Raw genomic sequence first — 72,089 nt, 5'->3', positions numbered from 1 at the left:
CTCTGGGAGCCAGTAACGTGCTTTCGCCCTCATGGGCTTGCCTCTTCTGGGCTTTTCGTATGGACAGGACCCTGTGATATGTGGTCTTTTGTGTTAAGGTACTTTCACTTGGCATGTTTTTTTTACATCCTCACCTGAGGATATTTTTCCACTGATTGTTTTAGATAGAGTGGGAGGGAGGGAGAGAGAGAAACATCAATGTGGGAGAGACATGTCGACTGGCTGCCTCCCCGAACGACCCTGACTGGAACCAGAGATCCAACCCGCAACAGAGTATGTTCCCTTGACGGTGAATTGAACTCACAACTCTTTGGTCTGTGGGCTGACACTCCAACTGCTGAGCCAAACTGGCCAGGGTTCACTTAGCTTGTTTTCAAGGTTCATCCATGTTGTTGCAGGTACCAGTACTTCATGCCTGCTCATGAGTGAATGATATTCCACTGTATAGCTATATCACATTTTATTCATCCATTCATCCACTGATGGACATGTGGATTATTTCCTCCTTTTGGCTGTTACAAAAAATGATGCTATAAACACTTGTGCACAAATTTCTATGTGGACATGTTTTCATTTCTCTTGGGTATATACCTAGGAGCGGAATTGCAGAGTCATAAGGTAACTTTATATTTAACTTTTTGAGAAACTGCTAAGCTATTTTCCAAAGCAGCTGCATTATTTTACATTCCCACCAGTACTGTATGAAAGTTCCAATTTCCCACAAGATCACCAACATTTCTTATTGCCTGTCTTTTGGCTAAGAGCCATAAAGTAGGTGTAAAATGGTATCACATTATCGTTTTGATTTGCATTTTCCTAATGACCAATGATGCTAAGCATCTTTCTTTGAGATTATTGGCCATTTATATGGCTTCTCAGAGACATGCCTATTAAAATCCTTTGCCAAATATTTAATTGGGTTATTTGTCTTTATATTGTTATGAGTTCTTTATATATCCTGGATAAGTCCTTCATCAGATCTATAATCTGAAAATATTTTCTCCCATTCTATAGATTGTGTTTTCACTTACTTGAAGGTGTTCTTTAAAGTATAAACATTCTTTTATTTTTGCAACTGAATTTATTGGGGTGACATTGATTGATAAAATTATATGAAGCACAAACTTCTAAATTTTTAATGAAGCCCAATTATCTATTTTTCTTTTGCTACTTGTGCTTTTGTTATTGTACGTAAGAAACCACTGCCTAATCTAAGGCCATGAAGATTCACTCCTATGTTTTTTTCTAAGAGTTTTATAATTTTTAGCTCTTACTCTTAGGTCTGTGATTCATTTTGAGTTAATTTTTGTGTATGGTGTGAGACAGGGGTCCAACTTCATTCTTTTGGCATGTGGAGAAAATCAACTGTTGAAGGAATTTTCACTCAAGTTACAATAAGCCATACATATACACATAGAGATATTAAGTGATTCATTCAACAAATATATGCAGCAAAAACAATATTTTGAGTTATGAACTGATCATTTTCCCCCCATCCCTGAATGGTGTGGCTCAGTTGGTAGGAGCATCGTCCCGTATACCAAAAGGTTGCAGGTGTGATCACCGGCCCCAGTGGGTCACATGTGGGAGGCAACCAATCGATGTTTCTCTCTGTCTGTGTCTCTGTCCGGTTCTCCTTTGCCTAGGAGAGGGATACAGCAAGGGATTTGTTTTCTCAAACACCTAAATTCTAGCACCACAGGTTCTCAGGGGAATTGTCCAGAAAAATAAGGACTAAGTGGTTTTCCTTTCTGCCAGAGTAGACAGGGAGGCCCCAGAAATGAAGGCAGGAAGGAGGGAGGAGAAGAAAAAGGTCCTGAGAGAGAAGGGCTCTGACCCATTTCCCAGACCTACTGCTGAGAGGAAGAGCTATGGATGTATCTGTAGCACAGGCAGCCTCGGCCCAGATTCTCAACCCTAAGTCTGGCATCAGGCAGCTAAGAATCACTAAGCCACAGTCGTTTACAAGGACAGGAACGATAGGCAACAACTGACCAAACATCCGATGGGACACCCCTCCCCTAGCTCTCCCACAGGCTCTCCTGAACGTCTGTGCACCGTGTAACCTAGGCACTGCCCTGACATTATGTCATCTCCTGAAGAAGATGGGGGTCATGATGAAACCCAAGAAGAATTAGGTACTTTTTACCACCAGCAAGAAATAATGGCAACTCAGAGTGAGACATTTGGTTTCTAGGGAACAGTTGTATTTCTTGCTCAGTTTTATGGACTGACACGCACACCTGCCACACAGATATTGAGAACCCACTATGTACAGGGTGTCCAGCCAGGCTCCACCGGAGTGGAAAATAAAAGTCATGGTGAGCCAAGGCATCCAGCACCAGTCTGGTAAGAGCAAACATGAATAATGGGAGCTGCCACTAATTACACACCACCTGTGCACACGGCTTGTGCTGCGCTCTCTAAATGGTTCACACTTAATGGGACCTGCCTCATAATAGGCCACTGAGTTCAGAGGAGCAAGGGATTTGGGTGAGAACGGACACGAGTAATTGGTAGGGCTTGGATACGAACCAAGGTACACCTAACTCCAAGTCTGTTTCCATTCCTGAAGTAATGACTCCCTCCCATGGAAAGGCCAGTCGGAGTGCTGTCCTCTGATAACCCAGCATTCCTTAGACCTAGACTGTGGCTAATTTTTCTAAGAGTTGGGGAGGCTGAAGTCAAACCAATCTTCTCTAACTTGGTGCTCAATGCATCCGTTGGCAGATGACTGGCCAGGAACCTGAGGTTGGACAGGAGACATTGGCCAAATTGGCTCCCACGACATTGGGACTCATGGCCTTGCTGTACCAAGGTATGTCAACTAGTTGCTCTGAACAGTCCAGATCTTTCTTACCAATCACACCATCTTTATGTCCAGCAAAGAAGGGACATATCTTATTCTGGGGGGAAATCTCCATTTTTCTATTTATGTGCAAAAGAAAGAATTTGATTATGAGCAAAATGGAAATTTTTCTTATAGGGAAAAATCTCAATGAGCTATTTTGCTTTGATGTGTAAGCACTTAACTTGGTGCCTAAGAAACTACTTTAAATTCTTGTCTGAAGCTTCCTAGAAACAATGAAAGAAAAATAAGTTGAGTTTGGCAATGAAATATTAATAGTTTTCCCTTAAGTATTAATTTACTGAACAAACGTTGATCATGAAAGAAGCAGGCATATAAATCTTGTGAGAGCCATGATTTATACATTTTCTATTGCTGCTTCTGCTATTTGATCCTGGGTAAATGACTAAACCAAATCTCAAATCTCAAAGAGAAACATATTGAGTCATAGAGATAAGTAGAAAACACAGAGAAATCTAACTAATAAGGGACTACTGTCTCTTCTTCTGTGTCCTTATCTGAAAAATAAATCTCTCCCCATTTGGGATTGTATAACCATTTAAGTTGCATTTTCTCATATACAAAGTGGACTTCAGATCTGAGGACCCTCAGAAATCAGTTAGTCCAATGTCCCATTTTATAAATGGGAATACTTGAGATTTCAAGAGGTTAAGTGACTTGTCCAATGTCACATGTTGATCAGAACAAATAATATTATTTCTGCTAAGTGACCTAGGAGTGAGAAGATCTAGCTTCTACTTCTGCCTCATCTACAAAATGGAGTGTAATAGTACCCACCACACATAGTCCGCACGATGATTAAATGAAATAACACACGTCAAGGATTTAGCACAGTGTACAGCACACAGGAAGTGCTCAGTAAGTGGAGATGGCAATTAGTATCATCATAAAGCGACCACAGTCTGTGTCTATGTGTGGGTTATAAGAAGGCACCCCTTCCTTCGGGCAGAAGCATCAAGGCAGGATTTCATTCTCCATGTCCTGCTTGCATTTATTTATTTATTTATTTACTGATTTTAGAGAGAGGAAGGGAAAAGGAGAGAGAGATAGAAACATCGTTGAGAGAGAACATTAATTGGCCGCCTCCTGCACGCCCCCCACTGGGGATCAGGCCCACAACCTGGGCATGTGCCCTGACCGGGAATCGAACCCGTGACCTCTTGGTGCATGGTTGGCCCTCAACCACTGAGCCACACTGGCCGGGTTCCACGTCTTGTTTTTTTTAGAAAAAGAAAGACACATCTTCCAACCCCCCTTCCTGCCAGCGGCAGCCAATGGCATGAGTGTTTGTCACAACTGGGACTCCTGGAAACTCTCCGGGCCTGCTGGGAAGGCAGGGCGGCTGCGCGTCCCTCCTTTCCCTTCCTTCTGCCTGGAGAGCAGAAGCGGTGGCTAAGGTGCGCAGCCTGCTGGCCACCCGGGAAAGGCTGGACTTCCAGAGGCTGGGTCCTTGGCTCAGTAGTTCAATCAGCAATCACTGATCTCCATACTTCTTACTTCATGAGAAAAATAAACATATGCACATTTTTAGTTACTATTGTCAAATTGAAATCCTAACCAAAATACCCTCCAAAACTGATTTTTCTTTCCTGTCAATAAATATTTACAGACCTGCCTGGTTGGCCACTTGCCCCTAGCCACTTAGGGGTGTTCAGCGAGACCGTTATTGGCTGTCACTTCCGTTTTCGCAAAAGGTCCACACCGTTCTCAAGGTCCTTGTGGCTTGAAGTGTAGCCTGCGGACCGGCAGCGCCAGGGTCACGGAGATTTTGCTGGAAGTGCGGAGCCTCTGGCTCTGTTCTAGGGCTGCTGAACCAAAGTCCGCACTTCACAGCTTCCGGGGTTCGTGCATGGTGAAGCCGGAGGTTCCAGACCACACTCCCAGGCTCTGCTGTCCTTCCTCCCGAGCAGTCCTGCCGGGACCATCTTCCTGGCGCACAGTTCTCATCAAGTCCCTCTCCTCAAGACACCTCAGGGCTCTTTACTGCCTAGAGGCTAAAATTTGGATTCTGTAAGCCTGCTGGCCCGGGCCTTCCATGGCCTTGCGATGGACATGCCCATCAAAGAGCTTGCCAGGAACGCAGTAGGTGGGCGATAAACAACGTCCTCTGCCTCAGTTCTGGCTCCACTACGCTAGGCATTTGGGAGACAGTGGTACAAAAAGCACACATGCTCCCTTGCCTTCATAGAACTCCAATACTAGTTGAAAGAATAAGATTTTTAAACGAAATTAAAATATGTGCTGCGAAGGAAACAAACGCTCACTGATACGGAGTGAGAGGCTGGTCAGAAGGATGGTCCGGAGGACCGAACGGTGGGGCTGGACCAGGCAGAGGGAGTCGCACGTGCAGACTTAAGAGAACTTGGTGTGTTCGAGGCTCAGAATAGGGGCTCCCTTTCAGGCGTACCAGAAAACAGACACCTGGGGAGGAATGTGTCATGGGGTTCAACTTCCAAGTCATTTCAGAGCGAAGCTGATTTCTCCCTGACACCTGTCTCCACTGGGTTGGGACGGTGGTAGGGGTGGGGTGGGGAGGCAGAGGTCCAGGCCTGCAACACTGTCGCAGGGAGTCCAGCTGTGGAAATCAGACCCAGTGACTTTAAATCCCAGTTCCACCGCTCACAGACTCTCAACCCCTCTGACCTCTAAGCTTCTGCTTCCTCAGGTACAAAGTGGGGTTAAGATAAGAACCAACTTTGTAGTTATTGTGAACACTGAGCAAGACAACGCTTGTAAAGCTCCCAGCTTTACCACCCTAGTCAGTGCTGCCTGAACGCAGGCGATTGCATGATTATAATGATTACGACTGTTAATTATTATTAGCTTTCGGGTGGAAGGCTCATCCAGATATTCCTGCCTGGATGAGGCCTCCCCAACCTGCCATCCCAAGCAGCAGTCCCGCTACCCCACCCCCGCGCACGGCCACCGTGAACCCAGCGCGGGCGCCGGACGCCGCCGCCAGATCCCCGTTACCTGGGGCCAAACACGACTTGTCGCCACCTTGCGTCCTGAGCCCTGCCTCCCTCCCGGCAGCCTACCGGCCCCGCAGCGGCCGCGGCGGCGCCCCCAGCCCGGCCCGGGCGGCGGCCACGCTGCGCGCACCGGCGGAGGGGAGGGGGCTCGGCGGCGGCGGCGGCGGCGGCGGCGGCGGCGGCGGGGGGCAGAGCCAAGAGGCGCGGCGGCAGCAGCGGAGGAGGTGGAGGAGGATGCGGGGGGCTGCGGGCGGCCGGGCGGCCGGGCGGCCCTGTCCGCAGTGAAGCCCTGGGCGCCCTAGGCGCAGGGAGTGGCCGTCGCCTCCCGCGCGCATCATTCCTGAGATGGCGGCGGCGGCGGCGCGGTGGCGCGGGGAGCCCGGGAGGCGCCAGCCGGGCGCAGGCTGAGCCCCGCCGGCCCCGGAGCTCGCGCAGGGCCCGCGCGGCGGCGGAGCCTGGGCCGGGCGGCCTGCGGAGCGGCGAGGCCGGGAGCGGCTCCGGAGCGGAGCGTCGGGCGGGGAGGCCGCGATGGCGAACGCCAGCGAGCCGGGCGGCGGTGGCGGCGAGGCGGCCGCCCTGGGCATCAAGCTGGCTACGCTCAGTCTGCTGCTGTGCGTGAGCCTAGCGGGCAACGTGCTGTTCGCGCTGCTCATCGTGCGGGAGCGCAGCCTGCACCGCGCCCCGTACTACCTGCTGCTCGACCTGTGCCTGGCCGATGGGCTGCGCGCGCTCGCCTGCCTCCCGGCTGTCATGCTGGCGGCGCGGCGCGCGGCGGCCGCGGCCGGGACCCCGCCGGGCGCGCTCGGCTGCAAGCTGCTCGCTTTCCTGGCCGCGCTCTTCTGCTTCCACGCCGCCTTCCTGCTGCTCGGCGTGGGCGTCACCCGCTACCTGGCCATCGCGCACCACCGCTTCTACGCGGAGCGCCTGGCCGGCTGGCCGTGCGCCGCCATGCTGGTGTGCGCAGCCTGGGCGCTGGCGCTGGCCGCGGCCTTCCCGCCGGTGCTGGACGGCGGCGGCGGCGGCGACGACGAGGACGCGCCGTGCGCTCTGGAGCAGCGGCCCGACGGCGCCCCGGGCGCGCTCGGCTTCCTCCTGCTGCTGGCCGCGGTCGTGGGCGCCACGCACCTCGTCTACCTCCGCCTGCTCTTCTTCATCCACGACCGCCGCAAGATGAGGCCCGCGCGCCTAGTGCCCGCCGTCAGCCACGACTGGACCTTTCACGGCCCCGGCGCCACCGGCCAGGCGGCCGCCAACTGGACGGCTGGCTTTGGCCGCGGCCCCACGCCGCCCGCGCTCGTGGGCATCCGGCCCGCGGGGCCCGGCCGCGGCGCGCGCCGCTTACTCGTGCTCGAGGAGTTCAAGACGGAGAAGAGGCTGTGCAAGATGTTCTACGCCATCACGCTGCTCTTCCTGCTGCTCTGGGGGCCCTACGTCGTGGCCAGTTACCTGCGGGTCTTGGTGCGGCCCGGCGCTGTCCCCCAGGCCTACCTGACGGCCTCCGTGTGGCTGACCTTCGCGCAGGCCGGCATCAACCCCGTCGTGTGCTTCCTCTTCAACAGGGAGCTGAGGGACTGCTTCAGGGCCCAGTTCCCCTGCTGCCAGAGCCCCCAGGCCACCCAGGCCAGCCTCCCCTGCGACTTAAAAGGCATTGGTTTGTAAGGGCTCTCGCACCAGGCACACCCGACCCAGCCTTTCCCTTTGGCTTGGACACTGACGTTGTTTCTTCCCCTCTAACCCCCTTTTAATTGTCTAAGCTGCCTTCAAAATGACTCAAAGTGGATTAACACTCGGATTGTACAGACTCCTCTTAGGGGGTAGGGGAATTTCCATTTCCAGCCCCACCCCAGCTCCCCCCATCGTCCTCCTAAATATATTTTCATCCTGAAAATGGGCCCTGGAGTCTTTGTATTGGTACTGATGTCTTTTACTCCATGTTATTACTTTTGAAAATAAAGGCTAAACTAATTTTCTTCATGCAACGTTTCCTAAAGACCATGGCCAGTTTTCTACAGAAGCTATTTTTGACAACCTCAAGTGGCATTACATTTTGCGGCGGAGTAAAGAAACCGAGGGGGACTTCACAAGTTGGATTTCTTGAGGGTCTTCTGTTGGAAGCAGAAGGGGTGGTGGGAGGAAATTGTCTTATCCCTCTGAATTGCCAGCCATGGGGTCAGTTGTGCTGATCTGGTTCTTTGACAGTGTTGAAAACTTTGTTCCGAATTGAAATTGAATTTGAAGAGCAGCAGCGGGGTGCCTGGGCAGCGGGCGGTTCCAGCGGCAACAGAGGTTTGTTTCCTGTGTTACTGTGTACAGAAAATACCGTCAGGGACAGCTTTCAGCACTGCACCGATCTTGACTGGAAACATTTCTGTGAAACTGGAGCTTTCAAAAGTTGAAAGGTGTTTTGGTTAGTAGTGGTGTGGAGAAAATCCAGTGTTGCATGTTTTTGTCCGTGCGGATTGTGGGTTACTGCTGGGGGCTCTGAGAAGCAGAGTACTAAATCGACATTGTTTAGCTATTTTTTGCTAATAAAAATTAAAATAATTTTATGGAAACAGATTGTGCTTTGAAGAGCCCAGTTTTATTCTGGCTTATGAAACTAATTTCCACTTTTAAAATTTTGTTTTGTTCATGGTATAAATGAATGGCATATAATGATACTGAACTTCTGGGAAACAAAGTGGTTTCTTCAAATGTTTGCTGGGTTAAGCTGTGCTGTTCTACTGATGGTTATTTTAAATTAATAATGAGAATTATAATTTTAAATAGTATTTCTTTGTTAGACACATTGTAATCTTACATTGAAAGACTAAATTCTGCAAGTACTGTATAATTTTTGCTTACAATGCTACATTTTTATTAACTTACCTTCTGTTTTGAGGATTTATATCTGTATTTCTCTTTGCATTATACAAATATACGAGTATTTTCACTCTGGAGTATTTGGTGGTGGTGGTGTGTGAGGCTGTGACTGGTACTAATAGTGTCTAGGTCTGGTACTCATGTTCTATTAGGGTTGTAGTGCATGTTCTTTAGTTGACCATTAGCATATATCTCAGACATTCGGAGGCTTTTCAACTTAAAATGCAGGATAAAAACCTGCAACTGTCTTTAAGGGGAAGAAGCAGTAGACATATATACTGTTTTAAAACTGTTTTTTATGAACTTTATAAAACATGAGCAAAGTAATCATTTTCATTAAAATAATTTAAAATGTGTGTAGTAAATATGTTGCAATTTATTTTAATTGAGCATCATATAAACTATTAAATGTTCAATCCAAAGGGATGTCATAAGAAAATGTAGCCAATTTACTTTATCTCTGGTAAATGGTCAGCATTGTTTTATTTTGTAGAAGTCAGTGCATCTGTGCAGTTTCCTATTTGGAAAATATGAATAATTTACCCTATTTATCCCTAGGTCATAAGGTCAGGTAGCTGTTAATTGTACAGGGCCAGTCATCAGAAATCTCAGCTAACCTAAAGACAGAGAGGCCCAGGAAGTAAATCTCTCCTCATCTAGCCTCCCCATCCACCCAAGTGATCCAAGTTCAAAAAATAGAAGTCAGTGAGCCCACGTGATATTCAGAATATGTAGCACCTTGCGTGGCACAAGAACCATGCCATCTGGGCCTGCTCCTGAACAACCCCACGTGGGCAGCGGCTCGATGGCACTGAATGCTGCTAGCTGGGTATGGCCCTGAGCTCATGGGTATTTGGCACAGGAGAGTCCATAAGCCAGTGATTGGCAAATGTTAATAAGAGTTACTTTAGGTGCTTGTGGGGTTGAGAGGGTCCTTGTAGGAGGGACAGAAGCGGAACCCAGGAAGGAGCATCTTTAACAAGGCCCCAGGGGCTGGAGGCACCCTCCAGGCCTCTGTTCAGACAGCCACGAACAGACTTGGTTGTCTGGTTTGGTCTGGTTTGGTTCTGACCAGGTGGGGATTTCTCGTGAGAGCTGAGGGGAAGAGTGATGAGAAATGGCAGCCGACTGACGCACAAGGAGAGCACCGTGAGACAGGACAGGAGGTCTCCCTCATACCTCAGCAGCTTCTTGGATCAGTGACTCTATTAGCATGTACTTTGATTGCTAATTATATTAATAAAAATTATCAAGAAAAGGTTAGTTGTATTTCAGAATACTCTATTCATTGCACCAGGACAGGTGCCAGTACTTGGGAAAGACTGCCATTCAAACAGCTGTTCGCTTGTTTGGGAAGCACTCCCCCACCCCAGCACAATGGAAATACATTTCTTGTACATCTATCCATGCCTGTCCTGGCATGAAATTATGGAGTCAAAAATGAGCATTTTGGGGTCTTTTGATAACATATCAAATATCTTTTCAAAAAGACATCTATGTACATTTCTACCTGTGTTCATTATTTTTAGAAAGTGAACTATCTCAAGCAAAATGGGGAAACATAACAAATCAGTAACCATAGTGACAACTAAGATTTCTGTACCCGCTATTCAGCCAAATCTGTCACTTTGCCACGATGGTTTCTACTTTTCCCTTTCCCGTTTTTCCTTTCCTTTATTTCCCCTTTCTTCCCTCTCTTACTCCCTTGTGCCCTCCTTCCCTGCCCCTTCTTCATTCGTCCCTCCACCCATTTTTTTTTTTATCTTTTTAAAAAAGAAATAAAACACGACAGTTACTTCTGCCAGGTCGTTGGTGTCACAGTCAGCCTTCTCCATTCTCAGTGCCCTGCCCTCAAGAAGCCCCAGGGCCTGGTCTCCGGCAGAGTCGGGGTCCAGTTCCGCAGGTGCGTCGCCGGGGTGGGGGGCTGGGTCTGCCTTTGCCAGGTCCACAGGAGGAGTGGAAACCCCCGTGCCTGCCGCAGAAGGCCTCTTGTGGGCTGGCCCCTCCACCACCTGGGCCTCCTGCCCCTAGTGTTTCCATCTCTCTCTTCTCTGATTGCCTTTGGTTAACTCTCCCTGGGAAGCCCACTCCCCTTCTCTGCCAGGGAATCTATCTAGAAAAGAGGCAACATTCACAAAAGTTAGTAACCAAGACACCCTGGGCATAACTAACCTGCAGAACCACAGCACTAAGATCTGGCTGAACATTGGGTCTGTTCTGGACTCAGATCCGAGACTTCTGGAAACTCTTCTGGGCCCGGTCAGCCCTCTTCTGGGCCCTCATGGTGAACTGTGTTTACCTCTATGACTGTTGGCTCCCGGCTCCCTGTCCAATCTTACTTTCTCCCACTCCCTTCCCAGGCCCCGTGCTCCAGCCCTCCAAGCCACCGGCTGTGCCCTGCACAGAGTATCCCACCTTGCACCAACACGCCTTTGCATTTATTGTTTCTGGCGTCCAAAGTCTTCACCCGCTCTTTCTCAACGAAACTGCTGTTACGCTGTCAGGGGTTGAGCACCTAAACAGAAGGGTGACCTAGCCCGTACAGATGGGGAAGACTTTCCCAGGGCGGGCAACATTGTCAAGGCTCCAAACTTGGTTGTGAGACGGACGTGTGCCATGGTGGGCTGAGTAGCACACTTCATCCGAGTGGCTTTCTGTGCTGTTTGCACACTGCGGTGGCTGGTGTCACCAAATGCAGTGGACTCAAAACAGTGCTCTTCACCCACCAGGCAGATGTGTCTCTCTGTGTTACCTGCCTCAAGACAGTGACCCTCAGAATTCCCTCTGTGTGGGGCAAAGGCAATAACCACCCACATTTTAGACCCAAAGCGATATCCTCTGCATGGTCTATAGCTGCTTCTGGAGTAAATAGAAGTAAAAGCAAACTTGATCTCAGTCCAAGAGGTTCCTTATGCTTTTTGTGCAACTTGGACAAGACTTTTGGGGTCTAACCCAGCCCTTTTGCCCTCCCTCTTCTTTCCTTTTCAGATGTTTTTGGTGAGGATGTGATCATTGGAGCCACAGCAGCTATCCTGCAACTATGAGGAGAGATACTGTCAACACAGTGAAGACAGCAGACCAGATAGATAAAAAGAACAGGCATCTATTTTAACACCATTGAACTGCTTAGCAAAACATGCAACCTTCTATCTCTAGACTTCTGGTTTTGAAATAAACACTACGGTTGCTTTGGAACTAATATTCAGGGAATCTGTCATTTGAAGCAACAATTAACCACAACATTACTTAAAACTATCCCATCCCCTCACTCTTTGATAGGTATGCTTGCTATCCTGGAACTGTATTCACAATTTTTTAAAAATTAGAAGTATTTCATTTACCGTTTTCCAAACTCTTAGATCATTCAGTCTGCTATTAACCATTGAATTAACCTGGCTCTGGAAACTTAAAATAGCTGTGACTTGATTTCTTAGCATGAACTAAATCTAGAAGATTAAAAATTTCACTTCATAAAACTCTTTGATATGATAAATCTCATTACAGTAATCTGGAACACTGCCAGAATGAATCCATCCGATCACTGGGTGTGGGAGCTAAGAAGCAGCGGTTTCTCTGGTGGGCAGTGCAGGGGCACGGGGTCAGGGAGATTCAGTTACCTTGCTAGTGAGTTAGCAAGCCAGTTAGAGAATCTAGGCAAATGGGCCCCAAGCCATAAAGCAGAGCAAGACAGATGCCAGAAGCGGGGTCTAGATAAAGAACTGGGGCTGATGCAACCAGACATCGTAACAGATGGCCGGAAGTGCCCCAGCGTTCTCTCTGTGTGCCCACCTGAGAGAAGCAGGAGAAACCAGAAGACATTTCCTTCCACCTCCCTCCTCTCCTCACTCTGGAGTCCAGTTTAAAATGAATTCCTCTAAGTGAAATAAAAGCACATGATTTTCTCTTCAGAGTTTTCTGTTCCAATTGTATCTGAGTGTTCAAGTGCTTGCAAGGAATGTGCTCATTTTAATAGAGGAAGTTTTTACATAAAATCTTGCTCAAGGAGAGCCAAAACAGAGGCTAAGGATTAGAAGTGTCTAAGACACCAAGCAGGTAGCCCTCAGGACAGGCGCTCCACTCCCCAACCCTCCCAAAGGAAGGGGCGTAGCAAGTTCCCTCTGAGAAAATGGTACTTTGTGCTTTAGGTAAAGGGAAAAGAGGGGGGAAGGCACAGTAGGTACTCAACCCACCCTGTATCTTTGATTGCAGGCATTTAAGATAAATACACAGCTTGAAATTTATATCTGAAACCCTGAGGTCTTGAAGTTACTTCCAACTGCACAGAGAACACATGCAAACGTGTCTTAAATTGCAATGTTAAGGCATAGATGCAATACTCCTTATTTCTCAGTAGCATTAAGAAGGCAGGTAAATTAAAGCTGTTACTCCTTGGATTCTAGGAGGAATAATTTAGTGGCTTCTAAATTAAGTTCTAAGTGGCCAGCCTACTCTCTGTGGAGCACATGTTTAAATTTTCCCCAGTGCATTTTGTTGTCTGAATGATGCCAGTCCGTGCAGCTACGTAGGATGGAAATCCTTTCATCTAGGATGTGGGGGTCTGAGAAGCACATATTGCTTTGGGTTAGAACTCATACTGGAACCTGGAGAGCACAATGAATGGTTCATTTTCTTGAAGATACTGATGTGCTGTAATTTCAAAAGGCTTTGAAAAGTTATTAAAGTTTCCACGCTGAGTCAACACATGCCTTATCAAAATATTCTCTTGGGATCACAAAATTTTAAATGCACAACATAAAACTTCCTTGTCTTTTTCATTTAACACATTTTTTCCTTTTATTCCTCCATATATTTTCTCCCTATATTTCCTAAATATTGACCAATTGGCGTGGCAATGTCTTGATAAAAGATGGAGAAGAGAGAGCCCCGGTCACAGGCATTCACTCTGCAGACTGATACAGAGTATCACTGTGCGGTGTGGAATTCTTTTCACCCACAGGCATGATCAGTTCAATTTGCATATCTTTCTTGAGGAATTATGGGATACACTGAGCTATTTCTAGAATTTGATTTGCATAATTATTCTAATCTTTTGTGAGTATGGTGACATGTGGTCTGACAAAAGATTCTTTTAAATTTGTAAGTTACCTTATAAGTTTTATATTAGAATTAAACACCTTTAGATACATACTTAACAACTCGCCTTTATGAAAAGGGACATTAGACAAAGGCGTGACTAGTCTTCTGGTAATGGCATATTACTTTACTTCTTGCTAGTTTGAAAAGCACCTTTGTTCACTGAAAGTTTGTCATTGAAAGTTTATTCCTTTTTCTTTTGTTCTAGCTTCTCTTGTTGAGATTAAAATTTATTTGAACATCATAAAAAAATTTACCAGGAAGGTCTCAGTGACCTTCCTGTCTCCAAAATTTTTTGACCTGTGGGTAGATGACATTTTTCAGATTTTTGAAACAGTGACAGCAAGAAATAGAGTTACATTTTTTAGTGTTTGGAATATTAATTCTCTCATGATCAACGTCGAACCATTTCTGATTTAAGGGGTATTTCTCCATGTTGTTATCAGTTTCTCACTCAGAGGTCATTTCAGGACTGTGGTGAAGGGAAAAACTCCACTTTGGATGCAGGAACCCTGGCCACTCTCAAGCCCCACCTCCCTCCCCTTATAGCCCCACATCTGGGTTAGCCAGCCCCAGCAGGTAAGGAATTCTCACCCAGGCCCTGTCTCCTGGCACAGAAACTCAAAAACCAACCAAACTGCCTTGCTATTGCCACCTGGACTGACTTGCACCTGCTCTGTTTTTGTTAGAAAATCCCATGGTGTGAGTGATCATTCTGGTCATATCCTCTTGGTGTGTGTCATGTCATCAGCCCCAACACGCAAACCAATTTTGGGTAGGGGTTGATCTCACCCTCTGCAGGGCAACCACTTAAACAAGAACATTAAAAATCTGTTTTAATACAACACCTAAGGCAACAGAAACAAAGGAAAAGATGAACATGTGGGACTACATCAAATTAAAAGCTTCTGCACAGCAAAAGAAATAGCCAATCAAAACGAAAAGGGATCCCACTGTATGGAAGACAAGAATTGCCAATGATGCATCAGATAAGGGTTAATTTCCAATATATAGAGTGCTCATACAACTCCACAAAAGGAAGACAAAGAACCTAATTAAAAAATGGGCAGAGGAGCTGAATAGACACCTCTGCAAAGAGAACATACAAATGGCCAAGAGACATATGAAGAAATGCTCAACATCACTAATCATCAGAGAGATGCAAATTAAAACAACAATGAGGTATCACCTCACACCTGTCAGAATGGCCGCCATCAACAAATCATCAAACAACAAGTGTTGGCGAGGGTGTGGAGAAAAGGGGACTCTAATACACTGCTGGTGGGAATGCAGACTGGTGCAGCCACTATGGAAAACAATATGGTGTTACCTCAAAAAATTAAAAATTGAACTTCCATTTGACCCAGTGATCCCACTTCTAGGAATGTACCCTAAGAAACCTGAAACACCAATCAGAAAGAATATATGCACTCCTATGTTCATAGCAGCACTACTTACAATAGCTAAGATCTGGAAACAACCCAAGTGTCCATCAGTAGATGAATGGATTAAAAAGCGGTGGCACAATGGAGTACTATGCAGCTGTAAGAAAAAAAGATCTCTTATCCTTTGAGATGGCATGGAGGGACCTGGAGAGTATTATGCTAAGCGAAACAAGCCAAACAGAGAAAGACAAATATCACATGATCTCACGTATTTGTGGAATATAATGAAATAAACAAACTGCTGAACAAAATTAACCCAGAGACATAGAGGTGGGGTACAGACTGACAAGCCTCAGAGGAGGGGGCTTAGGGGGGAAGAGATAAACCACAGAACTTACATGCATGTATGCATGACCAATGAACATAGACAACAAAGCTGGGGATGGGGTGGGGGGAAGGGGAGGAGGGTGTCAATGAGGGAAAAATTAGTAACATCTGTTAACAAAAACAAATTAATAAATAAAAAATTAAAAAAACTGTTTCAAAGATGTAAGCATGAAGTATAAAGTATAACAAGCGATGCACTTTTGAAAAGAAGGGTTTCATGTGCATCGGTTAGGGGAGCGGTGGGGCGAGACCCCCACTGAAGAGGAGCTGCTTCCCTGGGGCTCTAGGTGATGCTTCAGGGCTCCTCGGCCGCTGTGAGGCAGCTCCACTGTCCGCCCGATGCCGCCGTGCGCTGGGTTTAGGGTAGCCAGGTTCATTGCTGCATCTCCCCGTGGGAGAGAAGGGGGAGTGCAATTTTCTTTTAAGCCAGTGAGGAGATTGTTCCCGAGCCCATTCCATTGCTAGAAGTTAGTCACAGCGCCGTTTGCAGCCATGAGCTGCTGGTAAGTGCAGTCTCTAGATGTCTGATGTCTAGATGGGGGCCGTGTGTCCAACTAAAACTGCTGCGAGTGAGGAGAAGGGACGGGAGAGAGCGCGAGAGAGAAACAAATGGAGTCTACCAGCTGTGTCTTCCATTTTCTCTCTCTTAACTGAATCCAGCAAAATTAATCAAGAATTTGCTGCTCAAAGGTCTGATGATTGCAGACAACACTCAACTCTCCAGAAACCAGTCACCGGACCATAGATGGCAACATCCTTCTGTAAGTCTTTTACTTTGAGTAGCAAATATTTTCTTTTAAAAATATATACAGGAGCAAACATACAGTCGTATGGACATTCTGAGCCTGAACTATTTTGCTGCTTCACTTCAAACCCAGCTTCAGATTTCAGGAATGCATCTGAAGAGTAGATGATTGAGGGTTCCGGCTGGTGGGGGAAAGGACCGTGGTGACATCTAAGCGGAGGGCCATCGTTGAGAGGAAAAGGTCACTGTTACTGCTCACACCCGTGAATGCGGCTGTCTTTCTGAGTGGACAGTGATTCCTGGACCTATCAAGAAGGCAGCAAACTGTTTTTCTTCTAAATAGTAACACAATGTACCAAAGATGGGTATAGAATTCTACACCTGAAAACCATATAATTTTATTAATCAATGTCACTTCTGTAAATTCAATAAAAGATTTTTAAAAAGACAATCAGGAGCCCGGCTGGTGTGGCTCAGTGGTTGAGCGTCAACCCAGGTACCAAGAGGTCGCTGGTTCAATTCCCTGTCAGCACACATGGCCGGGCTATGGGCTCAATCCCCACTGGGGGTGTGCAGGAGGCAGCCGATCAATGTTTCTTTCTCATCGATGTTTCTACCTCTCTCTCCCTCTTCCTATAAAAATCAATAAAAACATATTTTTTAAAAAAGACAATAAGGAGAGGGGAGGCTGGTGGTGGGGGGTGGTTTGGTAGAGTTACAATCAGACTGGCTTTGAGTTGATAACTGTTGATAAGATACTGGATGATGGATATAGAGGTTTCTTATACAACTTCACATTTATGGTTAAAGTTCCCAAAATATAAAGGTTTTATTGTTTTGCTTGTTTATTTTAAAGAATGAACCAAATATACTCATACCAGCATCAATCTTGTCTCTAGGGGACACTGAGAAAACTGAAATTATAAAACTTCTCAACAGTTAAATCTAACTTAATAAAAACACAACTTTCTCCAAGTTTTCTTATAAAGCATTTGGGGTTCTGCGTAATGTATTTTTCATAAATTATATCATTTTAATCAAGGTGGTGAAAATTTGGATTTAAACAGTGTGAACATTTTGCTTAGCCGTGCACTCCAAAGATGTGAGATGTTTCATTTATGATTGACGTTATTTTGTCTGAGCCTTTGCCTCAAGTTTTTATTTTTCTTTATTTATTTTATTGATTTTAGAGAGGAAAGGAGAGAGAGAACCACTTGTTGTTCCACTTGTCCCCCTGGTCCCCCTCTGTCCAGGTTTACCTGTTTATTTATTTTTCATTAAAAATTTTTAATGTTAACATTATTGCAGACTTTCTCCCTTTTTCCCACCTTTGCCCACCTCCACATACGCCGCCTCCCCCACATTTGGCCTTCACCACACTATTGTCATGTCCATGGGCTATGCATAGATGTTCTTTAGATAATCGAGTGGTTGTCACCCACATGACCCAATCAGGCCAGGGACAAACTGCAACCGACGTACATGCTCTTAGTGGGAACTGAACCCGGGTCTCTCTGGACCGCAGGCCGATGCTCTAACCGCTGAGCCAAACCAGCCAGGGTTGTTGATGGTTTCTTTGGCTGTGCAGAAGCTTTTAGTTTGATGTAGTCCCAATTGTTTATCTTTTCCTGAGTTTCTTTTGCCCTTGGAGAGAGATCTGCAGAAATATTGCTATGAGAGATGTCTGAGATTTTACTGTCTATGGTTTCTTCTAGGATTTTTATGGTTTCATGACTTACATTTAAGTATTTTATCCATTTTGTGTTTATTCATGCATATGATGTAAGTTGGTGGTCTTTCATTTTTTTTGCATGTACCTGTCCCATTTTCCATTTATTGAAGAGACCATCTTCACTCATTGTATGCTCTTGCCTCCTTTGTCAAATATTAATTAACCATAAAATCATGAGTTGATATCTGGGTTCTCTGTACTGTTGTATTGATCTACATGCCTGTTCTTATGCTAGTACCAGGCTGTTTTGTTTACAGTGGCTTTGTGGTACAGGCTCATTTCCAGTATTGTGATCCCTCCAACTTTTTTCTTTGCTGTGGCTATTTGGAGTCTTTTTTCATTCCATATAAATTTTGGAATATTTTTTCTAGTTCTGTGAAATATGTCATTGGTATTTTACTAGAAATTGCATTGACTCTATAGATTGCTTTGGGTAGTATGGACATTTTAATGATGTTAATTCTCCCAATCCATGAACATGGTATATGCTTCCACTTATTTGTAACTTTCTTAATTTCTTTTTTGAATGTCATATAGTTTTCCAAGTACAGGTCTTTTACATCCTTGGTTAAATTTATTCCTAGATAACGTTTTGTTGTTGTTGCGATATTGAATGTGATTGTTTCTTAGTTTCTCTTTCTGATAGTTCATTGCTGGTGTATTAAAATGCCATCAATTTCTGGATATTGATTTTGTATCCTTCAACTTTGCTGAATTCATTTATTAGAATCTAGTAGTTTTTTTGATGGAATCATTAGGATTTTCTATATACAATATTATGTCATCAGCAAATAATGACAGTTTTATTTCTTCCTTCCCAATTAGGATGTCTTTTATTTCTTCTTCTTGTCTGATTGCAATGGCTGGAACTTTTGATACTACATTGGATAAGAGTAGTGAAAGCAGACATCCCTGTCTTGTTCCTGATCTTAAGGCAAATGCTTATAGTCTTTACCCATTGAGTATGATGTTGGCTATAGGTTTTTCATATATGGCCTTAATTATGTTGAGGTGTGATCCCTCTATATCCACTTTGCTGAGAGCTTTTATCATAAATGGGTGCTGGGTTTTATTGAATGTTTTTTTCTGCATCTATTGATATGATCATGTGATTTTTATCTTTCATTTTGTTTATGTGAATGTATCATATTCATCGATTTGGGAAAATAATACCAACCTTGCATCCCCAGAATAAATCCCACTTGGTCATTGTGTATAATTTTAAAAAAAAATGTATTGCTGGATCCTATTTGCTAATATTTTGCCGAGAATTTTAGCATCTATGTTCATCAGGGATACTGGATCATAATTTTCTTTCTGTGTAATGTCTTTATCTGTTTTTGGAATTAAGATAAAGCTGGCCTCCTAAAACACACTTGGAAGTCTTCCCTCCTCTTGAATTTTTGGAATAGCTTAAGGAGGATAAGTGTTAGTTCTTTAAATGTTTGGTAAAATTTGCCTGTGAAACCATCCAGTCTAGAACTTTTGATTGCTGGGAGTGTTGTTGTTGTTTTTTGTGTTTTTTTTTTTAATGCTTCAATTTTGTTAGTCGTTTTAGTTTATTCAGGTGTTCTGCTTCTTCTTGGTTCAGTTTTGAAATATTGTTCATTCAATCCTTGGTTCTCAAATGTCTCCCATCTTGAACAATTTGGTTCTCTACAAAATTGTTCACAGAAAAAATGTCTTGGTTATTGATCAAAACTTTAGATTTCTACCTGACAAGCTTTTCATTTTGATACTTCAGCATGAAAAAAAGCATCTCTCAGGCAACAAAGAAGAGAATGCTTTTGTTGCTGGTGAAACAGAGGATTAGCACAATTTTAAAACATAAAGAGGCCATCAAGGGTGCTAATGTTGCTAAGGGTGTGCAAGAGTTCACAAAATTACAACCACAGGCAATTGAAGAGGTGGAAAAACTGTTGTTGATTTTGGTAAATGAAAAGCAGTTAGCTGTTTGGAGGCAGTGATATGTGAAAAAGTGAAGGTGTTGCATACTGACTTCCTGAAAGACACCCCTGGAATGAGCGCTAAAAGTGATTTGTTTAAGTCTAGTAGGGGGTGGTTCAGTAAATTTAAGATAGCAATGTTTATTTACAGATTAAACAGTACATTAGACATGTACTGTACATAAGAAAGGTTAAAGCAGGGAATCATTTGTGGGTCTGAAATGGATTAATTTAATTTACATTATTTCTAATGGGCAAAATAATGTAGAGCCACCAGAACAAATTAAGTTCGAGAACCAAGGTTTCACTGTATGTTTCTAGGAATTTGTCCATTTTGCCCAGGTTGTCTATTTGTTTGACATATAGTTTTATGTAATAATTTTACAATTCTTTGTGTTTCTGTGGTGTCAATTGTTATCTAGCCTGTTTCATTTCTGATTTTGTTTGAGTCCTCTCTCTGTTATTTTTAAAAAATATATATTTTTTTATTGATTTCGGAGAGAGAGGAAGGGAGAGGGAAAGAGATAGAAATATTGTTGAGAGAGAACATTGATTGGCCACCCCTGCACGCCCCCCCACTGGGGATCAGGCCCACAATCTGAGCATGTGCCCTGCGAGAATCGAACCAGTGACCTCTTGGTGCATGGGTTGATGCTCAACCACTGAGCCAAACTGCCCGGGCTCTCTTTGTTTCTTGATGAATCTGGTTAAAGTTTCATTAATATTGCTTATCCTTTCAAAGAATCAGCTTTTGGTTTTATTTATATTTTGTATTGATTTTTTTTAGTTTCTATGTCATTTATTTCTGCTTTGACCTTTATGATTTTCTTTCTTTTTTTTTTTTATCCTCACCCGAGGACATTTTTCCATTTTTTGTACAGATAGAGTGGGAGGGAGAGAGAGGAAGAGACAGAGAGAGAGAAACATCGATGTGAAGGGACACATTGAGTGGCTGCCACCGCATGACCAACCAGGGCCGGGGACAAACTGCAACCAAAGTACGTGCCCTTAGCGGGAACCGAACCCGGGTCTCTCTGGACCGCAGGCCGATGCTCTAACCGCTGAGCCAAACCGGCCAGGGCTGACCTTTATGATTTTCTTCCTTCTACTTACACTGGGCTTTCCTTGCTGTTCTTTTTCCAGTTCTTTTAGGTGTTGGGTTTGGTTGTTCACTAGAGATTGCTCTTGCTTCATGAGGTAGGCCTGTAATGCTGTTAACTTCCCTCTCAGGACTGCCTTCACAGTGTTTCATAGATTTTGGGTTGTTGTGTGATCTCATTGGCAACACATTCATTGTTTAATAACATGCTATTTAACCTGTATATGTTTGAATATTTTTTAGTTTTTTTTTTTATTAAAATTTTTTTTTTTTTTTTACCCCCAGAGCCTTGTGCATGTCAATTGAGCTTTTTTTTTTATGGTGGTTGATTTCTAGTTTCATGCCATTGTGGTTGGAAAAGATGCTTTTGATATGATTTCAATCTACTTAAGAATTTGTCAAGACTTATTTTTTTGTCCTAACATGTGGTCTTTGACAATCTTCCATGTGTACTTGAGAAGAATGTGTGTTCTACTGCTTTGGGATGAAATGTCCTATAAATATCAATTAAAGCCATCTCATCTAATGTGTCATTTTGGTCGCTTGGTGGGGTTGCCCTCTATTGATTTTGTTGTCTGGAAGATCTATCCAGTGATGACAGTGGGGTGTTAAAGTCCCCTACTATGACTGTACTGCTGTCACTCTCTCCCTTAAGGTCCTCCAAAAGATTTAAAATTTTATTTATTTATTTATTTATTTATTTATTTATTTATTTATTTGAGAGAGAGAGGAAAGGAGAGGGAGAGAGAGATAGAAACATCCATGAGACAGAACATCAATTGGCCACCTCCTGCATGCCCCCCACTGGGGATCCGGCCTACAACCTGGGCATGTGCCCTGACCGGGAACTGGACCGGTCACTTCTTGGTGCATGGGCAAAAGATATTTTTTTAAATGTATATTTAGGTGCTCCTATATTGGGCACATATAGGTTTAAAGAGTTATATCCTCTTGTTGGATCAATCTCATTGTTATTAATGTAGTACTTTCTTTGTTGCCTGTTATGGCCTTTGTTTTGAGGTCTACTTTGTCAGGAAGGAGTATTGCTACCCCAGCTTTATTTCATTTCCATTTGCCTGGAATATTTTTTTCGATCCCTTTCACATATAAACTGTGTGTATCTTTTGTTCTGAGGCAGGTCTCTTACAGACAGCATATATATGGATGATGTTTTCTTATCCATTCTGCTACCCAATGTCTTTTGATTGGAGCATTTAATCCATTTACATTTAACGTTATTATTGATAGGTACTTATATATTGCCATTAAAAAAATCAATTAATTTATTTTTGTTACAGATGTTTACCCTTTTCCACCCACTGATTCCCCCCTCCCTCTCCCTCCCTGCCCTGTCCCCAGCTTTGTTGTCCATGTCCACTGTTCATGCATACATTCATATAAGTTCTGTGGTTTATCTCTCCCCCCCACCCCCTCTTCTGGGGATTGTCAGTCTGTACCCCACTTCCACATCTCTGGGACTACCCCATTCCTCAGACTGTTATGTTCATTATAGTCCACAGATAAGTGAGATCATATGATACTAGTCTTTCTCTGTTTAGCTTGTTTTGCTTAGGATAATACTTTCCAGGTCCCTCCATGTCATCTCAAAGGATAAGAGATCTTTCTTTCTTATAGCTGCATAGCACTCCATTGTGTATATGTACCACAGCTTTTATATCCATTCATCTAGTGATGGACATTTGGGCTGTTTCCAGATCTTAGCTATTGTAAATAGTGCGGCTACAAACATGGAGGTACGTATATTCTTTGTGATTGGTGTTTCAGGCTTCTTAGGGTATATTCCTAGAAGTGGGATCACTGGGTCAAATGGAAGTTCAATTTTTAATTTTTTGAGGTAACACCATATTGTTTTCCATAGTGGCTGCACCAGTCTGCATTCCCACCAGCAGTGTACTAGAGTCCCCTTTTCTCTACACCCTCGCCAACACTTATTGTTTGATGATTTGTTGATGGCGGCCATTCTGACAGGTGTGAAGTGATACCTCATTGCTGTTTTAATTTGCATCTCTCTGATTAGTGATGTAGAGCATTACTTCATATGTCTCTTAGCCATTTGTATGTCCTGTTTAAAGAGGTGTTTATTTAGTTCCTCTGCCCATTTTGTATTTTATTTTTAAGCTCACCTGAGGACATTTTTTAAATTTTTTTGTTCAGATAGAGTGGGAGGGAGAGAGAGGAAGAGACAGAGAGAGAAACATAGGCATGAAAGGGACACATTGAGTGGCTGCCACCCACATGACCAACCAGGGCCGGGGACAAACTGCAACCGAAGTACATGCCCTTAGCGGGAACTGAACCTGGGTCTCTCTGGACCACAGGCCGACGCTCTACCCACTGAGGCAAACGGGCCAGGGCCCTCTGTCCATATTTTAATTGGGTTCTTTGTCTTCCATTTGTTGAGTTGTATGAGCACTCCATATATTTTGGAAATTACCCCTTATCTGATACATCATTGGCAATTATGCTCTCCCATACAGTGGGTTGCCTTTCCATTTTGATGATTATATCTTTTGCTGTGCAGAAGTTTTGAGTATGATGCAGTCCCATGTGTTCATTTTCTCTTTTGTTTCTGTTGCCTTAGGTGATGTATCAGTGAAAATTCTGTTGCGTATGATGTCTGAAATTTTGTTGCCTACAGTTTCTTCAAGGATTTTTATGGATTCATGAGTCACATTTAAGTCTTTTATCCATTTTCAGTTCATTCTTGTGTAAGTTGATGGCCTAGTTTCATTTTTTTGCATGTAGCCATCCAATTTTCCCAGCACCAATTTTCCCAGGCTGTCCTTACTCCACTGTATGCTCTTGCCTCTTCTATCAAATATTAATTGAGCATATTGCCTTAGGTCCATTTCTGGGTTCTCTGTTCTGTTCCACTGGTCTATATGCCTGTTCTTGTGCCAATACCAGGCTGTTTTGATTACAGTGGCTTTGTAGTATAACCTGAAATCTGTTAATGTGATCTGTCCAACTTGTTCTTCTTTTTCAAGATTGCTGTGGCTATTCGAGATCGTTTTTGGTTCTATATGATCTTTTGAAGTATTTGTTCTAATTCTGTGAAGTAAGTCATTGGTATTTTGATGCGGATTGCATTAAATCTGTAAATTGCTTTGGGTAGTATGGACATTTTAATGATATTAATTCTTCCAATCCATGAACAAGGTATGTGATTCCACTTTTTTATATCTTTCTCTATTTCTTTTTTCAATGACCTGTAGTTTTCTGCGAATAGGTCCTTTATTTCTTTGGTTAAGTGTATTCCTAGGTATCTTAATTTTTTTGCCGCGATGGTAAATGGGATTGTTTTTTTAGTTTCTCATTCTGTGAATTCACCATTGGTGTATAAGAATGCCATCTATTTCTTGATGTTAATTTTGTATCCTGCTACTTTGCCAAATTCATTTATTAAGTCTAGTAAATTTTTGATGCAGTCTTTGGGATTTTCTACATATAGTATCATGTCATCTGCTAATAATGACAGTTTCACTTCTTCCTTTCCCATTTGGATCCCTTTTATTGTTTCTTCCTGTCTGATTGCTGTGGCTAAGACTTCCAGTACTATGTTAAATAAGAGTGGAGAAAGTGGGCATCCTTGCCTTGTTCCTGTTCTTAAGGGAAATGCTTTTAGTTTTTGCCCATTGAGTATGAAGTTGGCTGTAGGTCTTTCATATATGGCCTTTATTATGTCGAGATATGATGCCTCTATTCCCAGATTGCTGGGTGTTTTTATCAGAAATGGGTGCTGAATTTTGTTGATTGCTTTTTCAGCATCTATTGATAGGATCATATAATTTTTATCTTTCAATTTGTTTATGTGGTGTATCACATTTATTGATTTGTAAATATTGTACCAGCCTTGCATCCCTGGGATGATTCCCGCTTGGTCATGGTGAATAATTATTTTGATGTGTTGCTGGATTCAATTTGCTAGTTTATTGTTCAGGATTTTGGCATCTATGTTCATCAGAGATATTGGTCTGTAGTTTTCTTTTTTTGTAGTGTCTTTTTCTGGTTTTGGAATTAGAATTATGCTGACCTCATAAAATAAGTCTGGAAGTCTTTCTTCATCTTGAGTTTTTTGAAATAGTTTGAGTAGAATGGGTATTCTTTGAATGTTTGGTAAAATTCCCCCCTGAAGCCATCCGCACCTGGGCTTTTGTTTGCTGGGAAAGTCTTGATTACATCTTCAATTTCTTTTGTTGTTACTGGTCTGTTCAAGTTTTCTATCTCTTCCCAATTCAGTTTTGGGAGACTATGTGTTTCTAGAAATTTGTCCATTTTGCTTAGGTTGTCAAATTTGTTGCCATATGATTGCTCTTAATATTTGTTACCAATCCTTTGTATTTCTGTGCTGTCAGTTATTATTTCTTCTCTTTCAATTCTGATTTTGTATATGTGGGTTCTCTTTGTTTCTTGGTGAGTCTAGCTAACAGTCCACCAATCTTGTTTATCTTTTCAAAGAACAAGCCCTTTGTTTCATTGATCCTTTGAAATTTTTTTTTTTTTTTGTGGGGGGAGGTCTCCATGTCATTTATTTCTGCTCTGATCTTTACTGTTTCCTTCCTTCTACTTGCTCTGGGGTTTTCTTTTTGTTTGCTTTCTAGTTCTTTAAGTTGTGAGGTTAGATAGTCTATTAGAGATTTTTCTTCCTTCTTGAGGTAGGCCTGTAGTGCTATGAACTTTTCAGAACTGCTTTTGCTGCATCCTATAGATTTTGTGCTGTGTGTTCATTTTCATTGGTTTACAGGAAGTTATTAATTTCTTCCTTGATCTCCATGGTAATCCACTCATTGTTCAATAACATGCTATTTAGCTTCCATATGTTCAAATGTCTTTGCATGTTCTTGTTGCAATTGATTTCTAGTTTCATGCCATTGTGATCTGAGAAGATGCTTGATATGATTTCAATCTTCTTGAACTTGTAGAGACTTAGTTTGTGCCCCAACATGTGGTCTATCTTTGACAATGTCCCTTGTGCACTTGAGAAGAATGTGAATTCTGAAGTTTTGCGGTGTAATTCTCTGTAGATATCTATTAAATCCATTTGATCGAGCGCTTCATTTAGAGTCTGTGTTTCCTTGTTAATTTTTTGTCTAGAAAATCTATCAGTGATGTCAGCAGGGTATTAAAGTCCCCTGCTATGATTGTATTGCTGTTGATATCTCCTTTGAAGTCCTCCAAGAGATTTTTAATATATGTTGGTGCTCCTATATTGGGTGCATATATGTTTACCAAGGTTATATCTTCCTGTTGGATAGATCCTTTCAATATTATGTAGTGGCCTTCTTTGTTTCTAGGTATGGCCTTCATTTTGAAATCTACTTTATCAGATATGAGTATTGCTACCCCAGCTTTTTTTTTTCCTTTCCGTTTGCTTGAAAGATTCTTTTCCATCCCTTCACTTTCAACCTATGTGAGCCTTTTGTTGTGAGGTGGGTCTCTTGTAAACAACATATATGTAAGTCATACTTTCTTATCCAGTCAGCTACTCTATGTCTTTTTATGGGAGCATTCAAACCATTCACATTTAAGGTGATAATTGATATGTACTTATTTATTGTCATTTTTGTTTAGTGTGGTTCTATTTTTCTTCCTGTTTCTTCTACTAATTACTGCAGTCCTTTTAGCATATCTTGCTGTGCTGGTTTCGTGTTAATATATTCCCTTAGCCTTTTTTTTTTTTGGTCTGGGAAGCTCTTTATTTGACCTTCTATTTTGAATGATAGCCTTGCTGGATAGAGTCGTCTTGGATTCGGATCCTTGTTTTTCATGACCTTGATTACTTCACGCCACTCCCTTCTGGCCTGTGGTGTTTCTGTTGAGAAGTCAGCTGAGAGCCTTATGGGGTTTCCTTTGTAGGTAACCTGTTACTTATCTCTTGCTCCCTTTAGGATTCTCTCTTTGTCTTTAATTTTTGGCATTTTAATTACCATGTGTCTTGGTGAGGGCCTATTTGGGTTCTTCTTACTAGGGCTCTCTGTGCTTCTTGAACTTGAATGCCTTCTTTCTTCACCAAGTTAGTAAAATTTCCTGTCATTATTTCTTCAAATATATTCTCTAACCCTTGCCCATTTTCTTCCTGTTTGGGGACTCCTATGATGCAAAGCTTATTGCATTTTTAGTTGTCCCACAGTTCTCTTTAGCTGTCTTCCTGTTTTTTAATTGTTTTTTCCTTTTGGTTTTCTAATTGGTTGATTTTTTTCTACCCTGTCTTCTAATTCACTGATCCGGTCCTCAGCTTCCTCTACTCTGCTGTTTAGTTCTTCCAATGTGTTCTTTATTTCTGATATGTCATTCTTCATTTCTTCTTGGTAGTTTTTAATTTCCAACTGGTTGGTTTTCATTTCTATATCTTTACTCATGGTGTTGATGTCCTTACACATGCTGTTGAGCTTCCTCAAGATCATAGCTCTGAATTCTAGTTCTGTTAACTTGCTTAACTGCTCCACATTTATCTCATCTTCAGTAGAGGTCTTTTGTTCTTTCATTTAGCTTTTGTTTCTGTGTTTCACTGTTTTGGCTATCACAGTGGGCTTTGGAGACTGTGAAATTTTTCCTGTGGGTGTTGGTGTTCTGCTGTTTGTGGCACCCTCTACTGGGTTTGTATGAGCCTGGGTGGGCCCACGTTAAACACCTGTCAAGTCTTACCTTTCTGGGTAGATTAGCAAGCCTGGGAAAGATTCAGTTATCCTCTAGCTTTTTCCTGGTGGCTAGTATTCTCAGTTACTCAGTGCCTGGGAATGTAGCACTGGTGTTCTGCATAAGAGGATGTCCAGAGGGTGGGATAGACACTGGTTGTTAATGACCTTCAATTTGCATTTCTTTGCCTCATCTGGGAAAGGCTGAATCCCTGATGGGGGGAGGGCTGATGCTTTTCCCCACCGCTTGGGGAAGGAGCACACTGGCCATCGCTTTTTGTGGCCACAACTCATCAAAAACTCTGAGTGCCCTCCAAATTCCGGGTGTCTCCACAGAGTTCCAGCCCAGTCTGCCCTGTCTCTGCCATAGCCCACTGGTGAGTGGCTGTAGCTATTTTAGTGCTCTGTCCCAGCTCTTTGCACTGTGGAGTGGGTTTGGTTTTTATTCCCCAAGGGCGCTGCTCACAGGTAAGACTGCTGCTGTCCTTGGGCTCCCATCCTGCCACCCTCTCGCGCCTCTGCAGATCCTACCAATGTCCCTGGTTATATGGTCCTGCCCTGCTGCTTTCCTGTTGCTTTTTTCCCTAGGATTTGTCTTTATTTTAGTTGTAATTCCCGTTTGGTCCTGGAAGATCTTCAGAATAGCTTCTATTCACTCCGCCTCCATTTTCACATTTTCTACACCTATCTTGTGGGCAGCTGGGTTGCACAGGGCTTTCTGGTGTCCCCGCACCCTGCAGGTCCTCCAGGTAACTGGATCACACAGTCCCTGTGGGGACCTGGCTCTATGCCTATGTTATGGGCTGCTGGGTTGCACGGGCTGCTCTGGTGCTTTAGCACCCTGCAGGTCACACGAGTAACTAGATCTCACAGTCCCTGCTGGGTTGCACAGACCTCTCTGGTGCCCCCGCACCCTGCAGTTCCTGCGGGTGGGCAGCTGGATCACACCAGTCTCTCTCAGGATCCAGCTTCCCACTGCTTTTGTGGGCTACTGGACTGCATAGGTCTCTGTTGTATACTGCCATTTTTAATACCTATGTTCTTTTTTCTCTCTAGTTCTTCTTCTTCTTCTTCTTCTTCTTCTTCTTCTTCTTCTTCTTCTTCTTCTTCCTTTTTAGAGAGAGAAGAGGGGTGAGTGAGAGAGAGATAGAAACATCGATGAGAGAACATTAACTGGTCGCCTCCTGCATGCTCCCCACTGGGAATTTGGCCAACAACCTGGGCATGTGCCCTGACCGGGAATTGAACTGGCAAACCTCTTGTTTTATGGGTTGATGCTCAATCACTAAGCTACACCAGCTGAGCCCTTCTCCTTCTTAAAGCAGTCCCTTTGGCATTTCCTTTAGTGCAGGTTTGGTGGTAATGAAGCTCTTTAGTCTTCTTTTGTCTGGGAAGCTCTTTATTTTATCTTCTATTTTAAATGATAACCTTGCTGCATAGAGTAGTCTTGGTTGCAGGTTCTTGCTTTTCATTACTTTGAGTACTTTATGCCACTCCCTTCTGGCCTGAAGTGTTTCTGTTGTGAAATAAGCTGACAGCCTTACTCCTTTGTAAGTAACTGCCTGTTTCTCTCTTGCAGCCTTTAAGATTCTCTCTTTGTGTTTAATTTTGGCCATTTCAATTACGATGTGTCTTGGTGGGTGTCTCTTTGCCTTTATCTTGATTGTGACTCTGTGTGGTTCCTGAACTTGTGTGACATTTTCCTTCACCAGGCTTGGGAAGTTTTCTGTCATTATTTCTTAAAACAGGTTCTCTATCCCACGCTCATTTTCTTCTTCTGGTACGCCTCTGATGTGGATGTTGTTATGTTTCATATTGTCTCAAAGTTCCCTTAAACTATCCTCCTGCTTTTAATCTCTTTCTTTTTTTTCTGTTCTGATTGAGTGATTTCCCCCCCACTATTTTGTTTTTTAATTCACTGATTTGGTTTTCTGCCTCATCCAGCCTACTGGCCATTTCTTTCAGTGTACTCTGTGTTTCAGATATAGCATTCTTCATTTCCAACTCATTATTTTTTATGGTTTCTGTTTCCTTCTTCATGCTGTTGTTGTTCTCACTAAGTTTTTTGGGTAACCTTATAACCATTACTTTGAACTCTATCTGATAAATTGCTTGCCTTCGTTTCAGTTAGCTCTTTTTCTGGAGTTTTCTCCTGTTCTTTCATTTGGGCCTATTTCTTTGTCACCCCGTTTTGGCTCTCTCTTTGTGTTTGTTTCTATGTATTAGATAGAATTCCTATGACTCCTAGTCTTGCTGGGGTTGCCCTCTGTTGTAAGTGTCCTATGGGACTGAGTGGTATAGTCTCCTTGATCTCCTGAACTGGGTGCTCTAGGAATGTGTCTTATGTGGGTTATGTGGGCCCTCCTGTTATAATTGGGTCTTGATTGCTGATGGTGTTTTCATGGTTTGGATTGACCCCCAGGCTTGCTGACTATGAGGCTCAACCCTGACCCAGGCATGCAAACTGTTGTGCAGGTGCAGTCTTGAGGTGTCTTGATAGGTTCAGTGGTGCAATCGTTAACCCTTCAGTCTTGGTGTGTATAGAGAAAAACCTTTATAACCATGTATGAGATACTGTGAAGGAAATGTCCCCCAAGGCAGGGTGGTCCCCAGCAGGGTCTGAGGCCTACCGGGATCCACCTTTGGGGCTGCAGTTTGTCTAGTTGTGTTGAACTCTGGTGTGGTCTCAGGCCCACCATGGATTGTGTTGGTTCTGGGTCCTTTTGGGTGGATTTCAAATACAGATCGCTGTCAGATGTTGTGTGCAACTGGCCTTGGGCTTCCTGTGTGTAGTTACCACTACTTCACCGTTTGTGTTGGCATCTACTAGGCCTGTGTGTCATGGGAGGGACCATTCTGTGTAAATGGGTCAGCTTCTTTCAGCTTAGAGCTGGGCAGATCTGCGGTTGGAACAGGCTCCCTGAGGTCCACCTCTACCTGTCAAGTACTTCACCTCTTTCCTTAAGTTACATTTCAAAGAGAGACCATAGGATGGACCCAGGCTAGCCTAGCTTGGGCTAGTGGGCCCCTGCTTGGAAATTACACAGTTAGGCACTAAGTGAGGGGAAATTTGTCTCTGCTTCAAAGCCAAACTCCTCGGACTCTACCAGAGTCTACAACTCTAGTTGCCCCTAAGGGACCTGCTGCAGGTTCAGGTTGGGTACATTCCTCAGTCTCCTCTGCAGGAGCAGGTTCAACTGCCCTGGGCCCAGGGGGATTAACCAAGAGAGTCTCTGGTTGAGAATGTTGCCGACCCAGCCTACAGGAGGGTCCAAGCACTTCCTCCCATTCCCAGACAATAGCTTCTGAGGGTCTCACACTTGGAATGTCCCACTTTGAGCTGCCCTCCCGGCCCTCACAAAACTGCACCCAGCAGAGATATCCGGGACTTCTCCTGTTAGGGGTGGTGTTCACAGCCTGCAGGTGTGGGGACCAGCTCTACCTCTCCTTCCCAGAGCTGCCTGGTGGAACTCACAGGAGCTGGATGAGCCTCCTCACAATGTAGCCACAGAGCCCAGCAGTTGCCCATCTGTCCCCCCAACAGAAGCCTCGCCGGAGAATACAGTTCAGAAATCCCAGCTCTGTAACCAACCAGTGCCCTCGTGCCACCAGACCAAGCAGGAGGGGATAGAAAGTCAGCCTGTGCAGGACCCTGATTTCTCTGTGTCTGGTCTCAGCAGTGGGGAGGGGGGCGTTCCCAGCTTCACTCCCGCTGGGAACTCTCCACAGTGCAGGTCAAAAATCCCAGACCTGCCCCACTTCCCGGTGCCACCAGCCCAGGTGGGGAGAGGAGCTCTGACCATTCGCTCAATGTGGGACATTTCCCCTCTCCCCAAGCCAAACAGTGTAGTCACAGACGCGCTCTGCACAGTGCCTTTCAGGAAAGCAGAGGGCCCTCGTCACTGCTGGGTGCCGCCCACAGCCCAGCGCTGGGCCCGACAGGGCAGCGGACTCCCCCGCAGGCAGAGCGGAGCGGCTGCCGGGCTGGTGGCTCGCAGGCCGGCTCCTGCCCCGCCCGGGCGAGGCCAGTCTCCCAGGGAGACGGCGCCCTGGTCCCGCTGCCGCTGCCACGCGGGCTCCTCTTCCGTCTCCGCTGCTCTGGGTTCGGGGTCCTGGTGTGGGGTTGAGACCTCACACGCCAGGGGCAGGAAGCTTTGCAGCCGGTACCCCGCAGGCCTCTCGGCCGCCGCCCCTGCCCGAGGGGCCCCTTTCTGAGACTCTCCTGCTCTCGGTCTCCACGCGGCTTCTTCAGTGCGCCTTCCGTGCAGCGTTTCCCATCAGCCGCACCCCACTCGGGTTTTCAAGGTGCCTGCGCAGTACTGAGCTGTGCAGCCCGTCCCAGGCTGGGGGCAGCCTCCAGCTCGCCCGCAGCCACCCTGCCCTCCCCTGCATGCGTTCACTGGCTGATTCGGGCTTGTACCCTGGCCAGGGATCAAACCTGCCATCTTGGCATATCGGGACCATGTGCTAACCAACTGAGCTACCTGGCCAGGGCTGTCTCAAGTTTTAAAAAGTGATTTAATATAAAATATTTTTCCTTGAAACACAGTGAACTGAAGAGCTGACAGATAACTCCAGTCTTCGATTGGCCATGCAAGTTACCATCAGACGTTTACCTCACCCTACTTTGTATGCAAAATGATAGTTGTAGGTTGTATTTTTTAGGCTACTGCCCTGGCCGGTTTGGCTTGGCCGGTTTGGCTCAGCCGTTAGAGCGTCGGCCTGTGGTCCAGAGAAACCCGGGTTCAGTTCCCGCTAAGGGCAGGTACCTCGGTTGCAGTTTGTCTCCGGCCCTGGTTGGTCATGCGGGTGGCAGCCGCTCAATGTGTCCCTTTCACACCTATGTTTCTCTCTCTCTCTCTCCCACTCTCTCCCTCCCAGTCTATCTGAACAAAAAATAGAAAAATGTCATCCAGTGAGGATAAAAAAAAAAAAAATACATTTTTTAGGATACTGATTTTGTAAAATCCCATTTGGATGCTTTTTAAAATCCTGTCATTTCAAATTTGTTTGATACTGAAATAAAAATTCATCATTAAATAATGCCAAACAGAAACAAAATATCTTCAGGCTAAATCAGTGGGTCTCGCAGGGGAATGATTTACTCTACCTGTACCCCCAAAGGACATTTGGCAATGTCTAGAGACCTTTGTGCTTGTCACAACTAAGGGGGACTACTTGCATCTACTGGGTAGGGCCAGCAGTGCTGCTAAGTATTCTCGAATGCATAATGCAACCCCTAAAAGAAATTATCCAGGAACGAGGCAGTGTAGAGATGGGAAACCCTAGACCACAGCGAGAGATGGCCTGGAGACACCCCACAGCTGCCCCTGCACGGACCAGGCCACTGTTCTGCTTAGCGGGCACAACTGCTCCCGTGGGCAATGCCCACAGGGACACATGATGCCCACGTGGGATGTACATAGCAGAGGTTAGCCCGTGCTCTTTACCATCAATCACGCTCACACCAGGATGTTCCTCTTTCTGGCTTTCCACCTTCTGTGATGTGTACATGTTTTATTGAAATGCTTACCTGTCTGAGTTATTCAGTTACAATCGACTGCAACATTGGACATTCTAAAGCCTTTGGATGATTTGTGGGTCCAGTAAAACAGAATGAGATCCTGAGACGTAGGGGAGACGGGCTGGGAGAGGGGAGTCTATGCCTGGGTGTCTGGAAGATTAGCTACCTGGGAGGAGGCACCTGGAAGGAGTAAGAGTCATGGAGCCAGGAGACCAGCAAGGCTGAACCCAGACCTGCTCATCTACAATAGCTTCTCACAGAGCTGTGTCCGCCGCCCAGCTTCTCCCTGGGCCTGCCGCCATCTCCCTCGGAATGCTGGCAGCACCACGACGCTTTTGAGAGTGGCAAAAAAACCATTTATCTACTCTCTTGACTTTTAAAAAAAATTTTTTTTCTTTATTGATTTTAGAGAGAGAGGAAGGGAGATGGAAGGAGAGATAGAAACATCGATGAGGGAGAACATCGATGGCTGCCTCCTGCCTGCCCCCACTAGGATCGGGCTCACAATCTGGGCCTGTGCTGTGACCAGGAATCAGACCGGTGACCCCTTGGTGCATGAGCTGACACTCAACCACTGAACCAGAAAGGCGTCTCAGAAAGTAGTGTCCCAGGGAAACAGTAGGCAGTCAGTGGCTCTCAGCCATGGGCACACCTCTCAACAAGTAGCTTTAAAAAAGCCCTAACACCCAGGCCTTACCCCGGACAAGTCACGTCAGAGTCTCTGAAGGCAGGAGGTGGAAACAGTGGGAACAGTACTTCAAGATCAGCCTATGAATGCACCTCTAATTATGGGAAGTGTGTCCTGTGAAAATACTCTGGTTTTCTTTTCTGGGGGGGCGGTGGGAGATGCTAAACTTTATTTAAAGATTATGTTGATTAGGATTTTTACCTCTGGTATACATTAAAAAATGCTAGAATATAGTGCTCTTTAAATGCAGAAGGTAGGGCTGGGGGAAGATATCAAACAAATTAGGGGGAAGATATCCGAACATGAAATATTTATTCTGAGAATATTACCTAAAATACATGGCACCATGTTGAAGCAGAATGATCATAAAAGGTTGCCAGTGAATTTTAGACAGTGACCCTCACTGAATAGCAAAAATGTCCTGTTTTTAAAATAAAAATGCTCCCCAACTTTAATCTTCTAAAACTAAAGTTAGAACAAGTGGGATGATATGTCTCATATCAAAACCAATAAAGAAAGCTGGGTCATGTGTTAGCTCTATCACAGACAGACTCTCTCTCCAACAAACAGCGACAGAGATGCTGGGAGGCATGAAGGTCTTCAGGACATAGGAGAGGCTGTAAGAAAGCTGTTTTGGTACAAACTTTTCTATAGTTTAAAAAATAGGTTGAAGTCAGAAATGTCAGTCTTAATGAAAGTCAGTTAATGAAATCCGAAAGTGCACTGGAGTTTGGTCAGTAGCTTCTGAAATGATTCATTTCTGCCTTCTAACGGGTTCCATCCCTTCACACTATCAAAAAGCGCACTGTCGCTTTTGATTTCTCGTCTAAATTCTTGCTTCACCTAATTTTGTAGAAGTTCAGGCCCAGCTTTAGTGAGAGACCATCCCAGGGCATGGGAGACACTGTGCCAGTCTTTGTTTCTAAAATATATATTTTTTCTTTATTTATTTTAGAGAGAGGAAGGGAGAGGGAGAGAGAAACATTGATGAGAGAGGACATTGACTGGCCGCCTCCTGCATGCCCCCTACTGGGGATCGGGCCCATAACCCGGGCATGCGCCCTGACCAGGAATCGAACCGGCGACCTCTTGGTACATGGGTCTCTGCTCAACCAGTGAGCCACACTGGCTGGGCAGTGCCCGTCTTTGTAATGCAACACTTTGTCTTCTTTGCTCAGAATTACTTTAGAGAGTCTCTATGAGGTCTGATTACATTTTTTTTGGGAAATATTTGAAAGGTGCTAACTTTGGTAACAGGTTAAAACAATAAACCAAACAAGTATACACTAAAAAAGGGAGCACTGTTCCTCAACGAAAGTGTGACAAGGGGCGAGGTCACAGAGAGCGAGGCTCTGTCTCTGGACAGCAGCGAGGTGCTGGGCACGGCTCCGGGTGTGCTGATTAGATGTTTTTGAAGTTGGCTGAGATGGATGATTGGTCCAGCTGTTTTCCCCAGTACTGAAGGGGATGCCTCGCACGTGTTGTGACAACACTGAGCCACTCTGCTGAAGGGCCTGGCTCTTTACCTATAACTCCACTTGCTGAAATCTGATTTCTCCCCCAACAAAGTCACTAAGTAATGTTCCTTGAACACAGACTAAACTAATACTTCGGTGACCAATGATGGTAATTAGTCCAGGAAAATCCCACTCGCGCACGCGCACATGAGCCCGGGGTAAGCCACACGCACGTGCTGCAAGCCCTGGCTGAGCAAGAAAGTGCACACGAGCATTCTGCAGGGCCGTTAGCAGGTGGCATGTGAGGGCTAGGCAGGGAAACACGATTCACAAGGTGTTTATTTGTGATGTGGATGCATTTACAATGCTCAGTGAGGTTTTCGAGGCCAGGCCACACTGGCATCGCCACCCAGTGGGCACCTGGCACCCTGCCTGAGCCCGCGTGACAGACATCCATCACTGTTTGCTGAACCCACCAGGGGGTCCCGCGAGTCCGTTCCTGACTGCAGTCAGTGCTGCATGTCATGATTTTCCTGCATGCCCAGCCTTACCGATGTCCACCGTTTCTCTGTGTCACTTGGGAACTCGTGCACACAGAGCTTCCCCACGTGCAGCCGGGAAACGCACCCCAGCAGCGCTGCTCACCAGCTGGGGAGTCCTCACCAATGTCAAGGTGTAGGCTCTGTAAAAATCTGCTTGTAATGAAAACTGAAGACAGCTGTGCCAAAAATAAGCATATAATATTAAAATAAATCAAATGATATACAATACTGTCATTATTCTGATACAGAATTTTTATACAGCTATATCGACACAGTACTAATGGCAGGACATCAGGCAATTCGTTACAATGAACTTCTGGTTACAGATGAAGTTTGAGTTACAACTTAATACCAGTTTTACAAGGATAACTAGTGTTACGCCAGAGTAAAATCAATACTTCCTCTTCAAGTGACATTTTCGGGAGCATCTCTAAGTACAAGACTTTTCTAATAAAATTAATTTCATAAAAGAATGCATTGTAGGGATATTCACACAAACTAATTACTAAAATTCTGTGGCACACCAAAACAATCTATATTTTGCCTATCTGAACAAAAACAGCAGGTATACGTTTGACTCATTCACACCGAGTGCCTGCTGTGTATGGGCCGTTGTCATTGTTTTATTTCACAATCTCAGGAAGAGAGGGCAGTGCCCCGACCAAATAGTCAGGTGTTGCTTTAAAGATTCTTGTGGCACATCAGTTGAAAATCGCTTCTGAATTGGAAAGTCTTTTTTAAAGTCTATGTATCTGGGCTGAATGAGTTTGACTTCCATTCCTCTGTCCTCATGCAGTTACGCAGCAAACCTGAGGTCCCCCTGCACAGGAGGAGCGCCCCGACCCTGGGGAAGGAGTCTGGAGTGTCTAGGTCAGGTTACACTCTTCACTGTTTCAGTATCAAAAAGCTTGATTCTCATCAATGACTCCACTGGCAGGCTAAAGGGTATGAAAACCCCCTGTGACCCCCCTATTTTAAAATATCAGAGGGGCAGAAAGCAAATGGCCAAGAGTCCTTAAAACTCTTTAAGGAGTGAGAGAGGATATCAAAGGGCGAAGAAGGGTGTGTGTGTGTGTGTGTGTGTGTGTGTGTGTGTGATAGGGCATGGATAGGAGGAGGGTTAAGAAAAAAGTTTCTGTAACAAAATATCAAATTCTTGTTGTCCTTATTTCTGTGAAAATGGGTGTTACTGGCATTCAAGAAAAGCCAAGCCAAACCTCGCACAAACAGGGAAACAGGAGCCGGTTTCATAATGCCCACTCCACTTGCCTCAAACTAAAATCATTCCAATAAGAGGAGGTCATTTAAACATCAAAGCAGGAAATGCTTCTCGGGAGTCAAGGACGCGCAGCGTGTCTCTGGCCTGCGCTGTGTTGGCACAATCACAAGCAACAATCTTACAGACGTCACACAGACGTTCACATGTACGGTTTCTACTCTGAAGTGATTACTTTCGGGCTAAACACACAAATCGGTTGAAGGAGGCCCGGACGCAGGCTAAGCCGGGCACACATGGGCATGTGTGATGCATTCTCCGCCCAAAGTATGGAACCTGAAATTAAAGAGAAAACTGAGTCAGAGCAGAGAACATAACAAACAAATAAAAACAAACACAAAAACCCTCCAAACTATTCTTGAGAAAGCTCTGAGTAACCGCTCGCGTCGGCTGAGTGTTAACCGCCCATCAGGCAGCATGCCAGCACCTTCCATGTGTCCTTTTCAGCCTGACGGCCACCCCGAAGATGGCAACCACTCTGATTACACCGTCTGCAGATGACAGACCGAGGCCCAGAGAGACCAGTAAGTTGCCCAAGGTCACATGTCCAGAACTTGAAGCTTGGCTGGCAGCTGAACCAGAGACTGAGCTTTGAAGCACCAATTTATGCCGCCTTTTACTTTTTCCTCATTTTGATTCTTTCCACAGTGTCCTGCTGCGGAGGGCCCTTAAAAAGGGCTTGGCACTGTGGGCGGCGTCACTTCTGTATAATAAGCAACTATCGATTCACGGACAATAGCAATATGTAACTTCACACATTTGCACACAGATGTCAGAGGAATCAATGTTCTGAGGATGGGGGAGGGGGAGAAACAAGAGGAAAATTGGGGAAGGAGCAAGCTTAATTTGCTGAAATGGAACTAATCAGACCCCGGCTAGGGAGAGCCAGCGAGAGAGGCCGGCTTCCTTCTGAGAAGCATCAACTGATGTTCGAAGGGCCCTGCCCACGCCACCAATGACGCCGGCTGAGGAGGGTCAGCCAGCGGCCGGTGTGCAGTTTTCCGTGCCAGGGACAAGGGGAGCACACTCCAAGTATGCGTGCTTTCTGGAGGCAGAAAGCAGTCATCCTCCTCCCCGAGGAACGGTGCCTCGTGAGCATCTGCCCGCTCTGCAAGGTGCCCGAGAACGTGTCAGCCCAGCCTTCGAGGTGGTGCCACTCAATGCACTGGGGCAAACGGCCTGATTCAGGGTGAAGGGAGAGAGGCCAGTGTAGACTCACGCCTCAGGGGTTGTTCCACAGTTTGCACACGGCAGGGACATGCAGCCTTCCTGTTCCCCAATCCAAATGCCCCCTTTAGTACCATTGTAGTGTATTCCTTATTCTATTGCGTAAAGAGGCCACCCCACACCAACTATCTGTCCTTATGAGAAATCTGAGCTGCATCTTCCAGATGCCTTTTAAATAACTTTATACATAAAAAAGAAGGACAGTCTGCAGACAGTGGCAGAACCATTCTAACCTGGTCTGTGGGTTGAACGATGAAACAGACCCAACTCTATGGTGGTCCAACAGGGTCCAGGCTAATTATCCTGGGTGTTAACTTTGAGTGGTACCATGCTTGTGTTCTTCTTACCTCCTTTTTCCTTTTTCTTCTCTTCCTCTTTCTTCTTCCCTGCCTCCCATTTCCAAAATGGTTCTGGAAGGGCCAGGGAGATTATTGAGAGCACAGACAGAGGGACGCAGGAGGAGGGTGGGGTGTGTGCGACAGGCAGAGCCTCCTGCTCCTCTGCCCTTGGGGAAGGGCAGTACTCGGCAGCGCTGACGCTGTCTCTACGGGGCGCCGTGCCATCAGCACCGTGCACCCTCATGCTCAGAATGGTTCTGTCACTGTGTGTCAGAGGCTCACGCATGGTGGGCTCATCTGCTGTCAGACTAGGCGGGAGCAGCGTGCTGCGCTCGGACAGCTACAGGACAGTGTGAGAAGCTGTGCTCCGTGAACCTGGCGGTCCCTCCTGACACTCGGAGCTCCCATCCTGTCACGCTGAAGACTGCTGCATGGGCCAGCGGGTCTCAAGGTGGGCCATGCTCTCCCCGTTCCCCTGGAGGGCGTCGGGCAATGTCCACAGTCATTTTTGTTTGTCACAGCCGAGAGACTAAACATCCACAGTGCACAGGACAGCTCTTGTAGCAAAGAATTGTCTGGCTCAGAAAGTCAGCAGTGCTGAGGCTGAGAGAAACAAACGCGGGCAGCAAGCTCCAAGGGAAGGGCCGAGAGCAGACCGAGACGAGACACCACGCGTGTCTGTCATCACTCACTCCACAGGCCTCTGCTGGGTGTCAGTGACAGGTCAGGTTCTGCCTCCAGTGCTGCAGGTGCAGCAGTAACAGGACAAGGCCGGCCTCTGTCCCCAGCGAGCGCATATGTATTCATGAAGGTCGAGGACCCAGTGAGGTTCTCAGCTGCGACAGCTGCTCTCACGGTGCGCACGGGCCCGTGCTTCATGACACGGCTCACTCTTGGCTTGTCACGTGGGCTGTCGACACCAGAGCAGACAGAGAAGAAAAACAGCAGTGGCAGCCTCCGTGGGCCAGGCGGCACGTGACATCATGGACGAATGTCACGCTGGCCCGTGTGCCCATCCTGACTTCGACGTGAGCCGAGCGGCTTCCCTATGAGGTGAAGGAAAGTCCCTGACTGAGGTCACACCCAGAGAGAAAGGGAAGGTGTCACAGTCAAAGCCAGTCCTTTCTTCCAAGTGTCACTTCTCAAACAGCACCGTGCCCAGGTGCCAGGCTCTCTGAGGAAGGGACTGGCATGTTCTATTTATGAGCACACAGCACTGAGCCTGGGGCCTAGCAGACGCTCCGGAAAATACTTGTGAAACACCCCTCTCCCTCCCTCAGCCCTGCCCTCATCACAGTCTGTGACGGCCCCGAAGGCAAAGGTCCTGTGACCTGGCCTCATGCCACCCCCAGCTCCTGGCGTGGAACAGGCCTGACGTGCTCCACACCAACAGATGCAGAGATGGGTTTTCCCTGAAACCGAAGCTGGGGACCCTTGTCTGCAGAGAGGGGCCCTGGCAATGTGTGCACAGGGCAGCCATTTCCGTGAAACTTTAAAAACATCTCTACGTTATCCTTTTTCTTACCGAGGGCACCAAGACTGTATAAACTGCAACCTGGATCTGGCCTGGCTAAGCTCAGAGTAACGACCAGTCAGGTCCCTCGACGACGAGATGCCCTTTGCAAGATCCAGCCTGTGCTTCTCCTTCCTCCCCTAAGCTTTCTCGGCCCACCCCTTCCATGTGAGTGCCGATGGCGAAGAGCATGATTTTGGACGGGACACTCGTGGATCCTTGCCAGGGTCCGACTGGCCCGGTCACCGGCAGATCTGCATTCGCTGGGTGACGGCCCAACAGGCGTCTGATGGGCACTGACACAGGAGTGACTGTTTGCAGAGGGCGCAGCTCAGACGCACAAGCTCAGGCATGCAGCTGACCATCCCGTCCAAATTCCATGGTTCACTTTAGAATCAACTACACGCTCATTCCAATGTTCCTCCTGGCCTAGAACGCCAACCGCACATTCTGGGAGACACGGGTGCAGGGCACCAGCACTGCAGTGAAGGCAGGATCCGGCCCGTCACAGCAGGTTTTCACAGAGGACACAGCGCTGAGACGGCACAACGGCATTTGTCACGATTCCTCTTAAAACAGAGTCAGTGACACTAAAGAAGAAAATATGATTGGATGTAGGAAGGAAAGCCCAGTCACGTGACGTTAAAAACTGATCCTGATGTAATTTTATTTATTATAAAACCAGTTTTGTTGCAACTTTTTTTTAGTAGAGGTACATAGTTCTTTAAAAAATCAAACAGTAAAATAGTGCATAAAAAAAAACACCCTGAGTCCTGGCTGGTTTGGTTCAGTGGTTAGAGCGTCAGCCCGCAACGAATCGCGGGTTCGATTCCAGTCTAGGGTAGGTACCTCGGCTGTGGTTTGTCCCCGGCCCTGGTCAGATTGTGTGGGAGGCAACCCGTCGATGTGGCTCTATCACATCGATGTTTCTCTCTCTCTCCTTGCCTCTCTATCTGATGATAAATGGAAAAATATCCTCGGGTGAGGAATAAAAAAATAAAAAAACAAAACAAAACAAAAAACCCCTGAAAGTTCCAAACTCTCAGTTTCTGGTTTTAATAATTATGAAGATCATTATGTATCTTAATTCGGTAAAGTTTCAAACTGTTTCTTCAATATTGTTTGAAATACGTATACATGCCTATAACCCTAAATAATGCAATCATTTATCTATCTTCTGCTTGTGAGCAGAGTTCACGTGGGCCTGGGATGCCAGAGGCTGCGCAGACACTGACCTCGCTCCCCACTGCTCTGTGTCCTTGAAAAGACCGATGAGAACGGGAGCGGTGGGACTTGGTTTGGGGCTGTTGCATGCAGGCCTCGGGCCTCTGGGGCTAGGCAGTCATAAAAGATATGCACAAAAGAAGGGTGGTAGCTTCTGTGGATTGAAGGGACACACCACACACCGTGACCCCCATCGTCGGTAGCCACGAGCACCTTGTGGGGTTGAGAGGTCACAAGAAGCTGTGTGCCTGGGTAGCTGCTGAAGCTCCCAATGAGATGAGAATGTTGCATCTCCTATACTGTGACCTGTAGTCTAATGTCAGCGGTGCTCAACCAGGGTGATTCCATACACAACTCCACCCTCCAAATGCTACCCCAACATTTTGTCATAGTTTGGAGACACTGTGGTTGTCACAAATGGATAGTGGATAGAGGCCAAAGATACTGTTAAACACTCCACGATGCACAAAACAGCCCCTACCACACAGAATTATCTAACCAAATGTCGGCAGTGTCCAGGTTGAGAAATTGTATCAGACTAAAACATATTATTTTTTCAGCATCTCTCTATCCGTGGCCAATGAAACTGTCATCACAGCTATGAGCCCACCCCCAGGAGATCAGAAGCAGACAGGGATTCTTAATATGAAAGATGAGTCAATAAGCACGTTATGCTTTTTTCAACCCATCTTTCACTACCCTTTGTAGTGATATAAGTGATATTTTACTTGGTATTTCCAAAAGTTTTATACTCTATCCTGAAACTACAACTATGATCATAATGTTTTGTTACAGGTTGATTCTCTAATAGAAAGTTAATACTTTTTCTTAAATCTTCTGTTTTCTTTTTACATAAGCAAAAGACCTATGTTTTAATTTGAATTTTGTTCTTCAAAAAAGAGTAATTATTTGTCAATTTAAAATGCAGCTACAACCCCCTCCCCCAAACCCTAAAATGTGCTAAAAATGTTGACATAAAATGTGAAGCAAGCCCTGGCTGGTTTGGCTCAGCAGTTGGAGAGTTGGCCTGTGGACCAGAGAGTCCTGGGTTTGGCCCGCTACAGGCGCATATCAAAAAAAAGAAAAAAGTGAAGCAAAATAAAAAATAAGATTAATTTTTGGAGAAAACACAGTAAAGTTGAAAATTTTCATAAAATAATAAGCAATATGAAGCATTAATCACATAATTATAAACATCCAAAGCCAAAAGGTAAGCAAAATAGGATGGAATTGGCTGATCTTTGTAAACTCTAAAAATATAAGTATTAGTAAAATTTAAAATAAGGAACTTTTAAAACCTGCAACATATTCCCTATAGACATATGATTCAGTAACTTATTCTTAATTGTTTAAAAATGTATTGTTAAAAGTGAAGCCAAGTTAAAAAGATTCTTTGCCTAAAAATGTGGTTAGAAAACATATTCTCCTTAGGTGGACTTATATTTTACTCAATTTTTGAATTACCAAATGTAAAGTAAAAACCATACAATTATAAAAGTATACCCTAGCAGTCAGTGACTGTAAACTCTACAAGTTCATTGATGCACGTGAAATAAAATAGTAAACTGAACTCAGTGGCTATCAGTTCCCACCTGTAGTTCTCAATGTCATTCATCAACTACTGTTCATTTTATCATAATAGACATTTGTGTCTAATGACTAAGTCAAACCAGAATGGAAAGCTTAAAATTTAAACAAGTGTAGGCAGAGGCCTGGACCCCTGCACTGAGACAATAATCCACACTACAGAAACCACTTTCTTATTAAAACAACTTTAACCCAGGGGAAAGCAATTGCCTCACCTGCTGGAAATCTTCTTACCCTGTCCATCTGAGGGATTTTTTATTTAGCTGAGGGCTACAACCTCAGCCTCATTAAGTAATTGAGACTAATAGCCTGCAGGCAAAAGCTCTAGGATAACTGAATCTTTGCTTGGCCTGGACTCTACCCAGAAAATTAACACTAGACATTGGTGTTTAATATGGTCCCTTCCATACTCATCCAAACCTAATAGAGGGAGCCACAATCAGCAGAACACCAACACCCACAGGGAAAATTTGGCAGACTCCAAAACCCACTGAGACAGCCAAAATGGTGAAACAAAGAAACAAATCCCAAATGAAAGAACATGAGAATTCTACAGAAGAAGAGATAAACAAAATGGAATTAAGCAAGTTATCAGAGGTAGAGTTCAGATTAATAATTATAAGGAAGCTCAACAGCATGAGTAAAGATATGGGAACAATAAAAATCAACCAACTGAAAATGCAAAACCACCAAGCAGAAATGAAGAGTGACATAGCAGAAATAAAGAACACATTGGAAGGAATAACCAGCAGAGCAGAAGAAGCAAAAGTTTGGATCAGTGAATTACAATACAGGGTAGAAAAAAAATCACCCAATCAGAGAACCAAAAAGAGAAAACTATTAAAAAATAGGAGGGCAGTTTAAGACAGTGGTTCTCAACCTTCCTAATGCCATGACCCTTTAATACAGTTCCTCATGTTGTATGTGGGTGTATCTGCATGTGGGCAGACCCGCCCGGAGATGGATAGAGGAGCCGTGTCTCAGTTCCTAAGACCATCAGAAATATGTGTTTTCCAACGGTCTTAGGTGACCCCTCTGAAAGGATTGTTCGACCCCCAAAGGGGTCACGACCCACAGGTTGAGAACAGCTGGTTTAAGAGAACTATGGGACAATATGAATCATAAAAACATCTGCACCATAAGACCCAGAAGAAGAAAACGAGCAAGGGTTAAAGAATATATTTGAAGAAATAGTGACAGAAAACTTTCCTAACTTGGTGAAGGAAAATGGCATACGAGTTCAGGAAGCACAGAGAGCCTCAAGTAAGAAGAACCCAAAGAGGCCCACACCAAGACACATCATAATTAAAATGCCAAAAAATTAAAGACAAAGAGAGAATCTTAAAAGCAGCAAGAGAAAAGCAACAGATTACCTACAAAGTAGCCCTCATTAAGCTATCAGCTGATGTCTCAACAGAAACACTTCAGGCCAAAAGGGAATGGTATGAAGTAATCAAGATAATAAAAAACAAGGATCTGAATCCAAGACTACTTTATCTAGCAAGGCTATCATTCAAAACAGAAGTTGAAATAAAGAGCTTCCCAGGCAAAAAAAAAGTCTAAGAGTATATATTAGCACCAAACCAGCACTCCAAGAAATGTTCAAAGGACTGCTGTAATAAAGCACTAGTGAGAGAAACATAACCATAATAAATAATAATGGCAATAAATAAGTACGTATCACTAATGACCTTAAATGTAAGTGGATTAAATGTTCCAACCAAAAGACACAGAGTAGCTTAATGAATAAGAAAGCATGGCTCATATATATGTTGTTTACAAGAGACCCACCTCACAACAAAAGACTCACACAGGTAGAAAGTGAAGGGATGGAAAAAGTTTTTCCAAGCAAATGGAATGGAAAAATAAGCTGGGGTAGCAATTCTCATATCAGATAAAATAGACTACAAAATGAAGGCCATAACTAGAGACAAAGAAGGCCACTACATAATATTTAAATGATCTATCCAATAGGAGGATATAACCTTGGTAAACATATATGCACCCAATATAGAAGCACAAAAATATATTTTAAAACTTCTGGAGGACTTCAAAGGAGAAATCAACAGCAATACAATCATAGCAGGAGATTTCAACACCCACTGACATCACTAGATAGATCCTCTAGACAAAAAAATTAACAAGGAAACAGAAACACTAAATGATGCATTAGATCAAATGGGTAGAAAATATCTTAATAGATATTTGCAGAGAATTACACCCCAAAACATCAGAATTTACATTCTTCTCAAGTGCCAATAGGACAATCTCAAAGATAGATAACATGTTAGGACACAAACTAAGTTTCTACAAGTTCAAGAAGACAGAAATCATATCAAGAATCTTCTCAGATGACAATGGCATTAAACTAGAAATTAATGACTTTAAAAATACTCAAAAAAGTCCAGCCAGTGTGGCTCAGTGATTGAGCAGCAACCCATACACTAAGAGGTCGCTGGCTCGATTCCTGGTCAGGGCACATGCCCAAGTTGTGGGCCAAATACCCAGTAAAGAGCATGCAGGAGGCAGCCAATCAATGTTTTCTCTCATTGTTGTTTCTATCTCTCTCTCTCTCCCCCTTCTTCTCTCTCTAAAGATCAATAAAGAAGCCCTGGCCAGTTTGGCTCAGCGGTTAGAGCGTTTGCCTGCGGTCCACAGAGACCTGGGTTCGGTTCCCGCTAAGGGCATGTACCTTGGCTGCAGTTTGTCCCCTGCCCTGGTTGGGTTGTGTGGGTGGCGGCCACTCGATGTGTCCCTTTCACATCGATGTTTCTCTCTCTTCCTCTCTCTCCTTCCCGCTCTATCTGAGTAAAAAATGGAAAAATGTCCTCGGGTGAGGATTAAAAAAAAAAAAAAAAAAAATCAATAAAGAAAAAAAATAAAAAAAAAACACTCAAAAACATTCAAACACCTGGAGGCAAAATAGCATGTTATTAAACAATGAATAGGTAACCAAGGAGATCAAGGAAGAAATTTAAAAATTACTGGAAATCAATGAGAATGCACACACAATAACACAAAATCTATGGGATGCAGTGAAAGCAATCCTGAGAGGGAAGTTTATAGCACTACAGGCCTACCTCAAGAAACAAGAAAAATTTCTAATTTACCATTTAACCCTACAACGTAAAGAACTAGAAAGTAAACAAAAAGAAAAACCCAGAGCAAGGAGAAGGCCAGAAATAGTAAAGGTCAGAGCAGAAATAAATGACATAGAGACTAAAAAAACAATTTTAAAGATCAATGAAACAAAGAGCTGGTTCTTTGAAAAGATAAAGATAAACAAGATTGAAGAACCTTTAGCCAGACTCACCAAGAAACAAAGAGAGAGAACCCAAATAAATAAAATCAGAAACAAAAGAGGAAAAGTAACAACACCACAGAAATACAAAAGATCATTAAAAAATACAATGAACAATCATATGCCAACAAACTGAATAATCTAGGTGAAATGGACAAATTTCTAGAATCACACAGTCTCCCAAAACTGAACTGGGAAGAGATAGAAAACTTGAACCGACAACTAAGGAAACTGAAGATGTAATCAAGAAACTCCCAGGAAACAAAAGCCCAAGCCTGGACAACTTCACAGGGGAGTGTTATCAAACATTCAAACAAGAATTAACACCCATTCTCTTCAAACTCTTCCAAAAAATTCAAGAAGAAGGAAGGCTTCCAAACTCATGTTATGAGGCCAGCATAATCCTAATTTCAAAATTAGGCAAAGACACTACAAAGCAATAAAATATCTACAGGCCAATATCCCTGATGAACATAGATGCCAAAATCCTTAACAAAATATTAGCAAATAGGATCAAGCAATTCATTAGAACAATTATTCACCATGACCAACTGGGCTTCATCCCAGGGATGCAAGGCTGGTACAATATCCGCAAATCAATAAAGTGATGCACCACATAAACAAAATGAAAGAGAAAAACCATATGACCATATCAATAGATGTTGAAAAAGCATTTGACAAAATCTAGCACCCATTTCTGACAAAAACACTCAGCAATGTGGGAATAGAGGGATCTTATCTCAACATAACATCATATTCAATGGGAAAAAACTAAAAGCATTTCTCTTAAGAACAGGAACAAGACAGGGATGCTCACTTTCGCCACTCTTATTTAACATAGTACTGGAAGTCTTAGCCACAGCAATCAGACAGGAAGAAACAATAAAAGGGATCCAAATGGGAAAGGAAGAAGTGAATAATAAACTTCATTATTTGCCGATGACATAATATTGTACATAGAAAACCCTATAGACGCTATAAAAAAATGTACTAGAACCCTGGCCAGTTTGGCTCAGTGATTAGAGCATTGGCCTGGGGACCATGGAGTCCTAGGTTTGGTTCCTGCTAGGGGCATGTACCTCGGTTGCAGTTTGTCCTCGACCCCTGGGTCGTGTGGGTGGCAACCACTCGATGTGTCTCTCTTCCATTGATGTTTCTCTCTCGTTCTTCCTCCTGCTCTCCCTCCTGCTCTATTGAAGATAAATGCAAAAATGTCCTCTGGTGAGGATAAAAAAAACTACTGGATTTCATAAATGAATTTGGCAGAGTAGCCGGATACAAAATTGACATTCAGAAATTGATGGCATTCTTACACACCAATAATAAACACTCAGAAAAAGAAACAAACAAAAAAACCAATCTCACTTACCACTGAAACAACAACAAAAACCTAGGAATAAACTTATTCAAGGAGATAAAAGACCTGTTCTCAGAAAACTACAGGACATTGAAAGAGAAATAGAGGAAGATATAAAAAAATGAAAACATAAACTGTATTCATGGTTTGGAAAAATCAATATCATTAAAATGTCCATACTACCCAAAGCAATCTACAGATTCAAAACATTTCCTATTAAAGTATAAATGGCATATTTCACAGATCTAGAACAAGTACTCCAAAAGTTTATATGGAACCATAAAAAAAACCCAAATAGTCACAAGAATCTTAAAAAAAAACAAAACAAAAAAAAAAACAAAGTGGGAGGGATTACAATACCAGATTTCAGGTTATACTACAAAGCCATTGCAACCAAAACAGCCTGGTACTGGCACAGAACAGGCATATAGATCAATGGAACAGAACAGAGAACCCAGATATCGACCCAAGACAGTGTGCACAATTAATATTTGACAAAGGAGGCAAGATCATACAATGGAGAAAAGACAGTCTCTACAATAAATGGTGTTAGAAAAATTGGACAGCTACATGCAAAAAAAAAAAAAAAAAAAAAAAAATTAAACTAGACCACCAACTTACACTATACACAAGAATAAACTCAAAATAAATAAAAAACTTAAATGTAACCCACGAAAACATAAAAATCCTAGGAGAAAATATAGGCAGATAATCTCAGACATCATATGTAGCAGAATTTTTATTAATACATTGCCTAGGGTAAGAGAAACAAAGGAAAAAATAAATAGGACTACATCAAACTAAAAAGCTTATGCACAGAAAAAACAAAACAAAACAAACAAAAACAACAAAAAATGAAAAACACCATCAAAATGGAAAGGGAATCCACTGTCTGGGAGAACATACTTGCCAATGATACATCAGATAAGGGGTTAATATCCAAAATATATAGAGTACTCCTACAACTCAACAAAAGGAAGACAAAAAATCCAATTAAAAAATGAGCAGAGGACCTGAATAGACTCTTCTCCAAAAAACATACAAATGGCCAAGAGACCTATGAAAAAAATGCCCAACATCTCTAATCATCAGAGAGATGCAAAATAAAATGACTATGAAGTATCACCTCACACGTCAGAATGGCTGTCATCAATAAATCCTCAAACAAATGCTGGCGAGGGTGTGGAGAAAAGGGGACTCTAGCACACTGCTGGTGGGAATGCAGACTGGTGCAGCCACTATGGAAAACACTATGGTGTTTCCTCAAAAAACTAAAACTGGAATTGCCATTTGACCCAGTGATCCCACTTCTTATATCCTAAGAAGCCTGAAACACCAATCAGAAAGAATATATGCACCCCCATGTTCATAGCAACTGTTTATAATTGCTAATATCTGGAAACAGCCCAAGTGCCCATCAGTGGATAAAAAAAGCTGTGGTACATGTATACAATGGAATACTATGCAACTGTAAGTGAGATCTCCTATCTTTTGAGATGACATGGAGGGACCTGGAGAGTATTATGCTAAATGAAATAAGCCACTCAGAGTAAGACAAATACCACATAATCTCACTTATTTGTGGAGCATAATAAACAAAATAAGCTGTCGACCAAAAGAGATCCAGAGTCATGAAAGTAGGGACCAGATTGACAAACCTCAGAGGGATGGGTGTGGAATGGGGGGGGGGGGAAGAGATAAACCAAAGAACTTATAAGCATATATGCACAAGCAATCTACAAGGACATTAGGCTGGGGAAGGCAGGAGTGGGGAGAAGGGGGTCAATTACAGATGTAATTGGGGGACATCTGTAAACTTTCAATAATTCAAAAATTCAAAAATAAATAAATAAAATTTAAAGAAGTGTAGTCTTCATCCATGCATGGCCTTGTGTTTTCAGAATACCAGTTGCTGGGACCACAACCAGTTCATCCATTTTTTCTTTAAAAAAAGCAGGGGTATGCTGCTGGTGTGGCTGAGTGGTTGAGCGTCGACCTATGTACCAAGAGGTCGCTGGTTCGATTCCTGGTTAGGGCACATGCCCAGGATGTGGGCTCAATGCCCAGTGGGGGACATGCAGGGGACAGCCCACTGATGTTCTCTCTCATCGATGTTTCTATCTCTCTCTCTCTAAAATCAATAAAGAAAAAAATAATAAAAATAAAATTTAAAAAGCAGGGGGTGAGATGAGGGTGGGGTGGGAAACGTAATGAGCACATCAAATTAAAAGAAAATTTTCCATAGTGTCTCCATTTTTTACCACCTACTAATGAGCCATTAAAAACTTCAGAGTAGCCCTGGCCAGTCTGGCTCAGCAGTTAGAGCACTGGCCTGCGGTCCAGAGAGACCCAGGTTCAGTTCCCACTAGGGGCATGTACCTTGGTTGCAGTATGTCCCTGGCCTTGGTTGGGTTGTGTGGGTGGCAGCCACTCAATGTGTCCCTTTCACATCGATGTTTCTCTCTCTCTCTCTTCCTCTCTCTCCCTCCCACTCTATCTGAACAAAAAACAAAAAACAAAAAAATGTCCTGGGTGAGGATAAAAAACAAAACAAAACTTCAGAGTAGAGTACACCAGGATATATTTATAAAATGTTTTTTTCTTGAGTTGTTTTGAATAGAATATAGTCAGGAGGTGTTTTGGAAGAAATTTGATTTTTACCAGGATAGGTTAATTTCATCCAGAAGAAATAACAACTGTGGAACTAAATATAGGTAATTGAAATGACCCATGAATATGTATTTTCAAAACACAAAAATAATCCATATGAAAAATTGTAACACTGAGCTCTAGAAACACATTTCAAGTGGGCATCCGAATAGCACAAAAGTTCAGATCTGACATAAAATCTTATTTTTTAAAATACTTTAGTTCTTTGTCACTTAATTCTACCATGAAAACCGTAATGTTATTAGAGACTTCATTATTTGAACTGTGATAAAAAACTAAAGCACAGAGATATACCTAGGTTTATGAAAAAATGATTTTGTTTCTTTTATTTATTTTTTATCCTCACCTGAGGACATTTTTTTTTGTTTGTTTGTTTGCATTTATCTTCCTATGGAGCAGGAGGAAGAGAGGGAGGAAGAGAGAGAGAAACATCGATGTGAGAGAGACACATTGCCTGGTTGCCACCCACACAACCCCAACTGGGGCCAGGGACAAACTGCAACTGAGGTGTGTGCCCTTAGTGGAAACTGAACCAGGGTCTCGCTGGTCCATGGGCTGATGCTCTAACCACTGCGTCAAACCAGCCAGGGCTGATTTTGCTTCTTTTAGAATTGACCTTGCATGAAACCTGAGCTAGAACCTATATAGGAACAGGGGAAACCATTTGGTTCTTTTAAAATATCCCAGTTTTGAGATATCCAAGACAGTGGTAGATTAGGCAGAAGCTACATTCACCTCCTCACAGGACCAAACTGAAATTACAACTAAAGCATAGAAAAATCATCCTGAATGACCAATCGAAGACTAGCTGGAGAGAAGCCTTATAACCAAAAACTTACAGAGGAGACTGGGAGGAAATGTGGGAGGCACAGGAAGGCTGGCTGGGCCCTCACGGCAGCAGCTGAAGTTCCAGAGGGCTATATCAGCTGCAGGGCATTCCTCCTGAGAAGTGTAGGGTCTAAATCCCCAAAAGGCTCTTCAGCCCAGAGCACCAGAACCAGGAGAGGCACCCACATCTGGCTATAAAAAGTAGTGGGATTTCTGTCCACCAGGGAGAGATGGCTAGAAATGCATGCACCCTCTTAAAGGGCCAATGCACAAAATTGTGTTTGCAGCCACTCACCCTGGGTTCCAGTGGAGGGAGAGCAGAGTGGACTAGAGTTTTATGAGGAGAGTCTGAGGTTGGTGGCTCTGGGAGAGAGCTGAGAGGTCAGCTTTCAGGATCTCTGCTCTGAGTCATTTCCCCATACTGAAGAAGCCATCTTTCTCAGGAAGACAATTCCACTCCATGCAGCATCAGCCTGAGGGGGAAGCCATAGCCCACCCTTTGAAATGCCTCTCTCCCAACCCTGTGGAGCTTATGCCTGCTGAGGAGTACAGCCCAAGGCTCTTTAGGTGACTGAGCCTAACAAACAACCTGCAGGCAGAAGCAGGGTGCTTTGAGACTTCTGCTGGACTGCCCCTGGACCTGGTGCTAGCAAAAGGAGACCTCAGTGCACAGCTTGGTCCTTTCTACATGCACCCAGGCCCAGCAGAGGAAGCCACAAGCTATAGATTGCTGACAGCTTCAAACGAATTGCCCAGGGCCAGTCATACATAGTGTCTGACACTGGCCTGCCTCAGAATCCCTCCAAAGAGGCCCAGAATCATTCCACATAGAGGCCAGCCTCAGACAAGAACAGAGGTGGATCCAATAAGCTTCACAGTAAGCATATCCACATGGAATTCTTGGCAGGCACCAAACCCTGCCAAAGTGAATTCCACTTTGTGTGATCAGCACCTGCACAGCAGCTCACATTGTGCTGGGGGTTGAGCCTCACTCTCAGCCAGCCTGATGGTGGATCCATGCATGAATGGGCCAATAGCAATCAAGACTCAACTATCACATAATGTGCACAAGGGACATTAGAGCACCCAGTTCAGCTGATCAGGGAGATAGTACCACTTGGTCCCACAGGTCACCTACTACATAAGGCCACCCTGCCAAGATTGGGAGCCATAGCAGATCTACCTAATACATAGACACAAACAGAGGCAGCCAAAATGGGGAGACAAAGAAACAGGCCCCAAATGAAAGAATATGTGAATTATCCAGAAGAAGAACTAAGTGAAATGGAGGTAAGCAACTTATCAGATATAGAGTTCAGTGTAATGATTATAAGGATGCTCAACAGCACAAAAAAGACATAGAACCATATAAAAGGACAAGCCAGAAATATAAAATGCCATATCTGAAATAAAGAATACACTGGGAGGAATAAACAGCAGGCTCAATGAAGCAGAGGATCAAATGAGCAATTTTGAAGACAAAGTAGAAAAAAACACCCAATCAGAGCAGCAAAAGTAAAAAGAATTTTAGCCTTGCCGGTATGGCTTAGTGCACTGAACATCATCCCATGGACTGAGAGGTCCCGGTTCGATTCCCATTCAAGGCACATGCCCAGGTTATGGGCTTGATCCCCAGTAGGGGGTACACAGGAGGCAGTTGATCAATGTATCTCTCTCACATTGATGTTTCTATCTCTCTCTTCCTTCCTCTCTCTCTAAAAAAAAATCAATAAAAACATAGTTTGAAAAAGAAAAGAAAAAAGAATTTTAAAAAATGAAGATAGTTTGAGGGACCTTTGGGATATGAAGCATAACAACATCAGCATCACAGTGGTGCCAGAGGAGAAGAGAGAGAACAAGGGAACAAGAACCTATTTGGAGAAATAATTAAATAAAATTTCCCTAACTTGGTGAAGGAAAAAGACATACAAGTCCAGAAAGCACAGAGAGTCCCAAACAATATGGACCCAAAGAGGCCCACACCAAGATACATCATAATTATAAAAGCAAAAGTTAAAGACAAAGAGAGAAACTTAAAAGCTGTAAGAGAAAGGTAGCAGTTACCTGCAATCCCTCTCATAATACTGTCAGGTGATTTCTCAGCAGAAATACTTCAGGCCAGAGTGTTTGGCATGAAATATTCAAAGTGATGAAAAGCAAGGGCCTACAACCAAGACTGCTTTACCCAGCAAGGCTATCATTTAAAATTGAAGGAGAAATAAAGAGATTCCAGAGAAGAAAAAGCTAAAGGAGCTTGTTACCACCAAACCAGTATTAAAAGAAATGTTAGAGGACTTGCTTTAAGATGAAGACAAAAACAAAGAAGGAAGAGGAGGAGAAGGAGAAGGAGGTAGAGGAAGAGGAAAAGGAAAAGAAAAAAAAAAACAGAGGAACATAGTTAAAAAATAATTAAATGGCAACAAATACATACTTAATCAATAATCACTTTAAATATAAATGGCTTAAATGCTCCCATCAAAAGACACAGGGTAACCAAATGGATAAGAAAACAAGACCCATATATATGTAAGAGACCTACCTCAGAAGAAAAGATATACACAGACTAAAAATAAAGGGATGAAAAATATATTTCATGCAATTAGAAAGAAAAAAAAGCTGGGTGAGCAAAAAAGGAAAGGAAAAAATGGAAAGGAAAGAAAGCTGGGTTAGTCTGACAAAACAGACTTTAAAACAAAGGCTACAGTAAGAGACAATGAAGAACACTATATAATGATAAAGAGAGCAAGCCAACAAGAGGATATAACCCTTATAAACATTTATGAACCCAACATAGGAGCATGTAAATATGTAAAGCAAATCTTGATAGACATAAAGGGAAAGAGTGACAGTAATACATTTATAGAAGGGGATTTTAACACCCCATTGCCATCAATAGATAGATCTTCCAGACAGAAAATCAACAAGGAGACAGCAGACACACTGGATCAGATGGATTTAATTGATATTTTCAGACCATTCCACCCGAGGGCACCAAAAAAGACATTCTTTTCAAGTACACATGAACCATTGTCTAGGATAGACCACATTCTAGGATACAAAACAAGTTTAAATACATTTAAGAAGATTGAAATCATATCACGCGTCTTCTCTGAGCATAATGCTCAGAAACTTTAAAATCTAATCACCAGAAGAAAACTGAAAAACACACAAAGACATGGAGGCTAAATAACATGTTATTAAACCATGAATGAATTACCAGTGAGATCAAGGATGAAAAGATACCTTGAAACATGAAAATGAGAACACAACTACCCCAAATCTGTGGGATACAGGGAAAGCAATCCTAAGAAGAAAATTCATAGTGTTACAGGGCCTATTTCAAGAAACAAGAAAAGGTTCAACTCAAATAAAAAAATCTAACTTTATCCTTAAAGGAATTTATTTACTTTGTTAATCCTTACCTGAGGATATTTTTCCATTGATTTTTAAGTAGAGTGGAAAGGAGGGATGGAGAGAGAGAGAAACATCTATGTGAGAGACACATTGATTGGTTGCTTCCCACATGACCCCAGGGATTGGATATGCAACCCAGGTATGTGCCCTTGACCAGGAATCAAACCTGTAACTCTTTGGTCTGTGGGCCAATGCTCTAACTGCTGAGCCAAACCAGTCAGGGATATACTTAAAGGAACTTTTTTAAAAACTTGATTTTTTAGAGTGGGGAAGGGAAAGAGAGATAGAAACATTAATGTGAGAGAGAAACATCAATTGGCTGTCTCCTGCATGCCCCCTACTGGGGACTGAGCCCATAACCTAGGCAGGTACCCTGACCAGGAATAGAACTAGAATCTCTCAGTCTAAAGGATGACTCTCAATATACTGAGCCACACCAGCCAGGACACTTAAAGGAACTTTAAATAGAACAACAAAAGGAGTCCAGAGTGAGTAGAAGGATGGAAATAATAAAGATCAGAGCAGAAATAAATGAAATAGAGTCTAAAAAAATACAAAAGATCAATGAAACCAAGAGCTAGTTCTTTGAAAAGATAAACAAGACAGACAAATATTTAACCAGACTCATCAAAAAAAAGAGAGAGAAGATTCAAATAAATAAAACCAGCAATGAAAGAGGAGAAGTAACAACTGACACCAAAAAAAAACAAACAAAACCCCAAAGGATTGTAAGGAAATATTATGAACAACCATATGTCAACAAATTAGACAATCTGGAAGAAATGGATAAATTTCCAGAAACATACAGTCTTCCAAAGCTAAATCAGAAAGAATCAGAGAATCTGAATAGACAGATTACAAATAGTTAAATTGAAGCAATAATAAAACAAAATCCTGACAAATAAAAGCCCTGGACATGATGGTTTTACAGGTGAATTTTACCAAACATTCAGAGAAGAACTAATACCTACCCGTCTCAAACTATTCCAAAAGATTCAAGAGGAGGGAAAACTTCCAAATTCATTTTATGAGGCCAGCATTGTCCTAATTCTAAAACCAGATAAAGACACTACAAAGAAAGAAAATTATAGGCCAGTATCCCCGATGAATGTAGATGCTACAATCCTCAACAAAATATTAGCAAACTGAATCCAGTAATACTTTATAAAGATCACAGACCATGAACAAGTGGGATTTATTCCAGGGATGCAAGGTTTGTACAATATCTGCAAATCAATAAATGTGATACACCACTCAACAAAAATAAAGGATAAAAACCACATGATCATATCAATGGATGGAGAAAAAGCATTTGATAAAATCCATCACCAATTTATGATAAAAACTCTCAGCAAAGTGAGAATACAGGGAACATACCTTAATGTAATAAAGGTCACATGTGACAAACCCACAGCTAACATCACACTCAATGGACAAAAAATAGAAGCATTCTTCTTAAGATTAGGAACAAGACATGGATGTCCACTTTCACCACTCTTATTCAACATAGTACTGGAAGTCTTAGCCAAAGCAATCAGACAAGAAGAAAAAATAAAAGGCATCCAAATTGGAAAGAAAGAAGTAAAACTGTCATTATTTGAAGATGACATGATACTGTATATAGAGAACCCTAAAGATTCCACCAAAAAACTACTAGAAATGATAAACAAATTCAGTAAAGTAGCAGGATACAAAATAAATATTCAGAAATCAGTTTCATTTTTATACACCAATGATGAACTATCAAGGGGAAATTAAGAAAACACTTCCATTCACAATTTCTTTAAATAAAATACCTAGGAATAAATTTAACCAAGGATGTAAAGGAAAATTTTAAGACACTGAAGAAAGAAATTTAAGAAGATACAAATAAATGAAAGCATATACCATGTTTATGAAGAATTAACATCATTAAAATGTCCATACTACCCAAAACAATCTATAGAGTCAAAGCAATTCCCTTCAAGATGCCAATGGTGTATTTCACAGAACTAGAAAAATATTCCAAAATTTTATATGAAACCACAAGAGACCCCAAATAGCCTCAGCAATCTTGAGAAAGAAAAAAAAAAGTTGGAGGAATCATGCTATTTGATATCAAACTAAACTACAAAGCCATAGTAATCAAAACAGCATAGTATTGGCATAAAAACAGACACATAGATCAACAGAACAGAGTAGAGAGCCGAGAAATAAACCTACACCTTTATAGTCAATAGTTGACAAAAGAGGCAAAAATGTAAAACTGGCTAAAGACAGTCTATTCAATAAATGGTATTGGCAAAGTTAGACAGATACTTTAAAAAAAATGAAACTAGACCACATTTTTACTCCATACACAACAATAAACTTAAAATGGATTAAAGACTTAAATGTTAAACATGAAACCATAACAACCCTTGAAGAAAGCACATATGCAGTAAAATCTAGAATACTCGTAGTAATATTTTTTCTGACATATCTCCTCAGGCAAGGAAAAAAAAAATAAACAAATGGGACTACATCAAACTAAAAAGGTTTTGTACAGCAAAAGAAACTATCGACACAATGAAAAGACAACCTACTAAATGGGAGAACATATTCACTGTGACATCTGACAAGGGGTTACTATCCAAAATGTATAAAGAACTTATAAAACTCAACACCAAAAAAACAAACAATTCAATTAAAAAGTGGGCAAAGGATCTGAATAGACATTTCTCCAAAGAGATGAAAAGGTGCTCAATGTCACCAGTCATGAGAGAAATGCAAATTAAAACCATAATGAAACATCACTTCATCCCTCTCAGACTGGCTATCATCAATAAATCAAAGACAACAAGTGCTGGCGAGGATGTCGGGAAAGGGAACCCCCGTGCCCTGTTGCTGGGAATGCAGACTAGTGTAGCATCTATGGGATGCAGCATGGAGTTACCTCAAAAAATTAAAAATGGGCCCCGGCCGGTTTAAAAATTGGCTCAGCGGTTAGAGCGTCAGCTTGCTGACTGGAGAGTCCGGGTTTGGTTCCTGCTAAGGGCACGTACCTCAGTTGCAGTTTGTCCCCGGCCCTGGTTGGGGTTGTGTAGGTGGCAGCCAGTCGATGTGTCTCTCTCGCTTCGATGTTTCTCTCTCTCTCCTCTTCCCTCTCTCTCTCCTGCTCTGTCTGAAGATAAATGCAAAAATGTCCTCAGATGAGGACAAAAACAAAAAATTAAAAATGGAACTGCCTTGTGACCCACCAATTCCACTTCTGGGATTTTATCCAAAGAAACTAGATGCAGTAATTTGAAAGAAAGTATGAACCCCTGTGTTCATTGTGATGTTATTTACCATAGCCAAGACTTGAAGCAGCCCAAGTATCCATCGGTAGATGAATAGATAAAACAGCTATGATATGTTTACACAATGGAATACTACTAGGCCATAAAAAAGGAAGAAAATTTTACTCTATGCGACAGCATGGGTGGACCTGGAGAGTATTATGTTAAGTGAAATAAGCCAGTCAGAGAAAGACAAGTACCATATGATTTTGCTCATATGTGGACTCTAATGAACAAAATGAACTAACAGACAAAATAGAGACAGACTCATAAACAGCAGGCAGACATCTCAGAAGGTGGAGGGTGTTGGGCAGGGTGGAGGGACTGAGCCAAACAGAGAGAAAGAACTCATGGACACAGACACCAGTGTGGGGGAGGGGTGCAAGAGTGTATGGGGGGAAATGGTGATGAGAAAATATGTCAGATATGACAACTCATTGGAACTATAGAATGAAACAAATTCCCACTTTGGACTGTTAACCTTCATCCCAGTGAACCTCTTACCCACACAAACCAGTTCGGGTCAATTGCACTAAAAAATATCCAACAAACACAACAGCTTTCATGGAGAAAGACGTAGTGGTTAAGACCACAGACAAAAGGTGACGTCTGGTGTCTGTCACTTTGTGACACCAACTGAAGCCCTCAGCGGCTAACGCTGGTGTGTGGAGACAAGAGCCCTACTTCACACTTGCAAGAGTGTTTGAGAAGAAGTACATGTACGCGTGCAGGAGACCTAGCAAGTGGTAACTGTTACTGCTGTTAATACAGAAACAGTTACACAGAATGTCACTCTCCATGTGTTTCAGCAAACAGGCTGTGTGATCCCCTAAGGCATGCGAGGTGATGCCCAAGGACACAGACCTTAGAGGAGAAGGCTGAGCTCACAATGCACTTTTCAGCAATGGCAGCTCAAGCGTGCAGATGACTGACATTCAGTGGGGAACATGACACATTGAGCTCAATGCCACGGCTGGGCCAGCAGCACCTTCTCACAGGGAGTTAGGAACCAAGACAGACGACTGATGGTTTAACACCTTTCCTGTTTTAAAATGGCCAAGACTAAAAGGTGCATATCATGTTGAAAAATGACAGTCAAGTCTCGAGTGATAAAACCCACAGGGAGGAATGGTAAATGTAACAGGAAGTGTTTCTCAATGAAACCACAGGAAAGCCACACTCCATCTTCAGATATGTCCAAACAAGCAGAGTCCCTATCACATGCAACTCACAGAGCTGAACCTGCACCAATTCATTTCCTTACATTTGTTCTGAGAAAGCTGACATGAACCATCACCTGTGACGGTGGAGTACAGGGAAGCTGTTTCGTTCCAGCACAGTTGTAAACCCTATGCACGTGTGATTAAAAGTATCAGTTTGCTTCAGTAACACGTAGAGAGAACACTGCAGAGACCTAGCTCTGGCTCCAACAAGCCCCCTGGCCCAGGTATGCCGGTCAGTGCCTCTGGACTTCACTTTACTGCTGGGAAAAGGAGAACACGGGACGAGGACAACAAGCATTGCAACCCACAGCCCTGGAGAATTTTGCGGAGGTCGTACTGTGTTTCAAAAGTTTTGACTCTGATATGCACAACCGATCGACATGGTCACTAGGCAGGGGAAGGCAGGAGGGGGGTGGGAAAGGGAAGGAGGGGTCAATGGGGACACATGGGAGACATCTGTAATACTTTCAACAACAACAAAACTTTTTAAAAATGTGGTCATTATAAAGTACAAAATAATATGGTAGAAATAGTGAAAAAAAGTTTTGAATCCGAAGGGCAAGAACTGTTCAAACTCCCCATACTTCTCTGCTCCCTCCCACCTACCCTTCCAGACGCAGTGCAGACCTGCTGGGCCCCGAATCTGCAGCACAACCTTCAGGGCCCTGGTCAACCTGCCGTCCTATGGTCAGGCCACTTGCTGCCAGTAACTCCGCAAACTGTGGCTTAGGTCCCTCTGATATTAAACTGTTACATGAGCTACATTGGAAAAGTAACGATCAGTAACCTCTAGGATTGTGAATAATCATCTATCCTGTAAATTACTTTTGTATCTTAAATTAAGATACAAGAAAAGTTGTATTATTGATGATTTTCTGAAAAACCAAAGAAACAGCGAGTGGCAGCTGTCTCCCGCTTTGCTCGCAGGTGCACGGAGTGCAGCTCTGAGCCGGGCACGGACAGGACGGCACCTGCCGCCACCTCAAAGCGCACTCACTGGCCTGTGCCTCGCGGTGGTTCTGACAGGAAAAGTCTTTTCAAGAACTTCTACACTCTGATTTCTGCAAAAAAGCATATACTGGATTTTTAAGCAATCCATGTGTTTGATTTTTAAGCACTTCATGTATTTGAAAGTATTTTATGAAATGTCTCAAGAACAGTGACAGGAAACTGATCACTGGAATAACGAGTTAGAGGAACAGTGCTCTCCAATGGAGGGTGAGGGGAGCGGCTGGGCTTCCACTGTCACCGTCTCTAAGTCCAGGCTCAAGCGCCTGCCCTGGCTTCCTGCCGCACAGACCTTGCTGAGAGTTAGGGCACTGCAACATGAGAGCACCGTGAAGGCACATACATACTAACTTTACGAGTCATCGGATGGCAGCTGTCTCCCACGTTGCCCATAGGTGTGCAGATCCTTATGCTCTTAACCCAGATGCTGACAGCGCAGCACATGCCCCCGCCACACTGGGGGTCCTTGTCGCAGGCCTGGCACGGAATAAGCAAACAGATAAGTACAGATAGCAGGAGAGACTCGGGCTAAAGAAATCCAAAGTTAGCAATTTAAAAAGGCACTTTAAATATCCAACCACTACACTGTTCATAATCACATATATAAAACACTAATCTTCATTTGCATGTACGTATTTAGCATAAAATCTAATCAAATTTTCCAGTTTTTAAAAAATGAAAATCTTACACACATTTTTTTTTAAAAAAATTCAACTCTGTTTTTCTAGTGCTTTACTGAATTTGCTTTGAACTTGAAAGAAATGAGTCTATATTAGCCTAGCCGGTGTGGCTCAGTGGTTGAGTGAGTGATTCCCGGTCAGGGCACATGCCTGGGTTGTGGGCTCCATCCCCAGTAGGGGGTGTGCAGGAGGCAGCCTATCAGTGTTCTTTCTCATTTATGTTTCTCTCTCTCTCCCCCTCTCTCCCCCTTCTTCTCTCTCTAAAATCAATAAAGAAAAAAAAAAAAAAAGAGTCTGTCTATATTAATCTTATACCATACACGGCCATTAGGAACCATGTAAGTCAAATCACAAGATTTTATGACTATTAACTGCAGAATACATTGGGCCCAACTTTAAAAAGGATTTAAATGGCCTCTAAGTCTGGCATGAGTGGCTCCAGACCCATCAGGGGACTACTGCAAATTTTAGGAGCACTCCTTTTCCTCTTCGGATATTTGCATTTGGCTCATGCGACCTGATGTTCCTCACATCACGGACTGGATTTTCACCATTTCTCTTTTAAAGAAAGAAATCTCATAGCCAGAGAATAGACAGGCCAAGACTTTCCCTCATGTTACTCTTTTTTCCCAGCGAGTAACCTGCAAAAAGAAACGTGTTGGCTCAGGACGTGGTATGTGCCACATCACAAGGTCCGCTGGACTGGCCTCGCAGACCCTCAGATAAGGAGGGGCCCTGTGGGCCGTGCTCACTCCAGGCCCCTGCTCCCAAAACAAAATCTGTAAATACACATCACTGAAGAATCGGCGGAGACAGATTCCCATACCGTAATGCATAGAAATAAATAACGAAGTCTACATCTATATGCTTGAAAATAGATCTGAAGAACTATTGTTCTTTCCTAGAATCAACAAAAAAATAGGGTGCTTTGTTTGAATGTTTGCCAACAAGAAGGTAAACACATCCTGTACTATAAAATATATCAGAAACTAAAAAGTTTATGAATTAGGCACAATTTTAAATTCATATTTATTGGAAAAAAACTAAAGCATTCCTTCAAAATTCCTAGTTTTGGGGACAGCCATACCTTCTTAAAATATAAATATATGGGCACATTCTTATACATTACTTTTCATTAAAAGTGATCTTGCTTTAGAGTTGATTTATTTCCCTCACTAAATTTTTTTTCTCAGCCTATTTAAAACAAGTATCTGGACAAAAACTACAATTTCCACCTTGGGGTGTTTGGATATTAGAGGACAATATTTGAATACTCCCATTTCCTAACTTTTCATTTGTATGTCATGCACATATGGTTGTTCCATGAATGAGATGGTCAGTACCTGATCTTGTCCAATACGGTTTTAACAAAGTGATGTGAACATATAAATCATTTAAAAAATGACTACATATATGATAAAAAACAAAACAAAAAAAAACCCCAGTAAATATTTGAGGTGGAGGATTCAGGCAGTATTTTATTCCAACAGAGTTCATGACCCTAAATTCTGAAGCCCCACCAACTCTTAAGACAACAGAAATCCAGCCAAAATTATTTTAAAATTCAATCAATCACTTGGATGTTTGACATCCTATAGACAATATAGCTAGATAAGTTACTTTAGTTTTCATCTGACCCAGATGGTTCCTGTCTTGGAGACATACTACATTTCTTTCTTGCTATATAGCTTTAGAGACTTTTAGAAGAATTCTCTTTTTGTTAACACTGAGTTAAAATGACCAAACAGCATACATAACTACTTAACAAGTCTTGACTAAATCTCTCTATAGATAAACATCCAACGTGATAAAAAAAAAAAATAATAATAATTTTGTAATAGGAAGCTTCAATTCTTGGAAATATTTACAAAGAACGGCATAGGTTTATATATTTTTAATTAGACATCTGTTTCCTAATGCCCTTCATCTCTAACCCATTGCCGGTCTATTCAAATTGTGTTGTCATGTGAATGGAACAAAAAGATACTTATATTGCAAAAGAATTTTGGGCTTAGAGGATTAGGAGAAATTTTAAATGAGCCAGCAGGAGGAGAGGGGAAAAAACAATCATGTTTCAATTCTCATGTATTAGAAAGACTTATAAAAAACTTTTTTTCAACCACACCAGCTGGCTACTGACAAAGCTATTCAAATACATTTTGTAAAAAAATCTCTAAACTATTCTAATAAATATCGCAACTCTTATAATTAAGTTCCTCCTGGATAGAACCAAATGTAGTACAAGGGCTCACAATCTGCTCTGAGCCTACTAATTAACATGGAGACAATAGAGCTTCATTTTCTCCAGACAATGCCATTTCCCTTAAATTTAAATGTTATTCCATTATCTATGTATCATTTAAAACATAGACGTTTTATTTAATTCCTGTAATGTGCACTTGGCTATTTGAAGAAACTTAATGGAAGTGTAGAATAGTTTCAGGCGGGGGAAGGGGCAGAGCCGGCAGCAGGCACGCGAGCACGTGGGTAGGCACTGTCGGTGAGCTAGACCAGGCCCCCACTCCACACTGCACATTCCCGCTCCAGACCGACGGAAGGGGCGAGTGTGGGGAGAGTGAATGAGCTCCCACTTCCAAATGAAGCGTCTTCTCTAAGTTGAAGCATTTACATGGCGACCTCCTTCATAATTATGCCGGAGCATGGAGGTGCTTTATTAAGAACTGGAAATGGAAAACTTTCATAGGGAGACCCCAAGACTCTGGGAAACAAAAAATAAAGGCCCTGGGACCGAGAAATAAGCGCCCACATAGCTTTTCAAAGCGCACACACAGCCTGGTACCAAGTTAGTTGGAGCGAGTCTCCGGAGGCCGCGTGGGGAGCCAGGTCCTCCGCTACCGGGAGAAGACCGGGATGTGGGGCAGTCGCCCTGCCCCTCGTATTCCAGGAAGGGCCCTCACATTTCAAGGTTCCGGGCTGTAGCGTCTTGAAAAAGTGCTTGTGAAGACTTTCAAAAACACCTTTCTACTGAACAGAAAAGCAGACCAACCAGGAGGACGGCCGTGGGCATCCAGGAGAAGCGGGCGGGAGAAGCGGTGGTAAAGGCGGTGCCAGGGGCACTTCGGCCACTTTTTCTCCCAGGGCGCGCCCAGTTCCCGCGCCATCCGCTGCTTTTGGAGCAGGCACTTTGCTAAGTGCGCCACGGGGCCACCGAGGCAGGTGTCCCGGCTGGGGGACACCCTCCCTGCGCCCCTCGCCTCCCGATCCCGTCCCCTTCCCAGCCCCTGGGGCGCGTTGCAGGCGCACCTCCGGCAGACAGGTGCGCCGGCTGCTTACCCCGGTGATGACGGCGGCGTCCCCGGCGTGCGGAGTGAGCAGCAGCGGCGGCAGCAGCAGCAGGAGCAGCAGCGGGGCGCAGCGAGGGTTCCTCATGGCGCCCTCGGGCCTGGCGGCAGTTGGGGGCGTTGGGGGCGCGAGGCCGAGCGCGCTCGCTGGAGCGCGGAGCTGCGAGCTGGCGGGCGGCCCCGCGAGCCTCGGAGCGGTTATAAAGGCGAGCGCGGCCGTGACTCAGCCCGCGCAGCCCGGCAGCCCGCGGGCACTCCCCGGGCACACCCCGCCCCCGCTCACACGCGAGCCCACCGGCCGGCGCCCCAGACGACACGTGCCGGCGCCCGCGCCCCGCCTCGGGCGCCACGCAGGCAGCCCCCAGAGAAGCCCCGCGCCCCGCCGCTGTCTCCGCCGAGACTCGCCGCGGCCTTTCGCACGCGCCCAGTCGCTGTTCTGGGCTGAGACTCACCCGGCTGCTGTCCTCGTTTCCAAAGCGACACGTGCTCAGCGTCCACTACTTGCAGCTCGTTTGTTCCACAGATGTTTAGGGAGCGCCTACTACGCGCCAGGCCCTGTGGATACATCGGGAGCAGGGGGACAGGGGCCTCTGAACGCGTTCATGTGTTCAGCGGGTCTGCAGAGCGCGCACCAGGTACTGCCCGAGTCTATCCTCATGGTCCAGCTACAGAAAAAGCTGACATCAGACAAATAAATGGGGAAACGTGGAAGATGCGGAAAGAACAAAGGGAGAGCAAAACCACCCTAATCCCCCGGCGCTGATGACATTCAGGGGCTTGCCCTTCCAGCTGTGGGGGTCCGATGTATTTCTTTCATTGCAAATGCTTTCCCTTTATGCTCACATCTGTTCCGACCCTCTCTCGGATTTTTCTCACGAGCATTTCCTCCCTCTTTAGATCGCGCCAGCTTCAGGCAGAGTAGTTCTGGAAACTGCCAAATGGAAATGAGAAGGCCTGGCTTCGTGCGCCAGCCCCCGAGGCCTAGCGAGGCAGCCCTGTCTTCTGTTACTTTCAGTCCAGGAAAACCCCCTCCAGTCCTAGAAGATGCCACACAGCCTTCCAGTGTGCCCTGCGTGCGTTCGGCCTGCTGGGCCCTCGGCCCCCCGCGACAGGAAGAGCGGCACGTTTGCCTTTGTCTCAGGCGAGCCTAGCTCCCAGAATCAATTTGGGGAAGCCCAACTTCCTTCCTAAGTCTCCAGAGTCGCTGGCTTTCCCTGGTCCCTCCAGGACCACAAACCGTTGAGAAGCAGATGCTCTTCCAATGTCTTTAATAAACACAGCGAGGAGAGCGGGACAACGTTGCTTTCAGACTGTGGGCTCCCTCATGCCAGAGCATTTGGACTAAATGTGGAAAGAAAGAAAAAAAGCAGGCAATTATCCGAATGTTAAACAGCTGAATATTTGGAAAACCAGATCTTTGACTGATTTTAAAAACCCTTTCACCCCGTTTTCATGTTTCAGAATGTGCACAAACAAACAAAAGAATCAAACTTTAAAAATGTTGTTAGAATTGGACTCGGTAAAGTCAGTGGAAACAGTAGCGGGTGAGGATTGGTGGAAAGTTTCCTTTTCCAGTCTCCCCGCCAGCGCCTGCAGGGAGTGCTGCAGGGTGAATGTAAAAACCAGTCAATATGGGTTTTACTATTCCTACAACTTTTTAAAAAATACTATTTCATATTTGCTATGCTTGAATGGCAGCTGGGGTAGTCCCTGCTTCTCCAAGCATAGAAAACAGGATATGTCTACATAGGAAAAGTAGGTTTCAAAAGTGGATGGCTTCCTACAGGGCTGCTTGGAAAATAATCCTCATGAGGTTGTTTTGCAACAAGGTTGGAAACACTTAAAAATAGGGCTGGTTTGGTTTCATGTTCCTTTGATCATGCTGTTTCTTTTAATTGGTTTAATACTCTAGAGGAGAAATAAAGGCCCTGATATAACAATCTTTGCATCCATGGCCAAGTTATAAAACTGAAGTCTGAAAGTTAGTTCCACTTTATAAAGGGAAAGATGAAAGGCTGAATTCGAATTTGTTCATAAAAATAAGTGAGATAGGAAGGCCAACCTACCAACACTGAAATAGAAATTGGAGTGGCTTCCTGTCCGGTTCTGTGTCTTACTGCATCCGCCTGTTGATCTGGCCACAGGATCAACTCAGCCCAGGGAGGACCATGTAAAGAGAGCCCACATCTCGTGGTTCAGAGTGGAGACTTGCATTCTGCAGCAGCCCGTCAAGGTCCAGCTGAATTGAAGGCAGCTCAGGAAAGTCCACAGGATCCTGCATTTATGGATCGTACTGACCTGGCCAGGAATACTGAGTGACCATTGGGCAAGTTACTTAACCTTTTTAAGCCTCTACTAATCATCTATAAAATGGAATGAAATACCAACCTCATGGGTTACAACCTCCACGGGGTTGAAAGAGTGTAGTACCTGGGAAGTGGTCAGTACGGTGTCTGGGACAGACTGGGAGCCCTTTAGTGTGACCTCTAATCAAGTCTTGTTATTTGGTGTCCTTACAGCTTCAGCCAGCGCTGATACAGTTATGTTCGTCTCCCCGCCAGATCAGATGGTATCTCTGTAAGTTCCCTGTGTCTGAATTCTCACACGTCGCTCTCGGCACACAGCACAGTAACAGGTGTGTTGGCAGGCCTCTGTCAATGACTGACGACCAGCAGGAATCTATCTTTGGAGGACAGTCCAGGGACAGGTCATAAGCAAATAATACACAGTGTAGACACATTTAATTTGCATGAACTGATTATATGTAGTCAGGGATTGGGGTCGAGGGGGTTAATGGGAGAAAAAAGGGAAGACATCTGTAATATTTCCAACAATAAAAATAAATGTTTAGCCCTGGCCGGTTTGGCTCAGCAGTTAGTGTTGGCCCACAAACAGAAGGGTCAAGGGTTTGATTCCCTGTCAAGAGCACGTACCTGGATGGCAGGTTCCAACCCCAGCCCTGGTCTCTCTCACATCAATGTTTCTCTCTCTCTCTTTCCCTCCCTTCTATTCTCTCTAAAAAAATCAATTGAAAAATATCCTCGGGTGATGATTTTAAAAATGAATAAATAAATAAAGTTGTTTACAAAGCTAAAGGGATAGACTCTTTACCTCATGCAGGTGATTCTGCTGCCAGTCTACTCAATGGACAGGTGACTGAGAGGAGGTGAGCTGGGACACAAAGCTGTCTTTGTCCACTGCAGTGAGACACTGTGGGACCCTGGCTGGTAAAGGATCCATCTCAACATGGGCTTCGTGATTGCCAGTGTAAGGTTGTGCAGTGGGTTACATTGTATCCCCTCGAAAAGCTAGTTTTAAGTTCCAACTCCAAGTACTGTACCTGTGAATGTGACCTTATTGGTAGTAGGGTCTTTGACGACGTAAGTAATTGAAGACGAGGTCATACCAGACTAGGGGGGCCCTCAATCTAATGACTGGCATCACTGAAGGGGAGGGAGAGGGAGGCTGGACAAGGAACACGAAGGAGACTGCACACAGGGGCACATGTGCAGGTGGAGGCAGAGACGGCGAAGGTGTCCACACGCAGGCCACACCGCAGCTGGAAGAGGCAAGGACGGCCCCCCCCCCCCCTCCCAGAGCCTCTGGAGCGTAGCCTGGTGACACCTGGACCTCAGACTTCAGCCTCTAGAACCAAGTGAGAAGATGTGTCTTGTTTTAAACCAAGATCTGGTCATTTGTTATGGCAGCCATGCTGCTACCACAAGTGGGTGGAGCCGGGGGGCTGCCTGCAGTGATGCAGTCCCTTCTGCTCGGTTTCAGTGGCTGAACGAGTCACGTGGCCAGTCTGTCTTCAAGGGGATGGACGATGCAAGTCTGCAGTGTGCTCTGATTTCTGAGGAGAACCGGAAATGTAGCAAATAGTGCCATGTGTTAGAGCAAAGGGATAAACTCCTTAATCATGGCTTAGACTCCTTAATGAGTGTAATAAAATTTTTATTATATGAATAATTATTATAAATGATAGTGAAGTATTTCCTTTGTGTGTGTGTGTGTTTTAGTTTAGTACCCCTTATACTAGAATTATACAAAGACTCTGGAAGAGCATGTAAGCTGATATTCCCTTTTAGGTGGGTAGTAAACCAACATTCATTCATTCATTTCACTAAGTAGTTACTATGACCAGATGTGTGACAGGCACTGGGGGTACCATGGCGAGCAGATGGCCTTGAAGCCAGTCCCGTGAAAGTAGACATGAATCACATAATCATGCAATTACAGCGTTAGGGGCTCCTGCTTTAGGTGACTCGGAGGAGGAGTGAGGAGTCTCTCTAAAGCCCTCCGGTCGAATTCGTACCACCAAGGATGTTAAGGCGGTACGCTCTCGTCTCAGTCCACCTGCTTCCCCACAGACCCTGGCCTGCGCACTGTGTCACGTGTACTTCCGCTCCAGTTGCCTGCACACAGCAGTGGCTCACACGTGTGCTGCATGTCGTGGGGTTGGAGGAGGAACGGCAAGGCACGTGTGTCTGGCCGTAATCATGAATTGGAAGGCCGGACCCTTTTCTCAACCTTATAAATGCAGAGACCTTTCGCTGTTCTTGTATATAAAATTCTAGTTTTAAAAGTGACCCCGCTTGCTTGGGACTTACTTTTTTGTGTACCTTCAAATGACTTCTGATTATTACTGCATAATAGGTGGGCCTGGTAATTTTATACCTGGGTCCCATTTGTCTTTGTGTAAATAATGTTCATTTAGATGGATTAAAACAATTAAAATAGATATTCATCGATTTCTTTACCTTTAGTCTTTTATCACTGTACTATTACACGGTGGCTTTTCTTGTTAACAATCCCATAATATGTGTCTAAAATGCATTTTTAAAAAATAACCATGCTTTAAATGTGACATATGAAAAATGGAATTGCTTTTGTAATTATAACTAAGACTTCTATTTTAATCGATTCAATGCTGATTTCTCTTTATTTTAAAAAATAATTTATCATGCTTCAGTTTGAAAGCCAATTACTTATAAAGGCACTAAAATTATTTGATATATTCAAATGATAATGTGCAATATACCTATTTTTAATAGTTGAAATATTAATCCAGGCAAAAAAGCTTTGTTAAAACAATTAGTATAAAATGCATTTGAAATAATATGAGGGGGCAGGATGAACACTAGGTTCTAAAAGACTTAAATTGTATTCCTTATAACGCGGTATGTATTATATATATATATTTGGTACTGCAAATGGGCCTGAGGGCTAAGGCTTATATATCAGGTACTTAATAAAAGGAAGAGTTGTTATGCAAATCTGTAGCATACTTAGGAACTTTCCAGAGTGAAAGTCTCATGTAGTAAGTAATTTTCTTAAGATAAAAACCATGCATAGGAATTTTTATTCTTTTAGATCAACAATTATTAACTATCCTATACAAATATATTTCATTTAGTAATTTGTTTTTTCCCCTCTAAATTTGGATCATATTTTTTTTTTCTATAGAGGAAAAGGACTTGAAATAATAAGGCATCTGGATAGAGAAATTTATAGACACAAACCAGTTAACAGAACCTCAATTTCTTTTTTTTTTTTTAAAAAATATTTATTTATTTTTGTCATAGATGTTTCCCCTTTTCACCACTGATTCTCCCCTTCCCCCCCACCCTGTCCCCACCTTTGTTGTCCATGTCCATTGTTCATACATACATGCATTTAAGTTCTGTGGTTTATCTCTCCTCCCCACCCCCTCTTCAGAGGATTGCCACTCTGTACCCCACTTCCACATCTCTGGGACTACCCCATTCCTCAGACTGTTATGTTTATTATATTCCACAAATAAGTGAGATCATGTGATATTTGTCTTTCTCTGCTTGGCTTATTTCGCTTAAGATAATACTTTCCAAGTCCCTCCATGTCGTCTCAAAGGATAAGAGATCTTTCTTTCTTATAGCTGCATAGTATTCCATTGTGTATATGTACCACAGCTTTTTTATCCATTTGTATACTGATGGACACTTGGGCTGTTTCCAGATCTTCGCTATTGTAAATAGTGCTGCTATTAACATGGGGGTACATATATTCTTTCTGATTGGTGTTTCTGACTTCTTAGGGTATATTCTTAGAAGTGGGATCACTGGGTCAAATGGAAGTTCAATTTTTAATTTTTTGAGGTAACACCATATTGTTTTCCATAGTGGCTGCACCAGTCTGCATTCCCACCAGCAGTGTACTAGAGTCCCCTTTTCTCCACACCCTCGCCAACACTTGTTGTTTGATGATTTATTGATGGTGGCCATTCTGACAGGTGTGAGGTGATACCTCATTGCTGTTTTAATTTGCATCTCTCTGATGATTAGTGATGTTGAGTGTTTCTTCATATGTCTCTAAGCCATTTGTATGTCCTGTTTGGAGAGGTGTCTATTTAGTTTCTCTGCCCATTTTTTAATTGGGTTCTTTGTCTTCCTTTTGTGGAGTTGTATAAGCACTCTATATATATTGGAAATTAACCCCTTATCTGATGTATCATTGGCAATTATGCTCTCCCATACAGTTGGTAACCTTTCCGTTTTGATGATTGGATCTTTCGCTGTGCAGAAGCCTTTGAGTTTGATGTAGTCCCATGTGTTCATTTTCTCCTTTGTTTCTATTGCCTTAGGTGATGTATCAGTGAAAATTCTGCTGCGTATGATGTCTGAAATTTTGTTGCCTACATTTTCTTCTAGGATCTTTATGGATTCATGAGTCACATTTAAGTCTTTTAACAGTTTTCAGTTCATTCTTGTGTAGGGTGCAAGTTGATGGTCTATTTTCATTTTTTTGCATGTAGCTGTCCAATTTTCCCAACACCATTTATTAAAGAGGCTGTCCTTACTCCACTGTATGCTTTTGCCACCTTTGTCAAATATTAATTGAGCATATTACCTTGGGTCCATTTCTGGGTTCTCTGTTCTGTTCCACTGGTCTATATGCCTGTTCTTGTGCCAGTATCAGGCTGTTTTGATTACGGTGGCTTTGTAGTATAACCTGAAATCTGGTAATGTGATTTCTCCAACTTTGTTCTTCCTTTCAAGATTGCTGTGGATATTTGAGGTCTTTTTTTGGTTCCATATGAACTTTTGAAGTACTTGTTCTAATTCTGTGAAGTATGCCATTGGTATTTTGATGGGGATTGCATTGAATCTATAAATTGCTTTGGGTAGTATGGACATTTTAATGATGTTGATTCTTCTGATCCATGAACAAGGTATGTGCTTCCACTTTTTTATATCTTCCTCTATTTCTTTTTTCAATGACCTGTAGTTTTCTACGAATAGGTCCTTTATGTCTTTGGTTAAATTTATTCCTAGATATCTTAATTTTTTTGCTGTGATGGTAAATGGGATTGTTTTTTTAGTTTCTCTTTCTGTGAGTTCATCACTGGAGTATAGGAATGCTGTCGATTTCATGACATTAATTTTGTATCCTGCTACTTTGCCAAATTCATTTATTAAGTATAGTAAATTTTTGATGGAGTCTTTGGGGTTATCTACATATAGTATCATATCATCTGAGAACAATGACAGTTTCACTTCTTCCTTTCCTATTTGGATCCCTTTTATTGTTTCTTCCTGTCTGATTGCTGTGGCTAAGACTTCCAGTACTCTGTTAAATAAGAGTGGAGAAAGTGGGCATCCTTGCCTTGTTCCTGTTCTTAAGGGAAATGCTTTAAATTTTTGCCCATTGAGTATGATGTTGGCTGTAGGTCTTTCATATATGGCCTTTATTATGTTGAGAGATGATGCCTCTATTCCCAGATTGCTGGGTGTTTTTATCAGAAATGGGTGCTGAATTTTGTCGAATGCTTTTTCAGCATCTATTGATAGGATCATATGATGTTTATCTTTCAATTTGTTTATGTGGTGTATCACATTTATTGATTTG

General features: G+C 43.4%; 2 protein-coding genes across 4 annotated transcripts; one reads left to right on the top strand and one right to left on the bottom strand.

Moving 5' to 3' along the window:
* Positions 1-6,369: 6,369 nt before the first annotated feature.
* Positions 6,370-8,526, top strand: GPR27 (G protein-coupled receptor 27). The gene has a single exon (XM_036267293.1). It carries the CDS (start codon positions 6,370-6,372, stop codon positions 7,498-7,500), a length of 1,131 nt encoding a protein of 376 aa, XP_036123186.1. The 3' UTR covers positions 7,501-8,526.
* Positions 8,527-36,222: 27,696 nt separating this feature from the next.
* Positions 36,223-64,293, bottom strand: PROK2 (prokineticin 2). Of its 3 annotated transcripts, XM_036266765.1 has the most exons (4): positions 64,198-64,293; positions 60,575-60,700; positions 38,809-38,871; positions 36,223-37,510 (listed from the first exon to the last, which is right to left on the bottom strand). In XM_036266765.1, exons 1-4 carry the CDS (start codon positions 64,291-64,293, stop codon positions 37,406-37,408), a joined length of 390 nt encoding a protein of 129 aa, XP_036122658.1. In that variant the 3' UTR covers positions 36,223-37,405. The 3 variants fall into 3 exon arrangements, with proteins under 3 accessions (XP_036122658.1, XP_036122656.1, XP_036122657.1); XM_036266763.1 differs by lacking the exon at positions 38,809-38,871 and having other exon boundaries at positions 60,571-60,700; XM_036266764.1 differs by lacking the exon at positions 38,809-38,871.
* Positions 64,294-72,089: the final 7,796 nt, after the last annotated feature.

This window comes from Molossus molossus, unplaced genomic scaffold (genome assembly GCF_014108415.1).
Source record: "Molossus molossus isolate mMolMol1 unplaced genomic scaffold, mMolMol1.p scaffold_m16_p_18, whole genome shotgun sequence".
Taxonomy (NCBI): domain Eukaryota; kingdom Metazoa; phylum Chordata; class Mammalia; order Chiroptera; family Molossidae; genus Molossus; species Molossus molossus.
The sequence above is the reverse complement of the archived record's forward strand: the minus strand, read 5'-3'. Positions and strand labels throughout refer to the sequence as shown.

Excerpts from the sequence above, each read along its gene's own strand:
- PROK2 (XM_036266765.1), bottom strand. The coding sequence starts at position 64,293 with ATGAGGAACCCTCGCTGCGCCCCGCTGCTGCTCCTGCTGCTGCTGCCG. Across the intron at positions 60,701-64,197 it reads ACGCCGCCGTCATCACCGGG|GCCTGCGACAAGGACCCCCA; the intron begins GTAAGCAGCCGG and ends ATTCCGTGCCAG. Across the intron at positions 38,872-60,574 it reads GCCATCCGATGACTCGTAAA|AACCATTTTGGAAATGGGAG; the intron begins GTTAGTATGTAT and ends TGGCCCTTCCAG.
- GPR27 (XM_036267293.1), top strand. The coding sequence starts at position 6,370 with ATGGCGAACGCCAGCGAGCCGGGCGGCGGTGGCGGCGAGGCGGCCGCC.